The 72,089-nt window shown below is 37.2% G+C and overlaps 2 protein-coding genes across 2 annotated transcripts; both read right to left on the bottom strand.

The window, feature by feature from the left end:
• On the bottom strand, positions 32,416–34,298 carry LOC110256472 (keratin-associated protein 26-1-like). Its single transcript, XM_021070899.1, has one exon. The coding sequence runs from the start codon at positions 33,234–33,236 to the stop codon at positions 32,685–32,687; it is 552 nt and encodes a 183-aa protein (XP_020926558.1). The 5' UTR covers positions 33,237–34,298; the 3' UTR covers positions 32,416–32,684.
• LOC110255316 (keratin-associated protein 26-1-like) lies at positions 53,802–55,657 on the bottom strand. Its single transcript, XM_021070901.1, has one exon. The coding sequence runs from the start codon at positions 54,620–54,622 to the stop codon at positions 54,071–54,073; it is 552 nt and encodes a 183-aa protein (XP_020926560.1). The 5' UTR covers positions 54,623–55,657; the 3' UTR covers positions 53,802–54,070.

The raw sequence follows: 72,089 nt of genomic DNA on the forward strand, positions 1-72,089 counted from the left end.
GGTTTGCTCCCTGGCCTTGCTCAGTGGGTTAAGGATCCAGCGTTGCTGTGAGCTGTGGTGTAGTTTGCAGATGTGGCTCAGATCTCGTGTTGCTGTGGCTGTGGTGTAGGCCAGCAGCTGTAGCTCTGATTCGACCCCTAGTCTGGGAAACTCCATATGCCGCGGCAGCGGCCCGAGAAATGGCAAAAAGACAAAAAAAAAAGAATAAGTTAGTCAGCTATAAAGCCCACATACTCCCCTTTGCATTAAATGGCAGAGTATTTTAATTAAAGTGATTCACTCTAGCGTGAGTCCAACAATTATATAACGTAGAACATCGTATAGCATAATCAACAGAGACGTTACAACATATTTAAATTTAGTATGGTACAATAACATTATAAACAATCAAACACTGAGATTTGTAAAGGCAGAGGTAGCCCAACCCCTCTCATTTGCTTTCGTGTTTTGCCTTCTTACTCCTCACACTCATAGGTAACCATCACTCCCTATTCACCTGCCCACCACTTTCTGGAAACAATACCTCCACAGAAGTGTCTTCTGCTTTAGTCTCCATCTTGGCAAGAGACCGAGCTGTTGGCATCAGCGACAGAGCAAATGTTTAAGTTCATCAGAGTGGTAGTCTTTAGCAGAAAGTAAGGACCATTGTCATTTTGGTGGCATTGTTTTCTGAAGGTTTTGGATAAGCTTATGCATTCCTCAGTTTTTAGTTAATTACTAAGTAGTTTTTCTTTCCATTAAGTCCCCAATTTGTAATAGTTTCTATGTGTGGAAAGCCAAATAGAATCCCACCCCACTGCCTCTAACCCCAAATCAAATGCTCACTTCCTCATCCCAGCAGCCTGTGAATGTTACCTTATGTGACAAAGGGGACTTTGCAGATATGATTAAGGGTCTTGAGATGGATTGTCTGGGTGAGCCTGTTGTGATCACAGGAGTCCTTAGGAGATGGAGACAGTAGATTAGAGAGAGAGAAGGGAGAGTGACGACAGGAGCAGAGACTGGGGGAATGCTGCTCATGAGAGGAAATGTCAGCAAACTCCAGAAACTGCAAGATGCAGGGAATGGATTTTCCTCCAGAGACTCCAGAAGAAATCAGCCTGGTTGGAGCCTTGACTTTAGTTCAGTGAAACTCATTTTGGACTTCTGGCCTCCATAATTGTAAGAGAATAACACTCTATCATTTTAAGTCACTGAGTTTATTGTAGTTAGTTACAGCAGCCAGAGAAAATTAATACATTACTTCAGAAAAATACAAGTAACTCCAATAGATAGTCTTTACGTAGTTTGATGAGTGTGTGCTATGTGGCCATGGCAAATTTAAGACGCAAGGAATGAGTTTTCTACCCATTGGACAATTCAGAGAAATTCCCCATGCCTTCTGAAAAGGAGAAACAAACTCCCTTTATCTAATGAGGCAGCAGATTTTTTGCAACTCATTAAAAAAGAGTAATGGAATTATTTCCCAGTTTTTCCAAAGGTTAAAAATTCTTTAGGGTAAACATGGAAGATTAAAGAAAGCTGCATTTTCCAGTAAATGGCCCTTAAAGAAAATAATGGAGGTTGCCTTTTAGCCTTTTAGGTCATGATGATATTTTATCTTCCTTTTTCCACCATATATATAATTGTGTTTTAATTCCACTTGCCGGAGCATTGTTAAATGATGCAACAGTGATCCCATGGGCTGAAAAAGCAAAATGTATGCAAATCCATACTTACGTAGCAATTAAATCATAAACATTGGTTAAAAATGATTTTTAAATTTAGTAGTGGTAAACTAAAATGGTGCAATCCAGCTACATTTATGATGTTGGCTTCCTAAATTATTAATGATTTCAAAAGCTGAAGAGAAGATGAACAAAGTTAAAATTTTAGGAAACAGGAGTAAAGGAAGATAAAAGGAGTTTAGGAGTTCCCAGCACGGCACAGTGATAAAGGACCTGGCACTGTCTCCACGGCAGCTCGGGTCACTGCAGAGGCACTTGTTCAATCCCCTGTTCTATACAGTTGGGTTAAGCATCTGCTGTTGCCACAGCGGCTTCATAGGTTGCAGCTGTGGCTGGGATTTTATCCCTGACTTGGGAACCTCCATACGCCTTGGGTGTAGCCAAAAAATAAATAAATGAATAAAATATATTTAGTAGATAAGACTAATACACATGGGAAAGAGGATGGGGGATAGAATATTATCAAAGGGCCAATGTGTGGTCCAGATAGTTATATATCCTTTTCTTTTTATTTGTTTAATTGAACTGTGGTTGATCTACAATAGTGTACTAATTTCAGGTGTAGAGTAGAGTGATCCAGTTATAATACATATTATTTTTCAGATTCTTTCCTAATCTAGGTTGCTATACGATATTGAATATAGTCCCTATGCTATACAGTAGGTCCTTGTTGCTTGTCTGTTTTGTGTATACAGTAGAGTGTATCTGTTAATTCCAAACTCCTACTGTATCCCTCCCTTTCACCTTTTTCCTTTGGTAACCATAATTTTGTTTTCTATGTATGTGAGTCTGCTTCTGTTTTGTAAAATAGTTTATTTTTATTATTTAGTTCCACATGTCAGTATTCTAATATAATATTTGTCTTACTCTGACTTACTTCACTTAGAAGAATAATCTCTAAGTCCAATCATGTTGCTGCAAATGGCAAATATTTCATTCTTTTCGTAGCTCAGTAATATTTGATTGTGGGGGTGTGTATATATATATATATAATATACGTGTGTGTGTATACTATATATGTTTGTATATATATATTATGCATGTGTGTGTTTGTGTATTTCCCTCACATCTTTTTCCATTCACCTGTTGATGGGCACTTAGATTGCTTGCATGCCTTGACTATTGTAAATAGTGCTTCTGTGAACACTGGGGTGAGATTGAAGATAAAATACTTTAAACATTTTAAAAATAACACAAGTGGATGGAAAGACAGGAGAGAAAGTTTGATTTGTGCTTTGGTATAAATGTGATGAAATACAAGTGCAATCAGAGTTAAACATTTTTGAGATGGAACTGTTATAACTGTTATCACATGTCATATCTAATGAATTATGTCTAATGAATTACAAATTACTCTTTTACTGAGTACTGTTGAAACTACTTATTAGTACGTAACTTGGAAAATTGTTTTCTCAGTACCTCAGATCTTATTATTTAAAACTAGGGCTAATAGTTCCTGTTTTACAGGACTGTTTTAAGGATGAAATGAGACTAAATGTATGAAAATGTACAAGAACATTCATGACACATAGTAGATACAAATTAAATATTCCTTTCTTTCTAATTTTCTAAAGCTCTAATGTAGGAAATTCCATGAAACTAAATAAAAATATCATTATTATTAATTTGCTTTGATGTTGCAGGTATGCAGTTCTGCAATGATACATGTCTTCTCTAAACGTTAATGCCAAAAATGAACAGTCTACTCCTTGTGGTTAAGAAAAATGCCTTGCTTGACAATAGATCGCTAATGACTCCTCTTATTTAACCCATATTCTTTTATGCTGTCAGTAACTAGTTTTTAGGGGACTGTATATACGTTTGTTTTTCTTTTCTTTTCTTTCTTTTTGTCTTTTTGCTATTTCTTGGGCCTCTCCTGCGGCATATGGAGGTTCCCAGGCTAGGGGTAGAATTGGAGCTGTAGCCACCAGCCTACGCCAGAGCCACAGCAACTTGGGATGGAGCTGCGTCTGCAACCTACACCACAGCTCACGGCAATGCCAGATCCTTAACCCACTGAGCAAGGCCAGGGATCGAACCTGCAACCTCATGGTTCCTAGTCAGATTCATTAACCACTGCGCCACGACAGGAACTCCCAGAGGAGTATATATACGTTTGTTAAGAATATGGGCCCAATGTTCAGATTTCCAGGCTTATAACCATATCTCTGATGCTCACTTGGAGTCTCAATTAACTACCAAAAGTTTCTGTAACTTAATTTTATGTCTATTCAAAGTGGAGTCAATGAGAGTGTTTACTCCATAGGTGGCTATGATGATTAAATGAGTTAAAACAAAGGTTATGATATACAGCTAGCATATATCTTAAATTACATTTTATTATCATCATGGCCTATAATCTTTGCTATTATTATCAAGTGTTATTTCCATTATCATTATTATTATTAATGAATCTCACCTAAAACCTATTTCACTGATATATTAGTGCCTCAGTGGGAAAAAGAGAAAAAGAAAAAAAAATGCACCAGAGAGAGGCAAGTTTTTGCTACATAACTCGCTATGATTGAAATGTTTTGTAAATATAGTTTTATATATAAACTGAATTAAGCATATTTATATAATCTATCTATCTATTGCTCTATCAATCTTTCTATCTATCCACTTCAATCTGAAGGATTTGAATAATTTGCTGCTATTTCCTACCATCAACATGGGACGTAAGACTTCCAGAAAAGGACAAAATATGTGTACCATTAAAATCAATCAGCCCAGAGCAAAGGATGTTCTACGAGACAGAGAAGAAATTGTTTTATTTGCAGTTTGGATTTGGCAGTTACAGGGTTGAAGATCATGGTCGCCCAGTTATTGACAACCTTCAAGCGGCTTCCAGATTAGCCATCGCCTAAATTAAAAAGACCACAGATAATAAGGAAGATAGAGAAGAGTCTTTGGAATTCAGCTTATGTGGGTCCTCCGGCAAGTTTCTTGCCCTGTTTGAGATTTTTTTAATCTGTAAAAATAGGGAGAATAATACTGCGTAGGGATGTTCATAGCAGATTATTTAATGTCTAGTGTGGTGGCACACTGAGGGTAGTCTACGTGGTGGATATGAGACGTTGCTTGTCGGAAGAACAAGTTCCCGCTGAGCGCATGGAAGCCTGAATTAATATGTTAACTACATATACATAAAAGAGAGAAATGAGTTCAATGCAGTAGTGATATTCTCCATATAAAGATCCATGAAGGAGTGGGAGGAAGTGCTTCTTAAGTTTGATTCAAGTGGAAAAAAACAATGTTGCACTTTCTACTGTTCAGAGCTAAAATTTATGTAACCCATGTTTTGTTAATCTCATCAGGTAGGGCAGACTTTGTGACTCGCTCGGTTCAATAATATATTAGAAGATATACACAGAGTTGGTGGGCAATTCTCTTACTATCTTACCCTGCTTCTACAGGTAATATTCCAGATAATGAAGATTCTTTACTCCTGGATCCAAAAATGAGAATGATTTGGAACTGGAGCAATGAATGTGTAGTATGAGTGATAAACTAACCATTGTAATTTTAAGCTCCCGGACCTTTGAGGTTGTTATTTACCATGATAAAACATATTCTACTCTGACTAAAAAACCTTCAGAATTCTCTTCTGATTTGATAGAAAGTACAGATGGACAGTTAATGTTCAAGTAGTATGACGTGTTCAATCAGGGCTTTGAAAGTATCTATCTTGATTGATTTTTTTCAGACATTGTTTTTGCTTTTTCTTTATATTTGGTTTAGTAAAATTAAAGACTTTAATTTCAAGGGAGATAGTAAGAATAAAAAAGATAATGCTTTCTGAATCATTCAGAGCCAATTTTTGCTTAAGAACGTGTTAATGCCATAAAAAATAAAAAAGCTTGAGAGCAAAAAATATTCCAGTGAATAAACCAACAGTTAAAATCTCTTAGAAATTATCAAGTGATAGAGTGCTGGCTAAAACAGTAACTGAACTGAGAGCACAATTATCCATCAGCCTAAGAATAATTCACTAACTTAAAGATGGTATTTCTTTACAAAGCCATCTAACAAAATGCTGTGATGACAGTTTGGCATGATCTGCTAATCAATGGAGATTGCCAAGTCCCAGAGGAAGAAAAAGCTAGTTGGAAACTGCTGTGTATGTAAGGGACAGATTGAAAACTATTAGATACAATGTCCAGGGGTCTGAAGCTGCTGGACTCATAACCTAAAGGTTGATGTGATAGAAGAGACATTTCAAAGGATGGTCTGTACTGGAGGCAAGACTGAGTGGTGGAGAAATTCCCATTGTGGCTCAGCAGAAATTAGTCTGACTAGTATCCATAAGGATGCAGGTTCAATTTCTGGCCTCGCTCAATGGGTTAAGGATCTGGTGCTGCCCTGAGCTGTGGTGTAGTTCACAGATGCAGCTTGGATCTGGCATTGCTGTGGCCATGGCGTAGGCCAGCGGCTACAGCTCTGATTTAACCCTTAGCCTGGGAACCTCCATATACCTTGGGTACAGCCTTGAAATAAAAAAAAAAAAAGGAGTGGTTGATACCCCCAAGAGATATTGTTCGGCAGCTGGCTGCCATAAGAGAGGTGGTTCTGAGGATAGCAACTATTGGACAAATAGTTCTAAGGTCTCGTATATTGATGGCTGGAAAAATAAGAACTGATGGGGAAACAACCAGTTTTTCTGTAGATCCTGGAGACACAGTAGGCTGAGGAAGGATAGCACAGAAACTTCATTGGCTGTGGGCACACAGCTGGATAGTTGGTAGCTGGAAGGTTTACCTCCACATGTCTTTGGGAAGTTGTCGAGACTCTAGGTTCTATTTTGGCTGGGCCCTCCAAGAGCATCATCATAGCTCACACCAGTAGACTACGGACTAGTGGATGTGGTTCATAGGAACATGGCAGTAACTCCCAGGAGAGCAAGAGTTTTAGTTTCCAGAAGAGCTGTTGTTGGATGACATAGTAGAATCTGAAGTAAGGATTTCTGATGAATAAGAAAGAACAGCTTGCCTATGTCTACATGAAACTAGACCTATTGTGTATATACTTTGGTGGTTATATATCCAGATTCTCCTCCTCCCCATATTTTAGGTCAGGTAGCATCATAATATCTCATTAGTTCATTGTTGTGCTGTCTATGAGGATGACTTCTTACCCATCCATAAAATAGGTCGAGTTTGCATCTTCTATGTATCTGTCATCATCTTCCCCCTGTTTATTAGGCCTGAAACTCTATGATAGGATCCCCTGTGTATTTCATCCGCTTTGCTTCTGTTCCCATGCCTTAATAATGCATAGTTAAATGGAGTTCATTTGAATGGATGTTTATTCTAGTCATTGTCCACAAGGAACAACATGGTTAGGGAGGCATAATTTTCATCACTGAAGAAGAGAATTAATGTTGCTATACCTGCAGGAAGTGTTGATGTACTGCACTAGTTTTCATATATAAAAACGTACTGGATTTTCCAGATGGTAAGTCTCATACCATTCCCATATTTTTTATACTCAGCCTGGGAATATAGTTGTCTGATGTTGCTATCTGTGTATCTGTCCTGATAGTACATTTATATAAGCATCTTAGAATACATTTAAAGAGCTCTACTTTGACCACTTGTTTTTCATATTTTAAAGTTGGGTTTTATTTCCAAAGACTTGTGGAAATGTATGTAGTAGTTCTATATGGTAACATTGATGACACATTTGCTTTTACCAGTAAAAATCTCATACATTTCTATTGGTGGCATTCAACTGAAAGGATAACCATGACATCAAAAGCCATGAACTGGTGCACTGCTTACCAGAAGTGATGGATGACTTTATCTGAGATAATTTACTAAGACACGTTGATCTTCAAGCAATTAAAGTGAGCAAGGATTAAGAGAAAAATTAACATCACATGAAGAAAGATGTCTGAAAATTTCTTACTTGGACACCTTGGGATGGATGCTCTCTGTACCTCATTTGGTATTCTCCTCCGTAGATATGAGCTAATTTTTACAGACATCTACTTCCTGGAGTCAGTGGTCTAATAGAACCAGAAATATCTCTTTCAAGCTGCTACAGAGATGGTCAAAGATGATCTTGTGGATGAGTGGAGGGGAGTAAAGTTTCCAATTAGCCACTTAGTATCTGACTGTGTCATTCATGATCCTTTTGGTAAATGCTTTCCCATTATACAAAAATCCCAGTTTCTTTGGGGGTCATGGCTTTAGAGAGTCACGGTGACATGTAGCCATGAAGGCACTTCCCTTCTGCAGAATCCTCTTTCTGCATCCATCCATTGACTCTGTATTGCCCATCAAGGAGTTTAAAAGGCTGATCAATTCTTTTTTTAATGAGGAAAGATATTGAAAAATGTTTATAAAGCTTTGCAAGTAAGAGTGAGGCAATCTCTGGAGTTCCCATTGTGGCTCAGTGGGTTAAATACTCGCCATAGCGTCCATGAGGATGTGTGTTCAACCCTGGCCTTGCTTAGTGGGTTAAGGATCTGGAGGTGCCATGACCTGCAAGTAGGTGACAGATATGGCTTGGATCCTGTGTCGCCATGGCTGTGGCGTATGTCGGCAGTTGCACCTCTGATTCGACCCCTAGCACGGGAACTTCCATATGCTGTGGGGGCAGCCATAAAAAGAAAAACAAAACAAACAAACAAAAGGAGTGAGACAATCTCATACATTCATGCAAGCACGCACAGAGAGAGAGAGGGAGAGAGAGGCTGGGGGTATGACCACAATTGTGATTTTTAAAAATATTTTATTTGTTTATTTTTTAAATATCACACAAATCTTGACATTTGGTGCAGATGGCATGGAAGTTTTCTCTCCTGAATTTCACTTTCTTTGTTTCAGGTAGTGGAGGAAAAAAAATATTTGACATCTAACGTGAGGGATTTGTTGAAGTTGACCCACCACATTTTTCCTCAAAGAAAGCCTCAGATCACATAGGTGTGAGGGCTATTAATGGTAGAAAATAACAGAAGAGATTGTATTCATCAAAAATAGAGAGTTTGAGGAGTTCCCGTCATGACACAGAAGAAACAAATCCAACTAGGAACCATGAGGTTGTGGGTTTGACCCCCAGTCTTGCTCAGTAGGTTAAGGATCCAGTATTGCCATGACCTGTGGTGTAGGTTGCAGACATGGCTCTGATCTGGCATTGCTGTGGCTGTGGTGTAGGCCAGCAGCTTTAGCTGCGAACCTCCATACGCTGCAGGTGCAGCCTTAAAAAAAAAAAAAAAGAATAGAGAGTTTGAGAAGTCTGATAATTTTCCCATTTCCTCCGAGAACTTTAAGCCCTCCAGATAAATAAAATCTCCCAAATTCTTATATGCTTCCAAAGAAGATTCTTCCTTTTACCTTGGTAAGTCCCAACTGAAAGTTTTTTTGGTGTGTGTGCCCTACCTAAGTTCCTCACAATTTAGTTCATGATTCTCTTCACTTCTTTTGTTCTTAGTAAAGTTTGAAAACAAGTCATAACCAACTAGTCTATACAATTTTTTCCTTGGCATGTAGGCAGGCTACATATGAGTTTTAAGAAGAAAATAAAATCTCTTTTTGTTCCACAGTGAAAATAGATTTACTTAGAACTGCTATGAACATGTATCTGATGCTTGGGATAGCATTGAGACCAGAGGTATCAAGCTAAACATAATGCCATTATTAATCATCAGTAAATAAAATATAAGTTAGATTCAAGACATGTACTGAGAGAAGTCTACCCATTTACCATATTGGTATGTTGAACACAGGAGAGGCCCTATACATATTCCTAGCTGACGTATATCCTAATTCATTATTTGTAATCTGTGATTCCTCCTAATACAGAGACTTTCATTAAGTTTTTTACATCTCCATGTAGTTGCCTGGTTCAGTAGCCTGAGATAGAAACAAAACAAACAATTACTAAGAAGTTATGTCTTTTATTAGAGATGATTGCTTGAGGATATGATACAATTACAAAATAAGGAATATTACATTTGAGTATTTGTGATATTTCATTCTCATATAATTTTAAGCTCAAATTTGGACTCTCTCACTTATTGGTAATGTGATTTTAGGGCTAAAATTTAATCTCTAACCCTGTTTCTTCTACACCAAGACAGAGGTAAGACCTCTCAAGTTATGAGAAAGATTAGGGTTAATATCTATAAAATGTCTAACATTGAAAATGTAGAATAAATGGTACTTTTTTTCCTATAATATTTCTCCAAGAACTATATACAGAAGACTTGAAATATATGAAAATTAAGCAAATAATTGTAAAATGGGACACAAGTTCTAGAGTACATAGATGTGGATTTAGATTTCAAATATTCCCTAGAATAATGTAGAAACATGGTAAAAATTGTGGAACAAGAGAGTGGTGATGAGAATGAACATAATTTAAACAAGTGGCAGACACGCAGTCGTTGTTCTTCGTGTCCTCATGCTGTATAGTAAATACTTAGGTCTGCGTCGATTGATCAAAATAAAGCTACAGTGCCTGGTTATAAACATCAAATAGTTTCAGCAAAGGGTCCTGTTCGTGAGAGAGGCCAATTTTAAGTTGAGAAAAGATGGAATTTAAAAAATAGTAATTTTAGGAACTGGATCTGTAGTCCTGTAATCACAATGTAAGTTGATAACAACACTGAACAAGATTTGGTAAACTGAAGAAAGAGCATCAATATCTGAATTTTTGCAAAACAAAGTTAAATTTTTCACAGTTGTACGTTGGAACTTAGATATAATGTAGCAGTAGGTGGTTATTTTCTTTTTCTACCCAAATTTATCTAAAATGAATCCTTATCCCAGAGAATACTGGAAGATTTACCAATTATATGTTCCCTTCTTCTTCCTGGACATATGGTTGTTTTATATTTAACAGCCTTTCCTGTGGTTATGTAAGGCCAACAAACTGAGTTCCATGTTTAGCTAAAATGGAATGCAAGGACTAGGGCCATCTTGGTAGTCACATCCTAAAGAATCAGGTCTCTGTGAGCTAATTTCGAAATGACTACATGAAAGAGGACTTCCTTGCTGACCTCTTTCCTTGCCCACTATTGTTGGAAAAGCAAAGATGTGTTTAGACCATTATATATTTGGGGTTTTATTTGTTATACAAATAATCTATAAATCATAGAATCCCTCTGAGGCTAAATTTACTATTACCTGAAGGATCCTAATACAAAACCCCAAATATAGTCATATACTGTATGTACATTTTGAAAGTCACCAAGACACAGTGCTCCATAAATGTTGAAAATACTTTAATATTTTTATAGGACTTTTTAATAAATATTTTATTTTTGTCTTTTTAGGGCTACACCTCAACATATGGAAGTTCCCAGGCTAGGGACCTAGTTGCAGCTGCAGCTGTCAGCCTATGCCATAGCCACAGGAATGCCAGATCTGGGCTGCATCTGTGACCTACACCACAGCTCATGGAAACGACAGATCCTTAACCCACTGAGCAAGGCCAGGGATCGAACTCACATCCTCATGGATAGTAGTCGGGTTCGTTTCCACTGAGTCATGATGTATAATAATTCATGACTCCCATGAATTATTTTTTTAACTTCTGGGTAATTCTAATATTCTTCATAATTAATTGAGAGTAAAAAAAAAATCAGCATTTCATAAAGCAGTTGACATAACCCAAGGGAATACCTAGACATAAAATAAGGTATATATAAATAATAACACATGAAAAGAATAACTTGTATGCCAACTTGTACTTTATTATCAAGAAAATAGAGGAAATAGTCTTATCTAGGTTGAAAACATCAAACTTTTCTTCTTTAATGAAAACAGTTAAGAGCTTCTAAAGCAAAAACAACAACAACAACAACAAAAATTGTTGTTAAGTAAATTTAGTATGGAATTACAAGAGATAACATAACTCACACAGAATAAGAACCATGCATACGAAGCTGAATGATCTCTCAAAGACAGTAAGCATGATGTTGTTTCCAGCTATGTATGATGGTCTTTAATAAGGATACCACCAGTCTCTTAAGGAAATAGAGTATGGTTAAAATCAATATATGTATCGTTTATAAGTCTGTAGCAGTCTGACATATGGCTAAGAGGTGAGAATCCATAGGGCAGTTATCTCAGGGATTGATAATCAGAGGAATGGGAGCTCAGGGACTGGAGGCCATAGGTCAGGTCGCTCAGGATTGACAACCATAGAGCTGGTAACTGGGAAAATGGAAACTCAAAGCTTTTCTCCAAGATTATGGCTGGCAGGAACTAGAACCACAGGATGTGATAGGAAGACAGCTAGCTCCTTAATGGGATGTCAACACATCTGAAACAATTGCAAAACATCTAAAAGGGCTACAGGTACTGCTCTCATAATGGCTGGCAGCTTATGGGTTCCCTGAAAGGCTCATGGCAATTGCCAGGGAATGTGTTGCTGCCCAGGCTTCTAGAGGAGAGCAGGGGTCATCTCCACAGCTCACCTCAGTGGATCGGAGAGCACTGGGGAAGGTGACAGGAACATGGCAGGAATTCCCCGAGAAGTGAGAGCTGTGGTTTCTGGAGCAGCAATTGATGTCAGACATGGTAGAGCCAGAAGGTCAGGTTTTGCTGAAATTACAAAGATCAGTTTGTTGAAATGTGATTATTATTTGCTGGACTGTCATTTGTATATCTCAGCTGCTAGGAGTTTGTTCCTCTATGGCCCTTCCTTCTGCTCATATTTCAGAACCGTTTCTATGGTATCTCATTAGTGTGTGTATATATATATATATATACATATATATATTTTGCTTTTTAGGGCCACACCCGCGGCACCCAGACTAGGAATGTAGCTGCTGGCCTATGCCAGAACCACAGCAACCCCAGATCCGAGCCATGTCTGTGACCTACATCATAGCTCACAGCAATGCGGGATCCTTAACCTACTGAGCATGGCCAGGGATTGAGCCTGCAACCTCGTGGTTCCCAGTCAGATTCGTTTCTGGAGAGCCACGAAGGGAACTCCTCATTACAGTGTTTTTAAATTTCTACCAAGCAGTCCTCCCATCAACTATCGCATCCTTTAGAAAACCATCATTCCAAAGTCAGTCTTGTCTTTTCTGCCCAATGGCTTTCAGCGTCTAAGTCCACTTCTTCTTTAGGAATCATATTTTTTCATAAGTCTTGACATTTCTTTGAGGTTGCTGTTAAAATCCTACAAATGAAGCCGCACAATGGGAAAATTCATTTATGGCAAATTTTTTTCCATAAAACCAAAATATGCATATGTAAATACTTAAAAAGATTAATAATGTACTTTCAGAAGTGATAAATGTTGATGATTCTTAATTTGGGAATTAAAACACTTTGCATTCTTTGGAGTCACAACATAAATTCAAAATTCAATTCATTTTCTGGGAAACTTGGCATGAAAATCATATTCAAGTATATCTTTCCCAATGAAGAATTGTGACCTGGAAAGCTTTATTTTTGTTAAGATCCACACCCAAAGAGACTATATATGTCACTATTCTTTTATTACCATAAAACTGAAGGTGTGAGCACACATATTTTGATAGATATTATATAAGAAAGTGGTCATATGTGTCCTTGAATATTTAAATGAATTTAAGCATATTATTGCATTTATAGAGCATGTGTGTTGGTAACCTGTTTCTATATTACTATTTTTCAATTAATATCTTCCACATATATATTCATATTTTGGAAATAATTCATATTTTCTGATTACTTAAGAAAGACAATCTAACTTGTGATTGAGTTTTTTTCTAAATCTTTATTCATCTTTTTTTTGTTTTTGGTCTTTTTTGCCATTTCCTGGGCTGCTCCCATGGCACATTGAGGTTCCCAGGCTAGGGGTCTAATTGGAGCTACAGCTGCTGGCCTACGCCACAGCCACAGCAACGCGGGATCCAAGCCGTGTCTGCAACCTACACCACAGCTCACGGCAATGCCGGATCCTTAACCCACTGAGCAAGGCCAGGGATCGAACCCGCAGCCTCATGGTTCTTAGTCAGATTCGTTAACCACTGAGCCACAGTGGGAACTCCCAGGGTCTTCTTTTTATTTGTGCCATTAGGAAACTTCCATGTTGTCACTGGAGCACAACTATTCCTGTGTATGTATAATCAAGTCACATTTATGTGGAATCCCTATAACACGGGTAGCACGATAAACACATTTTATGATCTTTGGATAAACTGAAAATGGAGTGAGTCAGGTTGTAATTTTCTTTCCTGAGTAAGGGATTGTGTGTGGTAACTAACAACATACACCACCTTCCTTATGTTGATATTTAAGGATTTTTTTTTTTTAAGATCAGCCAACGGCCCTAGAAAATGGGTACCACAGGTAACATATCTTTTCTAGTTCTGAAATGTCATCTTCTCCAATGATATATGACCCTCAAACCAATACCCAGCTACCCACATGGACTTTGCGTCTCCATAGTTACTGTCATGAGGTAGATTTATCTTTTAAATTTATTAACAGCCAGCAGTGGAATTGTGCTACTGTGTTATTGTATTGAGGATATTCTGGATTATTATTCTCCACCATCAGCTACCCCGGAGTAACTAATTCTACTTCAGTGTAAATAAGGAAGGTCTTTTCTTTTGTTTTTGTTGTTATTCAGTTAGTGCACAAGTCCAAATTAGTGAAGTAAATAATGCTAACTTATCTCCAGTATACCATATTTACAAGTTTCTGTATAGATAAAATATTACAAGTCACAAGAAAATTAGAAATGTTATCTCTCCCCTGAAGCCAAACAAATATAACAAAACAAATATAACAATATCGTAATATATTCAACTGCCTTCTAAAGTGGATTTACATACAAGGAGGCCAATTTATTCTTTTGAGCACATCGATTGGTGTAGATGTAGAAGCTTGGGAATAAGATCTGGAAGGGGCTGAATTTGTTTTCATTGGATGTTAAGATTTTGGAATTCTCAGAATCAGTTCAAATAAGAGTGGAATGGAGAGATGGGAGCAGGGGGGCTGGTAGGGGAAAAATCTGTTGTGTATAATGTTAACTGGCCAACAGTTTGACCAGTCTTTCTAGCAATATTTTTTGCTAATTTCCTTTGTAAAGTAGCGAAAGGCTGTGTATAGTTTCTGGGTGAATAATTAGTAAATTAGTGACAGCAGCAGTAAGCAAAGACCATAATCCCCAGGGAATTGTAGAACTAGCAGGATGGCATAGGATTTTCACAGGCTATAGAAATGGCAAGGATTAGAGAGTCAATTATAGCCACATGAGAGAAAGGACAAAGTTCTGTCTTCTAAAATAGCTCTATCCGCATTTCATGCTATGAATTTGTAAAGATAAGAGAGACACCAATAAATCACCCCATTTGTTCATTTTATTCAGTATTTTTTTCTTTGTTTTTCACTCTGGATAATTTCTATTGCTATTTCTTAAAATATATTAATGGTTTCTCTGACAGTGTCTAATCTGTTAATGTATCTTCTTCCTTAGGCATTATAGTTTTCATCTCTGTTTTATTGTATCTTTCATGTCTCTATATAACAAGAATAATTTTGTCTCTAGCCTCTTAAGCATATAGAATACAGATATATCAACTGTTTTAGTGTTCTTGTCTAAAAATTCTAACATCTTTGTCATTTGTGGGTTAGTTTTGATTGATTTTTTTCCTTCACTATACGTCTTATTTTATTGCTTCTTTGCACACTTGGTAATTTTTGATTGCATGCCAAATATTATGATTTAACTTTCTATGGGCTGGGTATTTTTGTGTTGCTATAGATACCCTTGAGCTTTGTTCTGGGCCACAGTTAAGTTGCTTGGAAAGAGTTTGATCCTTTTGGATCTTGCTTTTAAGCATGTGGGACTAAAGTGGTATTTAATCTAAAGTTACTTTTACCCTAGCACCAAAGGAAAACAATTCTGAGTTCTTTACATGTTTTCTACTGTGCCTGGTATGAGCACAAAACACCTACAACCCTCTGTGATCTCTGAATACTTCTCCTTCAGTTCTTTCAGGTGGAAGAGTTTGACTGTTTCATGCAGTTTTTGCACATGCATATGCTGGATGAGTAAGGTTCTGTAATGGCTCTGGTGGACCCTCAACCAATCTCTGGAACTCTCTTTCTTTTCAACTCTCTCCTCTCTTTCCATCTTTGCCTAATTTTCAATGTCCTGAAAACCCATGTATCATATATATGTGCCTAGTACTATGATTATTTTAGACGGAAGAATAATTCCTGTCTCTGTTACTTCATCTTGGTTGCTAGCTGAAGTCCAAATCACTTTTGAATCTCTGCTTTCATATAGATAAATGTCTAATACACACAGAAAAAAATCAATTTATCTTCTTTATGAATATATATACCTATACATTATCTGTATTTCATGCTGTGAATTTGTAAAATTAAGAAAGACCCTAATGAATCACCCTATTTGTTCATTTTATTCTTTGCATTTTCTCTGTATTTTTTCTTTGTGACATGTAATGTATCTCATACTTTGCAGACTATTATAATGATTTTTTCCTGTAAAAATATTATTTAAGATCAACAATCACTGTTTCTGTTTAATTAGGTCATTTATTTTCACCTTTGATCATTTTGAACATAAAGAATAATTTTTCAGGATAACTTTCATGAAAAAGTCACATTCTCCCATTTCTTTGACTTTTGATGAAAAAACATATATGTATATATACATACACATCCATTCTCAAACAATTTCTTTTCTTTAGTTTTTCAGGTAAAATAAGTAGCAATACTCTCCCAAGGATCCCTTGAATGAGAAAGGAATGTAAATTTTCACCTAACAAATATTTAATTCCCTGTAAATACAATCTAGAATAATATTGCCATTGTAAATATCTACATATGATGCATTGTGCGGTCATCTATGTCCTTGAGATTTGTTTTCCTTCTTTTTAATAAAATGTTTCTATTTAATATATCAAGCATGATACCATAGCAAACATAAAAAACTGATAAGCAATTATGATGCGAGTATAAGTTTACTCTTAATACATTGATGAAACTTACCCAAGCAACACCTCCCTAAGACCAAATACCCAAAGAATCTGCAATGTTAAAACACCACATGCTCATGTGGAATAGACGTATATTCCTCACAAGTAATATACAAGATGGACCTGGTGCATCCTCTGATTTCAAAAAGTAAAGAGCGATCAAAAACCAAAGTAAACTAAACAACTCAGAGGGTATGTCCAAGAGACACAGGAACCAAACTGAAAGAGCTCTTAATAACCAACACTGGAACAATTAAAGCAAAAAACCAAGTAACATAATATTAGATTATATTCCAAAACGGAAAATATATAGTCCTGTGTCCACAGTGATATAAATAAATAATTGTTTTATGAACAGTAAGTAGTCATTGTACAATGGTAAGAGAGAATAGACAAATCTCCTATGCTGAAGGATCCCAAATAATGTATGTAAATGTTTCTCCCTTAAAGAAAAGGAGAGAGTGACTTCCACTTAAGTAAGGACAGTACAGAAACTTCCTTTCAAAGAGCATAGTCATGGGAGTTCCCACTGTGGCTCAGCAGGTTATGAACCTGACTAGTATCCATGAGGATGCTGGTTCAATTCCTGGCCTCACTCAGTGTGTTAAGGATACTGCATTGCTGTGGCTGTGGCATAGGCCTGCAGCAGCAGCTCTAATTTGACCCCTAGCCTGGGGTGCAGCCATAAAAAAAAAAAAAGGAAATACGAAGAGCATAGTTTTGGACAAGGGGAAAAACAATACTCTACAGCAGGGAACCCTGATGTATGCTGCCTCTACCAAGTGGTCAAGGTTGATAAAAAATAATGGTAAGTCAAAGTCATATTGATTGCATGTACTCTTTTTTATTATTATTTCTTAATAGTTATTCCCCAATACAATTTGTTTTCTACTGTACAGCATGGTGACCCAGTTACACACACATGTACACATCCTATTTTCACACGTTATCATGCTCCATCATAAGTGACTAGACATAGTTCCCAATCAACATGGATGGAACTAGAGACTCTCGTACTGAGAGAAGTAAATCAGAAAGAGAAAGACAAATACCATGCAACTGTATGTACTCTTGATGTGAAACTTTACTTCTATGATGTTTCTCCTTAAAACACATAGTCCCAGTCTAATCTTGAGAAAAATATCAGGCAAATCCAAATTCAAATTGAAAACATTCTACAAAGTTCTTGAGCAGTACTCCTAAGAACTCACAAGGGAATCAAAATTAAGAAACACTTGAGAAATTGTCACAGCCAAGAGTAGCCCAATAAGATATGATGAGTAAGTATAATGTGACATCCTGAATGGGAACCTGGGAGGTAAAAAGAATATCAATTAAAACTAAGGAAGTCTGAAGAGAGTATGGATTTTTGTTCAAATAATAAGAAATTCATTGAATGTGACAAATGCAAATGATACCAAATGCTCACCACTCCAGAGCCAATAAAGAGGCAAAGTTGGTGGGAAGGAAAGTTTGCTTTATTTTGGAGGCTGGCAAATAGGAGTGGAGGGGGAGGGCCGGCTCCTGTCCAAAGGCGGACTCCTCCTACTGGCAATTGGTGGGTAGAAGCTTTTGTAGGTGAAGAGAGGGCACTACCCGCAGAAACAGCAGTCAGCTCTGACAGTCCTCTTGGAATTGGTCGGTCATATGGTGGTCTGACCAGTGTCATCTTGATTGTTTTAAATAATGTAAATCTTCAGTTCCAGGGTTGATCTGTTCTCATCTCTTTGGGGCCACTTCTCAGAATCATTATGTCATGGCTACAGTCTGGTCATCATGCAGTTAACTCCTTCCCCCTGGAGGTGGTTTCAATTTCACAGGATACGCTTCAGAATATGATCTGTAGCCCTTAAGGAGGAAGGAAAGGTCACTGACTTTGCCTAAGGACTCAGCTATTATTATTTGGCCTCATTTGACTGTTTTCCTTTGCTTCTACATTTTCTCACTTCTCTGATTAAACTTACTCTTCAACTAACATTTTACTAAGATGAAAGGCAGGAGGAGGACATGGAGAGGAAGGACTGTATTATCCTGCTCTGTTTCACAAATACCAATGCACCAAAGCAATTTTTTTTTTTTTTTTTTTTTTTTATGACTGCACCTACAGCATATAGCAGTTCCCAGGCTAGGGATTGAATTGGAGCTGTAGCTGCCACTATGCCATGGCCACACAGCAATATGGGATCTGAGCTGCATCTGGGACTCATGCCACAGTTCACAGCAACACTCGATCTTTAACCCGCTGATCCATGCCAGAGATTGAACCCATATCCTCACACAGACTACATTGGGTCCTTAACCTGCTGAACCACAATAGGAACTCCAGATTGTTATTCATGGGCAAGATAGGGGCAGACTATATAGAGCTCTCTGCATTACTTTTATAACTTCTCCATAAATCTAAAGCAATTTTAAAATAAGTGTTTATTTGAAATACAAACTGTGTGCTAAATTATTTGCTACTCAAAATTATTTCATATCTTCATTAGCTTATACCACAGGTTATTGGGATTTAACTTTTTTTGTTCGATAAACTACTATTTAATAACTTACATTTTGGTGCCATTCAGTTATTATTTTAAAACGCTTTCTCATATTTATATAATTTAATTTTTATAGTAGCTTTCTGAAACAGGAATGTTTGTTCTCCAAATCAGAAGATAAAATTTTAAATCTATTCAATGTATTCCCCTCACAGAATTATTAAGAATTGGAGAGGAGTCTCATACAGCTCTTATAACATCTTCCCCAGCATTTTTTGGTATTTCCCTTAAGAACAACTAAGTTATTGTTAAAGATAAAAAAATTGTTTTTGTTTTTTTCTTTGATTATGGTCAAAGAGCAGAAAAAATATATTACTGTACTATTTTGGAATGCAAAATAGCACCACTGTAGCATGAAAAATCAATGATGATAATATAGTTTCCTAAATGATTCTCTCATATATTACTCTACTCACCCTCTTCTAAGAAGAACAAGAGAGTTGATTATAGCTTTTCTTATACTTTGTTTCTCAGGAAATGAAGCAAATCCAATGGTCTTCATGGTGAAAACCCTTGCTATCGAGTTCCAAACATATCACCAGGAAGTATCCAAGCAAAGAAGAGTTTAACATTGGTGATAACTCAATGGCTCTATTTGTGATGAATAGACAATAGATGTAAACACATCATTGAAAGATATATTTCAATGTCTTCATGAATTTTGGAAGTTTTTACTTTAAAAGCACAAAATTTTCTAGTTTTTAGCTAATTAGAATAAACCAATGCATTACCAGAAAGCCTAAATTAGACTCTGTGACACTAAACTGTACCAACTTGTGTGACTAGTTTAACCACAGCTGGAGTTCCCATTGTGGCACAATGGAAATGAATCCTACTAGTAACCCTGAGGTTGTGGGTTCAATCCCTGGCCAAGATCAGTGGGTTAAGGATCCGGCATTGCCGTGAGCTGTGGTGTAAGTCACATATGTGGCTCGGATCTGGCGTTGCTCTGGCTGTGGTATAGGCTGACAGCTGTAGCTCCAATTTGACCCCTAGCCTGGGAAATTCCATATGCCGCGGGTGTGTCCCTAGAAAGCGGAAAAACAAAAAACAAACAAACAAACAAAAAAATCCATTACTAGTGAATAAAACACAAGGAACAATTTAACCATTTGTATACCATATAAATATATACTCTTTCTATGCAAACTCCCAGAGCGCATACTTTTCAGGAACTGGTATAATGAATATTTCTAAAATACCACTTTGAAAATAAGTTTAGCATATTTTTCCCAGTTGCAGAAGACTTAAAATTTCAACACACGCTAATTTATTATGAAGGACTTATACATTTACTCAACAGTCACTGCCAGTCCTTCCATACCTATGCCTACCCACCTGTGTGTACCTAGCAGGTTTTATGCTCTTAATTATGGTGTCTACTTGAAGACGCAACAACAAGATTACACAAGTTTAACTACCTGCCATCTTTGAGAGCCATGATAAGGTAGAATAAACCCCAAGTACTGTCCTCTTCACTAGAAGTCTGGGGGTCACCACTAAATCCCTTCTAGTCTTGTGTCCATTGAGAGACTCAGAATCGGGGCTTGAGAGTGGCTTTACTCAGAGTAGTTCATAAATGATAGAAACTTAGGATAACCAACATCCAGAAGGATCCAAAGAAAATGTTACAGTGTGGTACAAGGTGCAATTTTGAAAGTTAAAAGATACTTGCTGAATGATCCAATGAAGAAGTTGAAAAATCACTTAGGTTACATTTGGCATTCTCTATCAAGTGGACAGAGCCTTCTCATTAATTAAAACATACCATAAATTCACTATAATAAACTAATGCACATTAACAAAAGCCATGTTACAGCACAGGAAAAAGCACATGTAGTAGGAGTTAAAGCAAGTCTTTTCTCACATGCTGGAAGACATGCAAACAAAAACTGAGTTAAAGAAGGTACTGTCCAGGAGTATCTCAGAATAATGAGTACAAAGTCGATCTATCTATCTATCTATCTATCTTTCTATCTATCTATCTATCTATCATCTATCTACTCATATATCTATGTCTACCTATCTTCCTATCTATCTTTGGAAGGTTTCCATAAGAAATGATAGACAGACATTTTTAGCAAGAAATCCCAATCCTGATAGCGATTGTGATTAACCAAACTTACTGGGAAATAAATAAATAAATAACTTACTGTTCAGGTGCTCCAGAAAGAATACAAGCATTAGAAATGACCAGACATATAGATCAGAGGTCAAAGTTACTGGACAATAAGCTTAGTGATTGGCCACTGCTATGTACCTAGTCATTGACTGCAACAACAGGAGTCATAGACCAAAGGGAAGCCACTACCAAACATATACTTGAAGGGCTAGAAAACATAGAGCAGGTAGGTCAGGGAGTGGCAGCTGTTAACTTTGGGGAATTTGAGTGTCAGGTAAATGTGGGTGGATGGTCTGAACTAAAGACCTAGGAAATATCAAGAACAGAGTCAGTTTCTGCAGGTCTGGAAACATGACAATCAGTAGATGGGTATCAAGAGATTTCATGGTTGCTGGGGCCACAGTTGGCAGGTTGGCAGCTGGGTGGTCTCACCCCAGTGCTCTTGGCAGTCATCCAGGAGCCAGGTTGGCATCTACTTATTCAGCAGAGGGTCCCTCCTCAGATCACTCTTCCAGAGCAGAGTACGTATAAGGGAAAAGGAGGATAGCGAGAACTCCCAAAAGAGCAGGGGTTCTCATTTCCAGAGCAGCTATAATTGGAAGACTCAAACTTGGCAGAGTAAGTTTTCAAAGGGTTATAGAGACTTTCTAAAATGCTATTATCTCCTTCTAGGTGAATTTTCTATATATCCGCACTGTTTCCTAGCAGTTCCATACACATACTTATTTAGAGTCTTGCTCAGATTGGTTTTTACCTGACAGCATTTGACGGATAGTTGCTTAGAAGAAAGTACCCTCCAAACTTCTCGTACAGCTTTACCTGTATTTTTCAAACAGTCCTGTCCCAGGTGTTGACCCTCTTTTCTTATGACTTCCAGCATAGGGTGAGGTCATAAATAGCTGATGGAATTCTTTCTCCAGGATATGGTCCAAGAGGGGAGGTAGAAACTAGTAAGTGTTCCTATCCATACATTGCAGGTACAAATAAGAAGGGAGAGGCTAGCGGCTCACGAAGCCAGAATGACTCCTCATTCTCAAAGTTTCCATAATTTTGGTTATCAACAAAATTAGGAAAATATACACAATGTGATGGGATTTTATAAACAAAACTCTTCCAAATAAATTATTGCACTTATTCTAAAATTATATCCAGATTATATCCACATGTAAATTCCCTCATTAAGAAAAAATCCTGGCATGTGAAAATCAAATTATTGGAATACTCATTGCCTGATTATTTCCAAAAACCTGAGAGATTTTGCAAATGTTTTCATAGATCCTCATAACAAGCAGTGAATTCACTACAATTGGTTACAATGCTGCTCATTTTTCTACTTTACTCTTGTTTGGTTTATTATTTTATTAAGATATTCTAACCTCATATGATAATATATTTTAAAGACTTTTGATAAATGTTTCGAAATTCACATATCCAATACACTGAGAACTTGATTCACCGAAACCTCCATACCATTAGATATTATTACCATTATCTATTTTGGTCATTTTTTTTTTTTTTTTTTGACTCTTTAGGGCTGCACCTGAGGCATATGGAGGTTCCCAGGCTACGGGTCTAATCGGAGTTGTAGCCACTGGCCTACACCACAGCCACAGCAATGAGGGATCCAAGCCACATCTGTGACCTATATCACAGCTCACGGCAATGCAGGATCCTTGACCTGCTGAACGAGGCCAGGGATCGAACCCACAAACTCATGGTTCCTAGTAGGATTTGTTTCTGCTGCACCACAATGGGAACTCCTATTTTGGTCAATTTGATGTGGAAAATAATATTTATTATTAAGCTAATATGCACTTTTAGATGACTGCAGAAGTTTTCTATTTTGGTATATTTTTATTTTATTTTGTTTATTTATTTATTTATTTATTTAGGGCCGCAGCCTCGGCATATGCAAGTTCCTGGCCTAGGGGTCTAATAGGAGCTGTAGCTGCTGGCCTACACCGCAACCACAGCAATGCCAGATCTGAGCCACATTGGAGACCTACACCATAACTCAAGGCAACACTGGATCCTTAATCCACTGAGAGAGGCCAAGGATAGAACCCATGTCTTTATAATATTTGGGATTGTTACTGCTGAGCCACAATGGGAACTCAATTTTGGTATATTTTAATTAATTATTTAGTTTTCTAGTTTTATGGATGTTAAGTATTAATTTTAATATAATTTTTAAGCTTATTTCATAAAATGAGATCTTATTCTAAAAAAACCAGAAAAAAATAAGAATCTAGAAAGGATAGTTTAGATTGATTCTTTAATGCCAAGGCAAAACTTTGCCTTGAAAAATATGGTGAGTTTTTAGGAAAAAATTATAAAGCAGACTCCTGGATTCATCACTTAGAGAATTATATTGAGAGAGTTGTAATGAGACCCAAGAACCTTATCTGGTTTGCAGATGTCTCTACAAGGACTGGTTAGGGATCCACTGGAGAAGAAAATCCCTTAGGCATCCACCAATTCTCAAAGTCATTGATTAGCTATGCTTACATAAAATAAAAACAATTTCATTGCATTCCTGAAGTTCTTAAGATAGAAATTTTCCACTGAAAAGAATCCATTGCCAGTTTTTCTCATGCAACTTTCTGTGAGTTTTATCCTTTGGTATATTTCTGAGAATATATGCCCTCCCCCCAATACCATCATATATCAGATTGCTTTGATATTTGGTGGCTAGTTTGCATTGGATTAAGGCTTTATTAAAGTTCTGCTTCCAGATGCCAAAGCATTGACATGTTAACTAAACTTTCTGTTGAGATATAGAAGATTCAGTAGTATGCGTACCCAAGAAAATAAATTGTGGTCAGCCCCTAGAATAGTGCCCATAATATAATAACAACTCAAAAAATATTTTTCAAATAAATGAAGTTGAATGAGAGCATTTGGAGATACAATTATAAGCACAGATATGAAGTTGTAATTTCACCAACATAGTTTCAGATACTATCCCTAGGCAATCTTTTTTTCCCTTTTAAATCTCCCCCTACCTTCATCTTTCCTCTTCTTTTCCACTCTTCCCTCACACTACCAGAATAGAAATAGAAGTGCTACATTAAAGCACTGCTTCATCCTGATAATAAATGGAGAAATAGAGAATAGGTTTTTCTATGAGAAACAAGACATCAAATATGCTTTAAAATACAGCAGTCTGTTCATCCTGCAGTAGAGAAAGTTCTGTAATCAATTCATAAATTGGTATTACAGATATATCTTGCAGGCCATCATCACCTCCAGAGATGCAGTTCGTGCTGACTTGACAATACCAGATATTTATCAACCAGTGAGAATTCCATAAAGAAAATGGAAAATATTCTTCTATTATGGAGAATGAGGGCTCATCAATAAAACTGCTGTTAGCACAAACAGGAACAGCCAATGCCTTATGTGTGGGCCACATAATATTTCCTTGTGTGTTCTTTCTTTTTTACCGTGTAGTTAGATCTGACAGTGGTCTATTTATATTGGGAACCAGGGGTGGTTTGTGCTGTGTATGGAATTAAAAAGAATAGAAAAGTGGAGAGGCAGAAAAATGTGTTTTATGTCCTCTCAATTTGCCTCTGAAACCATTGACTTTAAATGCCTAGACAAAGCTATATTATTCCTCTGAAGGTTCTATACACAGTTCCTTAATAAGTAAATTCCATTTTTTTGGATCATAGAAATAAAAATATTTTAACATTTCAAATAAAGCCCTGGTTTGAATTCAAAAGAAAACCTAGTCCTTTTTTTTTTTTTTTTTTTTTTTTTTTTAAGGGCTGCACCCACGGCATATGGAGATTCCCAGGCCAGGGGTCAAATCGGCCTATGCCACAGCCAGAGCAACGTGGGATCCGAGCTGTGTCTGCAACCTACACCACCACAGCTCACAGCAACGCCAGATCCTTAACCCACTGAGAGATGCCAGGGATCAAACTCACATCCTCATAGATCCTATGTGGGTTAGTTAACCACTGAGCCATGAAGGGAATTCCCCTAGTCTGCTGTTGCTTCTCCTCACTTAAGTGTATTCTATGGCACAATCCTTATAATCCTTCCTTCATTTTATAAATAATTGCCAAAGATGCAAATATCCAAAGAATAAAATTTATTATGTTGAGATTTTTTTTTTCCCTAGAGAATAGTGATGTCTTTGGACTTTGGATGCAAAAATAATTCAATTGTAGAGGAAATACAAAGCTAAGGCCAAAATAAGTGTCTTGTAGGCAGCATAGTGTAGGCTTTTGTTTTTTTATCCAGTCTGCGCTCTGTCTTTTGATTGGAGCATCAAAAGACATCCTATACTCACTGTGAGTTAGGAAATTTTACAAGCTGATTTTATTATTTCTAGAGTCAGCTGCTTAGAGTCAAAAAGATGCATCAAAAATGATAACAGAGACGTGTACCTGGGGAAGTACACGTCTATAATTTAATTTAATTTCCTATTGCTCTACATTTTCTTGTCTGGCTATTTCCTAGAAAAATTTGAATGAAAACACCTTTGTTTAAAAATATGTTATGTTTTGCTAAACAATTTGAGCTGCACATTGTGATAGAGCTGCGCAGCATGGCTGTAATTAAGACAGCGAAACATATTCAATATTACATTCGTTCACAGGTAAAATTTTAAAAGCTTGACACTATTATTTATTCTGCAATAAGGCATTAAATACTGAAATGATGTTTACTATTAGCTTCACATGTAGATGAATTTACACGGGACTCTAAGACATTTTCTAAGTAGGAATAAGGTTTTTGAGGGACCATAGAGTTTAAAGATCCAATGATTAGATTAAATTACTATAGAAAATATACTTTTTTTTCCTTAATACTGAACAATTCCAATATCTGATTGAAAGATCTATATACCAGATGTCCAATTTGCAGCATTGTTTCTCGGGATTCAAGGGAGGAAGCTTTATCAGAGTGGCGTGTTTGACAGGACACTGTCTTTTCAGAAGTGCTGTTCCTCTATCCACCTTGTGGAATATGAACTTGGAAGATTTTCTCCACGTTCATCCTACAGGCTCTCACTAGCAGCATTTTCTATGTGTGACACATTATACAGGTTTCGTGTGAGCAGTAAACTGCCTTGTCCTGACATCCTGGAGGCCCAGATGTCACATAAAGGGCACTCACTCTCTTGGAAAAGGTCACTGTTTTCCACAATATAAAACTATGACGGTATGCATAGGATACGGGTGCTTTCACTAATCCACAGGATTTTTCATAATTAATCCTATTTAAAAAGGCAATTTCTAGACACTTTGTGTAATTTGTAAACAGGTCTTTGGTTTTCATTTTTAGATACCTCCCAACACAGGTTAGATAAGTAGGAGGCAAAGCAGCCTGCTTTCACGTCAATGCACAACCCACAGATTGAGAATCTATATACATGATAAAAAACAGAATCTATATACATGATAAAAAACAGAAGATGAAAGTGATGAGGACATTAAAACTGACAAAAGAGTGAATTAAAATATGCCGACTGATTCTCTATACAAAAAGGTAATGCAATCAGTAAAATGGAGAAGAAACAGCCAAATAATTTAGAAGAGAAAAGTCCTTGGGCTTTGGACAAGGTCAAACAAATATTTAAGCCCTGTTATAGTAAAAATGTCAGAAAAGTTACAGAATTAAGACTGTCATGGCGCAGTGGAAACGAACCTGACTAGGATCCATGAGGACGCGGGTTCGATCCCTGGCCTTGATCAGTGGGTTAAGGATCTGGCATTGCCATGAGCTATGGTGTAGGCTGCAGACATGGCTTGGATTCTGCATTGCTGTGGCTGTGGTGTAGGCCAGCAGCTCCCATCCAACCCCTTGCCTGGGAACCTCCAAGTGCCGAGGGTGTGGCCCTTAAAGAAAAAAAAGACTTTTATTTATGAACTTATCTATGAAACAGAAACTAATTCATGGATATAAATTTGTGATTACCAAGGGGAGATGTGGAAATGTGAGGGAGGAATGGATTGGGAGTTTGCGATTAGCAGATATAGACTAGTACATAGAGAATGGGTAAACGAGGTCCTACTGTATAGCACAGGGAGCTATATTCAATATCCTGTAAAAACCATAATGGGAAAGAATAGGAAAAAGGAAATATATGTATGCATATATATAGTAAATATACATGTATTAGTAAATACATGTGTGCATATATATAGTAAATATATGTAGATAGAGTAAATATATATATTTATATTGTTAACCAACTATACTTCAAGGAAATGAAATTTTTAAAAAAGAATGTTTCCTTTTAAATATTTCTTTTGACGCTTACAATTAAAGTTACTTTCACATCTCAATGTATACTTTTTTGTCATATGTTAATTCTTCCCAAAATGAGCCAAATGTTTGATAAAGTATCAGTTGAGGAACTTTCTACTAAAGGTTAATAACCGAAAGAGCCAAGGGAAAAGTAAGATATTGGTCAATGCAAGGAAAAGGTAACCACATTTCCTTACATAGCTAAGAAGGGCACATCCATAACTTGTACTCTGATCTCACATTTACCATGCTTCTTTGTTGCTACTGGTGTGAAAGTTAGACACATTATGTATTCTTCTGTCACATAATAGCTCCAAAGAAGCTATCTGAAAGTTCAAGCTCTGCTATTCTGTATTTTTATTCAGCTGGTGAGATAAATGTATGCATAGAAGTAATAGATAATGGAGTTCCCAAAGTGGCTCAGCAGAAACTGACTAGCACCCATTGAGGACGCAGTTGCAATTCTTCCTCAGTGGGTTAAGGATCCAGTTGCTGTGAGCTGTGGTGTAGGTTGCAGATGTGGCTCGGATCCCGTGTTGCTGTGGCTCTGGTGTAGGCTGGTGGCTACAGCTCCGATTGGACCCCTAGCCTGGGAACCTCCATATGCCGCAGGAGTGGCCCAAGAAATGGCAAAAAAAAAAAAAAAAAAAAAAAAAGAGTTTTTCTTTTACTTTATTTTAAAAAAAAAAAAAGCTTAAACACCTATTGTCCACTTATTTTAGCCACCAGAAAATATACCTGTGAAGCTAGAAGTCAGTAAATATCAGCTGATACACTGATCTGGAATAATTGGCTAAAATAAAGGGTTGTACTATAACCACAATGTAATTTACTAGGAAAACATAGGTTTTGAAAAAACTTGGAAATAAATCTCAAAACCAGTAATTTACAATCGCTATGATCTTGGCTAAATTAGGAACAATTATCATTACCTTGCTGGATATTAAGGTAATTAAACTTATTATGCAAGAAACATGACCCATAGCTGGCAACACAAAATTAGCACATGTGGGCTAAGGTATAAAAATTAACAGGTATTATCTAGTTGTGGAATATTGGATATAGAACTTTCCCTAATTTCTAGCTGCTAGAATTCTGATCTGTGGGGAGATGCGAAGTTTCCACCCAAAGTTAAGAAAGCAGTACAGACTAAAACTTCAAAACAAAACAAAGCAAATGCAATTTGTTGAATTTCTCATCGGTACTATCCTAAATCTAAATACCACTTGCCCTAGATTTCACTACCATTTGATCAAAAACATAATTTACTTACCCTCAAATCAACGAACATTTGCAAAGAGCCTAATCACATGTTGACCAAAAGGCAGACTTGAAAGAGCTCAAAGTCTGGAGAAGGGTTCAGAAATGCAAATAAAACAATGAAAAATTAAGGATGACATTGATGTAAGAACAGACAATAGGGAATAGAACAAAAGTGTCTAGATATTGATACACGCATTTGTAGATACTCGATTTATGTACCAAGGGCCTTGAACTGCAGTGCAGTGGGAAAAGGAACAACTTTTTAGGAGATGGTGCTGGATCAACTGGAATTTTGGTCCCTAAGACATAATACACACACATGCACATACATCAATTTTACATTGGCGATATATTTAAATGTTGAAAGGAAAACAAAAAAAAAAATCTATAGTGATCATACAGTATCTTCATTTTTTAAAAAAAGGAAAAAAATAACTAACTATAACTAGAAGATTGATAAATTGGGCTAACTTCTAGTAGGGAATGTATATCAATCTAAAGATACCATAAGTGAAAAGCAGGCAGTAGTATGGAAGAAGATATTCAAATTATTCAATTTTATATATATATATAAATTAGCCCTCCAACAAAAGGCTAAATATATGGACTATGTGAAGACCCCTCCCCATCCTAAAAACAGACATACAAACTAAAACCATAAGATAAGGACCGAAATGTCTGCTTCACAAAAAAGCCATATTTAAATGGCCAAGAAGTATTTTAATAATGCTCCCAATGAGGAATTGTCATGAAAATTCAAAATAAGACCAACATTTGTCATAAGTACATACTCGCTAGAATGGCTAAACTTAAAAGGACTGACAATTATAATTATTGATGAGGAGGTAGAGCGACTGGAATTCTTATGCTCTTGATAGTAGAAATCAATATTGGTATAACTGTAGAGTGTAATTTTGCCATGGTATAAAATAAAGCTGAGCAGGCATGTTTCATACAATTAATCAACTTTATTTCTAAATATATTACCCCAGAAGGATATCCCCATTGGTATATCAAAAGATACGTGCAAGAATAAAGGAGTACTGTATACATTATTGATAACAGTTCCAAACTGGAAAGAAGCCCTTCTGATCAGCAACAACAGAATGGATAAGTGCATTTTAGTGTCTTGGTACCTTTGATATTATACCTAAAGGAAAATAAACAGACTCCTAGTAGGTTTAACAGCATGGAAGTATCTCACAAACACAAAATGTCATAAAAGAAGCCCAAGACAAAGGGCTAGATACTATGTAATTTCATTTTAAAGTTTGAGAACTGGCAGAACTAATACACAGATTAGAAATCAGAATGATGGCTACATCTGTGGAATAATGACTTGTGTACAAATTCATAGGCATGTCATATTTAAATTACAATCTTACTTTATTATTTTTTTAGTCTTTTTGCCATTTCTAGGCCCACTCCCACGGCATATGGAGGTTCCCAGGCTAGGGGGTCGAATCGAAGCTGTAGCCAGCCACCAGCCTACAGCAGAGTCACAGCAATGCAGGATCCCAGCTGCGTCTGTGATCTACACCACAGCTCACGGCAATGCCGGATCCTTAACCCACTGAGCAAGGCCGGATCCTTAACCCACTGAGCAAGGCCAGGGGTCGAACCCCAAACCTCACGGTTCCTAGTCGGATTCGTTAACCACTGTGCCAGGAAGGGAACTCCCAAAATCTTACTTTAAGTTATTGTAAAAAAAAATCAGTGTCAACAAGATCTGCAATAGAAATATGTCTGAGAAAGCCACCTCAAGGTGTGAATTACTCATTATGGTAAGTGGAAAGGGTCTGGAAAAATCTTCAAAAAATAAAAGGTGCCACAAACTTTAAATAGTATGAGAATCAGGCAAGTAAGTCCAGATAATGAACTAGAATACATTGATTGTTGTTTGTTTGTTTGTTTGTTTTTTGTATTTTTAGGGCCACAGCCCGAGGCATGTGGAGGTTCCCAGGCTAGGGGTCTAATTGGAGCTGTAGCCACGGGCCTGTGCCACAGCCACAGCAAAGCAGGATTCGAGCCACAGCCACGTCTGTGACTTACATCACAGCTCACGGCAATGCCAGTTCCTTAACCCACTGAGCAAGGCCAGGGATCAAACCTGCTACCTCATGGTTCCTAGTCGGATTCGTTTCCTCTGTGCCATGATGGGAACTCCTAGAATACATTTTGAAATAGCAGCATGAACATAATGATAAGAGGAACCAGAATTCGACTTCTGTGTCAGCAATCTCCTAAGAAGAAATGGCATATGATTTCTCTAAAGGGAACAGCTACTAGTTAGCTCTCAGAGATCACTGTCTTTCTTGCATGTTGACAATTTCTAGATATTACACTTCCTCAAAAAGGTGAACGTTCATGCCTTTATGATTTAGTTTTGTTTTACTTTTTGAAATATATACCCCATACCTTTTATGCTGAATGAAGGAAAAAGTGTATCTTTAATACAGATATGTCTTAGAGTATATGGCTTCTGATAAATTCTGAGATTCGGCTTATCTTCACATTTGTCTTATTTATCTCTGCATCTTTTGTGCCTGGCACAGGATGGCTTGGGATGCAATAGTTAGGTGATGAAAAAAATTGCATAATAAACCAACAGTTTAGTAAATAAAGTTGGGCTATATTTTTGAAAGTGAGTACAAGTCTTCCAGGTAGATCAGAAGTTCATGCTGATCCTCATGATGACGTAGGCAAAAGGGTAGATGCTTATAAAAATAAGAGTATTTAGGAGTTCCCATCATGCTCAGTGGTTAAAGAATGTGACTAGGAAACATGAGGTTGTGGGTTCGATCCCTGGCCTCGCTCAGTGGGTTAAGGTTCTGGTGTTGCTGTGAGCTGTGGTGTAGGTTGCAGATGTGGCTTGGATCCCGCATTGCTGTGGCTCTGGCGTAGGCTGGGGGCTACAGCTCTGATTAGACTCCTAGCCTGGGAACCTCCATATGCTGTGGGTGTGGCCCTAGAAAACACAAAAAGACAAAAAAAAAAAAAAAAAAGAATAAACCAGAGTATTTGGAGAACTATATATAAGTCAGAATCAAAGGAATTTTGAATCTGCAATAATTAGAAGAAGATGAAGCCAAAGATGTAGGAGGCAGAAAGACAATGAAGAAAACCAGATGTCAGGATAAGGGGTTTATATTTTCCTGTAATGAGACTAGATCATAGGAAGCCATCAAAGGCTTAAGTAGAAGTGAAATAGGATTCAGTTTGCAATTGGGAAAGACATTCTGGTGGAAATATGTTCACGGGAAGAGAGCGATAAGGAGATCATTCCTAATCTTGCTAAACTTGCCTTTTCAAAATAAATTCCACCAAAGGCTTTTTGGGTCTCTCAGCTACAAAAGATCATAGATATCAGAGATCTAGAAAGCAGGTTGAGGAATTAGCCCTCAAGCCATTCCCCTACTGTGAGATAAGATCATATAGTGGAGTGTACCATGTCCTAGTCGCTTCCCTCGCAGGCAGTTGAGGTTGGTCATGTGTGTATTAAAATAAGACAATGAAAGAAACTGAAGAGCCAGATTCTTAATTCTGAATGAAACTCATTTATTGCAACCCACACCGAATACATTCTTTCCACACCTGAGTGGCATTGAATAGCATTGTAAACCAAATCATTTTACCTTAAGGAGAGAGGAAACAAAGATTAAAATGTGAAAGGAGCAGCTTTCTTTGGATCAGGCACAGGACAATCAAGAAAAAGCAGTCACGACTAGGAAAGAAGCAAAAGTCCATGGAGTTTGAGTTTTTGTCTTGGGTCCTCAGGTGGATCATTATCTGGAACAAGGAAGCTACTGGCCTCCCCAGGAAGAGCAAGATGGATGACAAGTATTGACTACATGTGTCAGAGGTTGGCATCCGCCGAAAACGGGATACAGAGGTCTGAGGCTGCCGGACACAACGCTAAGGTGGTGAGGACCACAGGGCAAACAGCCCTGGGGGCGGTATCCAGGAGTGAGGAGGCTCAGGGGCCGGCCGCTGCTGAACACGTAGTTCAGAGGTCTACTGGATACTGAGAGGCAGGAGCCAGAGGTGTGAGTTACAGGAAGAAGACTGATTCCTCGGCAGGGTCTGGGCACGTAGCACGCAGTGGAAGGGCAGCTGGAAGTCTCACAGTTGCTGGGCTCACAGCTGGCTGGCTGGCAGCTGGCAGGTTCACTGCAGGTCTCTTGGCCATTGTTCAGGATCCAGGTACGGTCTTGACAGCTACTGGGCACGCAAAGGACATCGCCACCACTCACATTTGTAGGGCAGAGGGCAATGGATGAGGAGAGAGGGATATGACAAGGATTCCTGAGGGATCCCAAGCTGTAGTTTCCGGAGCAGTAGTTGTGGCAAGCCATAGTGAGATTTCGGGAGTAGGTGGCTGTTGATAGAAAGAAGTGAGTGTCTTAGGCTTCTCATTCAACTTGCTCCTTTATATACCCACAGAAGGTGGTGATTTTGTACACAACCTCTTCCTCCTTGCTGTATGAAGCTGCATCAGAACACTTTATTATAGCCCAGGAAGTAGTGCTGCTGCCTCCCATAAAACTGTAGGTTTCTTGCAAGGCCTTCCATTGATTAAGTATATCTATAAAGCAGTGTGACCCTATTTTAATAGGATCTCTGCTTCTTAAATTATGCAACCAAAACAGACATGCTGAAGGTCATGCACTTATGTTTTTATAGCCACTACTGCATAAACATTCTTAGAATTCCTCTCAGAATTGTCTTTAAAAGTTGTAGTAAACTTCTTTGAAAGGGTGACAAATTATCTCTTTTTTGGGGGGAAATTCTATGCTTTTTGGAAATTGCCAAAAGTGAACAAAGACATGACATGTTTCATAGTTATCATAGGCTTATCATTTCATGGTTACTCATGTTCCAACCCCAAACTAATATTCTTGGTTAAAAAAAGAGAGAAGTTAGACATAATGAATAAGGCATAGAAATGGATTTGGTTTTGCTTCTTACATTGATTCTGATGTCAGTTAAGAGGCACTTATAAACCGCTTGTACATAACAGCATCAGAATAAATGTAAAGCATTCCTAAGTATGAATACTTCAAAGGTAACTTGGGGATATATTTTCTGGTAAAAAATCGGTTTAAAAGATACATGATTACATTTAACCTCAACGATCTCACTGTATTTTTCATATACCAACATACCTAGTGGCTCCACAGGCTATTTTAGCAGAAATTGTAATTATCTGCTGGATCTAAGTTTCAATTTCCTCTAGCTAAAAACTCAGTGTAAATCGCAACGCTTTGTCCTATTTTTACATAAATGCAATTATGTTGTAAAAGAATAAAAAATCTTATAATCTTTATGATTTGGGGCAGAGAGATTCTAAGAGTAGTATAATGTAGAAAATTTCAATGTGCCAAAATTTGTGCCTGGCTTTATTTTAGAATCCTGGTAGAAAGTGATTTCCTACCAAAATATCTTTATTTTTTTAAAAAGTCATGTTTTTTTTTATTTCATATAAATAAATAAACTGAGTCAAATTGAAAGTTTGATTTATGTGCAGAATATTCTTAATACAAATAAATAAATTTGGCTCAGTTTAAATTATGGATCTTCCTGGAACAGAAGCAAATAAAATTTCTTTAAAAAGAAGAAATGGCATGACATTTTTCATAGTTGTTATAGACTAATCATTTCGTTGTTACACATGTTCCAACCAAAAACTAATATTCTTGGTTAAAAAAAAAAGAGAAATTAGACACAATGATTAAGGCATAGAAATGGATTTGGTTTTGCTTCTTACTTTGATTCTGATGTCAGTTAAGAAGAGGTTATAAACTGCTTATACGTAGGCAATAGCATCAAAATAAATGTATGGAATTCCCTTCATAGCTCAGCGGTTAAGAACCCAACTAGGATCCATGAGGATGCAGGTTCGATCCCTGGCCTCATTCAATGGATTCAGGATTCGAGATTGTCGTGGCTGTGGTGTAGACTGGCAGCTGTAGCTCCGATTTGACCCCTAGCCTGGTAACCTCCATATACTGTGGGTGCAGCCCTTAAAAAAAAAAAGAAAAGACAAAAAAAAAATGTAAAGCATTCCTAAGTATGAATGCTTTGAAGGTTATTTGGGGATATATTTTCTGGTAAAAATCAGTTTTAAAGACACATAATTACATTTAGCCTCAACGATCTCACTGTATTTTTCATACACCAACATACCTAGTTGCTCCACAGGCTATTTTAGCAGAAATTGTAATTATCTGCGGGATCTAAGTTTCAATTTCCTCTAGCTAAAAACTCAGTGTAAATCACAACGCCTTCTCCTACTTTTATGTTCAGTGGATATGCCCACATTTATGAAGTCTCTCTCTGTCCTGGGGTGGAATCTGTGAATGGAAGATTTTTTTCTCTATGGACTAAGAGGACTATTGTACCATGAAGGCTAGAAATATGAAAAGAAAATGATATAGTCTCTGAGGTCCCTGGCTAAAATGTTGAAAGCACCTCAGTGTTTTAGGTCAGATAATATTAACCTTGGATAATTCGTACCTGAAGCGTTTGATGAGTCCTCCCAGCTCCAATCACTACCCTGCCTGCTTTCATCACCTGATACTGTTTGCACGCATTGGGAGAGTCTTCTTGTGAAATCCTGGATGCAACAGCTATATATAACTAATAGGTACAGCCATATATAACTGAATGCTTATCAGTTTTATAGGTTGATGCTCTTTCTGTCTGCTCTTCTCTATTACAGGCAAAGTCCAACACCTGCATCATTAATGAATCAATATATTTGTATGTATTTATGTATATGTATAGGTTATGTTGTATGTGTACATGGATGTTTTTCCACGCAGAGAAGGACTGTGGGATAAGAGGAAGCTAGTATTTACTTAGTGTGTACTCTGAGCAACACATTGCAGCATGCATACCCATGTGCGTGATGTCAACTTAGCCTCAAAATTCTTTACAGTATATTTGACTACGACATGTATTCGTATGAGAAAACCTAAGATATAGAAAGTTGCAGTACATGATATGAAGAGAAACATTTGCACAAAGGGGTTCAAAACGTTTGAACATTTGTGTGGTGATTCTAGACCTCTAAAATGCTTTATCTCCCATCATCCAATACAGCAGTACACAGAGATACACTGATACCATCATTTACTAACTGGGCAATTTGCATAATCACGCTGATCCTCACACACTATCAGTATCTTTTCATAAAACAGTGGAAATGTTAATAGTGACTATTTCAGTGCCATTTTAGGAAATGCTGAGACGTAAGAAAAATTAAGTATAAACTGCAAAGCGCTATACCAGAATAATTTACTTTTTTGCCTTGGGATTCTTAACTCATTCCAAAGAGAACCACCTTGGTTTTGATTCCTTTACAGCACCTCCAAGAGACTCTCATTTTTCTGTAGTGGGTGGGTGACACTGTAAAAATATTCACAGAATTTCAAATGGCCTGAGTTTAAGTTGTCCCCAGCTATAACAAATGTTGAACTGTTGTTATTTGAAAGTAACCATCTCACCAACAAAAGAAGTCATATGGGCATAACAGCAAGTACCTCATTAGTAGCCTCTCATAAAACTACATTTTTCAGGTTCTTCTGATGCAAGAGCCCAGGGTAGACTGAGAAACTATATATCCTATGTGTTCCTACAGGTTTACCCATTTTGTTGCTTTTGCTTCAATGAACTGTGGCTCCTTACTTCTACTCTAAAACAAAGAAAGAAAGAAACAAACAAACAAACAAAATGATCCTTAATTTCTCTCTTTCTTGGACACAGAGAATCATCTGAGCATTGCAACAATAAAGCTATGCCAATAAATAGCATTTTGCATTCATTTCTTCATTTCACAAATATTTATTGAACATCTTGTGTGTGAAAACATTGTGATAGATGCTGAAAATGAGGCCAAGATACTGTTGATTTCTGCTCCAAGACACGTTCACGGTGCAGATGTGTTAGGATAGATACACAATTTGTGTCAGTGTTTAATAACTGCTATATATAGTATATTGACAAGGACAAACATCATTCACCAGCTTTACTTAAAGTTGGCTTTGGATATTAACTTTGAGTGATGGCAGGAAATGGCAAGGGTTTGGGGGAAGGTGAGGACACTTCAACCTGTGGCAAAAGGTACAGTGACAAAAAAATGATATCACAACATTTTCAATGAAGGGTTCTTAGAGGCAAGTTGGAATTAAACTTAGATTCACATGCTAAATCGAATTCAGCCATCAAGGGAGTGGTGGAGTTTGTTCTCATGTAATGTTTTTCTCCTTGATCTACTAAAATTATGTCTTTTTTATCCATTTACTCTTTCCATCGTCACTATCAGCACTCCATTTAGATTTCGTTCCCCTTTGGTGAATACATCCATGTCTTACTGCCATCCTGACACCTATCTCTATTGTCTTTCCTTTAACTTGAATACTGTGTTTAGATTAATTCTCCTAAGATTAATTTTATCATATGACTCTCTTACTCAAAAATGTCACTGACTCTCTTTTGCCCATAGAGAATTGTTCAAACACTGGATTAGCCCTCCTCTGCTTTCCAAGAGTGATTCTGCCTATTCTTTTCATGTTTCCAATTATTCTACATCTTTTCTCATTTCACATCATCTCTTCATTCATCCTATCTTCCCTCTCCTTTGGAATAATCTTTAATTGTATCCATCATTCAGATCACAGGTAAATTAGCCCCTCCTTCATAAGTACTTTTCTACCAACCAAAATCCCTCCAACCTTAAATTTTTGTAATTATCATACCTATTTCACACACACACACACACACACACACACACACACTCTTTTGCATTGCAAGAAAAAACTTCTTTTCACCTGTCTTAGTTTCTGAATGTATTATAGAACCCTTATTATCTACTATTGACTGAGCATGTTTTATGTGTTTTACACGTATTAACTGATTTAATCCTCACAGCATCCCATTCAACTAGGTATGATCATTATTCTTGATACATGTAAAGGAACATAGTTGATCCCTAATAAATATTTGCTAACATCATAGCACTCATAAAATATAACATGTTTTATCAAATAAAAATTGACTTTTACTTAGTCAAGTCAGTAATCTCCGTTAAATACTTTTCTAACTATCCATTTTCACCAAGGAAAGTCAACTTTCAAGGAATATAAAAGAACATGGAAACAGAAGGAAATTCAGGTGAACTTAACATGCTTTGTCAGATTTTTCCTGCTCATTCTAATATTGATTCATATTCATCTTAGCTTGGCTTTGAGAAGACAATCAGTTAGTAATCTCGAGTCAGTATCTTGCAATCTTCAGCATAATGAAATGTCCTAATTTTAGCATCTCCTGTTGGATGCCATGTGTAAAATCATTCATTTACCATCAATTGAAAGAATTAAGTGATGAGAGTTTGGGGTGACTGACAAAGTTGTCAATCTGTAATCTACTTTCAACTGAATTTTTATTATAACATTCTTCAGTGTGAAGTCCATGATTTATACACGATTTGAACAAAATCCGCTACAGTCTTTCCTACTTTATTTATACACAAAAACCTTCCCTGGATGATGTTAGGAAATTGTCTGGGTTAATTAACACATCCTTTTATACCTGTATTAAAAACAGTGTAGGTGGAAGTATCCCTTCCACAATTCATAGTTAAGCCTTTGTATAGTGTCCCTTTCACCTTATTAGCTACTATTTATTGAGTCCTTATTACCTACTAGACATAGTTCTATGTGTTCTACATATATTAACTAATGTAATCCTCACAACATCCTTATCTGAATGGCTTGATTTCCTTCCCTTTGTCAATATATTTTATCAGCCATATTAAGCATAATTGATGTACAATAAACTGAGCATATTTATGTATGTATATACGTATGTATTATGTATTTTTTAGGGCTGCACCCGTGGCATATAGAAGGTCCCAGACTAGGGGTTGAATCGGAGCTACTACAGCTGCCAGCCTACATCACAGCTTACTACAATACCAGATTCCCGACCCACTAATCGAGGCCCGGGATCAAACCCGCATCCTCACGGATACTAGCTGGATTTGTTTCTGCTGTTTCTGGGAACTCCAAACTGAGCATATTTAAAGAGGACTGTTTGATGTTTTGACATTTGCATAAATGCCAAATCGAGATAATAATATGATATTCGTTATCTCTCAAAGATCCTCTATGCCCTCTTATAGTTAGTTCTTCTCTCCCACCCCTCTTCGTCACACGCCACCCCTGCCTGATCCCCAGGCAATCCTCGATCTTCATTATGCCATTTTGGATTAGTTTGTATGTTTTAACATTTTATGAAATGAAATGAAATTATATAGCATATGTATCTTTTTTTCTTCTTTCTTCCACTAAGTATAATTATTTGAGATTCATCCATGGCGTAGTTTGTTCCTTGTATTGCTGTGTAGTGTTCTGTGGTGTGGATGCAAATAATACATTTATTCTTTCATATGTTGATGAATGATTGGGTGGTGTGCAGTTTTTGGAAACTACAAACACACATGTTTTTGAATGGATATATACATTGAATTCTCTTGAGCAGATACTCAGAAGTGGAATGATGTGATTATATGAGGAGTCGATGGTTAACTTTTAAGGATCTGTCAAACTGTACCAAAGTAACTGAGTTATTTTATCTTCCCACCAGCAGGGTATAACAGTTCAAGCTGCTTCAAAGTTTTTTCCACCATTGATACAGGTACACTTTAAAAAATTTTAGTCAATTCTGTTAAGTGTCTATAGCATTGTTTCATTGTGGTTATGCATTGCTAGTGACTGATGATTCTGAGCATAGTCATTGCTTATTTTCAATCTGTATATCTTCTTTAGTGAAGAAACTCCTCCATATTTTATCTATTTTTTTTATTGGACTGTTTGCCTCCTCATTGTTGAGCTTGGAGTGTTCTTTGGATATTTTAAATACAACTCCTTTTTTAGGTATATGATTCCAAACATTCCATACTAGTCTGTGGCTTGTCTCTTTACTCCTGTAATAGTGACTTTTTGAAGAACCAGCATCTTCAATCTTGATAAAGTTCAGTGTATTAATTTTTAATTTTTAGATTATTTTGATGCTGTATCTAAGAAATTGTTGCCTAACTTCATATCCTAAAGGATTTTCTTCCTATGTTTTATCCAGCTAATTTTTTTGAAATCTAATTTTGAATTTAGTATCTACTTCCCTTTTCCCCTTCTATTTCCCAGTGTGATCCTTCTTAAGCCTCTTCATCTGCATTCTTATCAGTCTTCATTTCACTAATTTTAAGCATACAATTAATAGTCCTACATGAATTGCTCTGTATAAATAGTTACAGGATTCTTTCTTTCCTGATCTCTGTTCCTGTATTCACAATTGTCTCTTAGATCATTCCACTGGGACACCTTGTACTTCAAATTAAATATTTACATGTACATAGTGCTTGCTCTCAAGTTGATTCCTCCTCCCAAAAACTTTGTATCTTCTTACGGTACCAAATTCTCTCAGTCACATGGGTTTAAACTAATTATAAAACTATCCTCATGAATACTTCTATCTCCATCATATTCCCAACAATGAGGTAGACGGTGAAATTTAGCTCAAGTAATATCTCTTCCTTGGTTGCAGTCATCTTGAACACTTGTGTATTGCCCACAAAATAAAATCAAGTGTCTCTAATGACATTCAGAGCTTTTCAGTATGTGATGCCAACATACAGTGCCAAGCGTAAGTCCTGCAGGTCATTTTTTTTTTTTTTTTGGATGGTCCTATCTGTCACTGTCAGTATTCACTGAGAATGAATGACTCAGCAACATTGCTGGTTTTCTCTTTGCTATTTTAAATGCTTTTCCACTTATCTCTTCTTATAAACATTCTACTCATTCTTTATTGTTCAAGTCAAACATAAAAATTACCAGGAAGCCTTCATTTCTGCTCTATCAGAAATTCTTTTCCCTTTGAACTCATATCTATGCTACATATCTCCTATTATAGTAATGATTTCATACCTTATATTTTATTCAATTTCTATTTTAGTCTTGCTTCCCAGTAATTATAATTCCCAGTAATTACATTAAAGGCATTATAACCTTACTTTTGTTTATATTGCTCAATAGTCCAACATACTATTTTTTGTAAATTTTTATTTAAAAAATAAATGAAAATGCTTTAGTAAATTTTTCATCTATTCATTTCATTCAATTTATTTTCTCTTACTTTATCTAAAATATTTCCTTATTCATTGAAGTATAGTTAACATGTATTAGTTTCTGGTGTATAGTAAAGTGATTCAGATATAAATACGTATATCTCTATATATACATACATAGACAGTTATAGATATCTGTATATGTATCTATATGCATAGCTCTACCTGAGATGTATATATCTGAATCTTTTTCAAAGTCTTTTCCATTATAGGTTTATATTAGATTGAAGACTTGCATGAAGATCAATGTATATCATGGTAAATGGCTGTGGAAGAAAATTTATCAGAGATTGGCACAGTCCATCTTCATTTAAAATCATACTTTCTGATGTTTCCCAATCTGTTCATTTGGATGCAGATCTATATCTCCAATCTTTTTGGCCATTAGTTTTATAAATTACAACCAATCATTATTTCTGATTTTTTGAGAGCTTTTCACAGAGAAAGCAAAGATTTACTCTAAACCTAGGAAAAAAGAGGCCCAGGTCTATTATGCTTGTTTTGGATTTTCCTGTAAAACTCACTTTACAGCCAGAAGAACACAGTCCACCTCCAGGTCACAGAAGACTCTTGTTCAGCTACTCCTTTGCGTAGTGTAAGTACCACTTCTGGCTTTGTTTTGCCCCAGACTCTCTAGGCACACAGGAACACTAGGAAGAGACTTTACAATTAAAAAAAAAAAAAAAAATAGAGTGTAAAACTTTTCAACTTTTTTTCCTTTCTTTCTTTCTTTCTTTCTTTCTTTCTTTCTTTCTTTCTTTCTTTCTTTCTTTCTTTCTTTCCTTCTTTCTTTATTTTGTCTTTTGTCTTTGTTGTTGTTGTTGTTGTTGCTATTTCTTGGGCGGCTCCCGCGGCATATGGAGTTTCCCAGGCTAGGGGTCTAATCGGAGCTGTAGCAACCGGCCTACGCCAGAGCCACAACAACGCGGGATCCGAGCCGCGTCTGCAACCTACACCACAGCTCACGGCAACGTCGGATCGTTAACCCACTGAGCAAGGGCAGGGACCGAACCCGCAACCTCATGGTTTCTAGTCGGATTCGTTAACCACTGCGCCACGACGGGAACTCCTGGTTTTGTTTTTAATAGAACATGAGATCAAAATAGCAATGCTAAGGCTTGTCAGTAACTCAGCAGTCCCACTAAAATCAATAGGTGCTTTTTAGGAGTTTGTCTTTGGCCAACATTTATTCTGCCGGAGAGAAGAGCACTTGGGGACAAATGAAGACTGAGTTTCCTAAAATATTTTTTCCTCTGAAGCATTATTTTATAACACTTCATGAAATATAGAGAATCACTCTTCTTCAGTTGAAAGACTGACATTTAAGTGATTCAAGCCTTTATTCTGGTCTCTATTACAGGCTATTCCAAGATTCTGAGAAAAGACTCTGTGTGTGTGTGTGTGTGTGTGTGTGTGTGTGTGTGTGTGTGTGTTTTCAAACTGAGGATAGTTTTTTCCTAAAAGTTTCCTCATAAATTTGACAACCTCTCATCTTGTTCCTTGACAAATCCTTCTAGAGATGGTCTTATTTTATATTTAATCTGTGATTAAATGCTCTGAAAACCTGAGAAGTGGTTTATCATAAATAGTAACTATATATATATTTTTTCATGTTGGAACCAGGTAAAGGAGATATGTTCCACTCCCGTCTACCTTGTATCACCAGGATTTCTTCTCCAGAGGAATGCAGGTTTATTCTGGGGGGGAAAAAAAAAAAAAGGAGGACTCTTTCCTATCTAACATGCTTGTGGATTGGATAATGCAGCAAATGACCCTTTAACTTGAAGTCCTAAATCAGTACATTCCTTGAAAGTATTATGAAACATCACTAAGACTGTGGAAGGTCCGATTTTTATAATAAATAACGTAGTACCTTTCATAAAATCATCAAACCTAGCATTTCAACATTAGGTTTGAGCATGAATGACATGAATTCATGCTTTTAATAGTCATGCCAAAAATTGAAGAAATGGAGAAACTGAAAATGTTCAAGCTAGACTGAATGTATTACAGGACATTTATTATCTACCTTTCCTGTTCAGTGATGATTTTCTTTTGATATATTGACCTGGAAATCAGAATACCAAAAAATAAAGTATTGCTAGGCCTAATATCTAAGCCAAAAGCAAGTGGTTGTGACGTTTAAAGAATTTTCAGCCAGAAAAAGTAGGGTTGGGGGTGGGGGGTGGGGTTGGATGAATCACTTAGTCTGCTGTGATTGTTCTGGGCCATTTATCTGCTCCTTTCCTCACAAATGCTCACATACTTTCTTGTCTTTCCCCTTGGTGATACGAATGCAATGTTGACAGAGACAGGGCTTCCTGGATGAAGAAAGAAGACCTTCCAGGTTGATTAATAGAATTTGAGGGAAGCTAATTGGAATCATGGGAATATGTTGACCAAATTGTATGGTCAATGGATAATTATTTTATTGTCTGTTCATGGTCTGTTAATTAGCACCATGTTGTTTGTCAATAAGATGGTAACAGGGAGGGGATTGAAAGCCAACTACTGGGAAACGGATTCAAAAACAGCTGACCAAATGGTACCCTGATTTGAGCAAGAGGGACTCTTCGCTCATCTGGCCATCACTCCCAAATTCGCCACAATGCAATAACTAGTACAAAGATTCATCTGAGTCAGCAGAAGTTTCCACTCATTTTTCAGACAAAAGTTACAGAGATGTGCATCTCCCCTGAGCTTGAAAGGAGAATAATTCAAAACTACGATCAAAAACTAATTAAATTGTTAGAACCTTGTCTGGTTCTCTTGGGGGGTTAGGAAGTGGTGTACTCCTTCCTGTGGGACCAGTTGGGCCATCTCCTAGCTCATCCCTTCCTGTAGCCTAACCACTTAGATCTATTGGAAAAGATGATAAAAGGTTAACAGTGGCTCTCTCAGGGAAAATTCTAGAAACAGTCAAACTGTGGGACCACATAGGTGAGGCATTATGTGTCTCAGATTGGGATTTAAGATGACCCGTGGTAGAATGAAAACGGACTTAGGTAAATTCTTGCAGTCTGCCCCACCAACTTGGAAATCTCCTTTAGTTCTTAGGCTGAAACAAGGTGAGTTAAAAACGGATGTTATGTTAATAATGAGAAGTGGATAATCCAGATTAAAGTGTATTCCTTAAAGAAAGGCTGCTATAGCGTGTCTAATCTGAGGCAGCCAAAATGACAAACCTTGTGATCCATAGCTGGAAAGCAGTAGTGTTTAACTACCGAGTCAAAGGATTCTCAAGGTTTGTTTGTTTATTTATTTATTTACTGCTTTTTTTTTTGTAGGGCCACAAGTATACCATATGGAAGTTCCCAAGCTAGAAGTTGGATCACAGCTGCAACTGCTGGCCTCCACCCCAGTTCATGGCAACACCAGGTCCTTGACTCACTGAGCGAGGTCAGGGATCAAAGCTGCATCCTCATGGATACTAGTTGTGTTCATTTCTGCTGAGCCATAATGGGAAGTCCCTCAAGGTTTAAACAAATGGAATCAGTAAAATGCTGCTGCTGCCCCATATTGGGGCCTTGGATGAACTAAAACCATTTTTAGAAGATTGACCTCTTGTAGGTGCCTTATTGCTAAAAATCAGAAGTAAAGGCAACTTGGTCACTGGTGCTGCCCTCCACTCTTGCCCCCACCTCTCTCTTTCTCTCTCTTACTCCCCATACTCAATGATTCCCCTCTCTCTCTCTATCCTGATATTACCCACATTGAGGAGAAAGATGACTTAGGTGGGGACCAATATCTCTTTTTCCTCAAGGGAGATTGGGACCATAAGTGCTCCTTTAAATATGCCAGGGAACTTCTGGGGGGAAAAAAAGGATTTAAATTTTTGTAGCACTTTTCATTATGGTGTCCAGGTCACCACCCTGTCCCATGGGAAGAGGGGACATACTGGGATTCGGCTAATGAGATTTTGGAAAATATCACTGTAGGAAAGAGGAAATAATATGACCTTTCATGTGGGGGGTTTGGGGTCATTTCAACAATATAGCTGTTGTTGCAAGTGTTATAGGCCTATACTTCCCAATTCCATCAGTTCCAGAGAAATTCCCCTGGATCGTAAAGGACTGTATGTATAAAAGTGCTGTTAGTAGAGTTCCCACTGTGGCACAGTGTGTTAAGGATCCAGCATCACTGCAGTTACAGTGTAGGTCACAGCTGCAGCTTAGACTTGATCCTTGGCCCAGGAACTTCCATATGCTGCAGGTCTAGCTAAAAAAGGGAAAAAAAAAAAAAAAAAAAAAGAAGAGGAAGAAGTGCTAGTCATTGGTGTCCCTTCAAGCTACAAGTCTCAAAATTGGAGGCTTTGACAACGGGAGACAGTCCCTCTCTGTTTAACACTGCTTGAAGACCCATTAATAGTTATCTTACTGAAATACTGAATGAGACAATAGACTTGGTTGCAACACCTATTTTCAGATTATTCAGAGTAGCCAGTAGAGTGGCATACACACAGGAAAATTAATCAGAAGTGGTGCAGTTTAGAGACCAGTGTTGGCTATTTGGGGGAAAAAAAGTCCCCACCGTTATCTCCTATGTCTGCATGTCTCGAAAGTAGAGTAACAGCTTCCCTCTGTTCTGAAGTATATTTTCAAACATGTTTGTATAGCAAACAGTCTTGGAAAATACAATATTTCTCTCTGGGGCAACGACAGGCATGCCTACTGTCCATTCTCATGTCCATGATTCATTTTTGAGCTCAAGATTCCTCTGCTGTAAAATAACTCACTGTGCATGCAGTTATCATCTGGCCGTTCTACTCTTGCCTGCCCTTTGGGAACTGAGGCTCAGGAAAGGCTGCACATGCTAATGCTCTGGCTTCTGCTATTGTCACGAATAATAAAGTCTTTGTCTTTGATCCAGGTGTCACATGTCTTTTGCCAGCATCCATGAAGCTGTGACAGGCTAACTTGTTGTTAGCTTGCAAATTGGGTACAATCTCAGACCTCTTGTGGTTCTCATTGCCCCTTCCAACAGATTTCTCCTTTCTAGTTGAATTGGTGGCAATGCAATGTGAAAACTCAATCTATTTGTTTTAGCAATAATTTAATAAAACAGAAACTTTAATAGAAATTCAATAGTCATAATAGTATGGAAATAATGACGTCAAACTTATGCGGCAGTAACTAGCAGAGAGCAGTTAAAGTTATTAGATGATAAATAGCTTGATGGCATATTGAAAACATATCCTAAAAGTTTAAAGGACATCAGAAGAAAAAACTGACAAAGAAAAGGAACAACTGTAAGCCCTGGTTCAGTCTTAAGGCTGAACAGTAAAGCAATAGTTGGGTATAGCATTTTTTAAATAAAACAATGGAGCCATATAGCATATCTTTTAAAAGACTGTCTGTCTCTTTCTTTCTTTTTTTTTTTTTTTTTTTTTTTTTGTCTTTTTGCCTTTTCTAGGGCCGCTCCCACAGCATATGGAGGTTCCCAGGCTAGGGGTCTAATCGGAGCTGTAGCTGCCAACCTACACCAGAGCCACAGCAACGCAGGATCCGAGCCACATCTGCAACACACCACAGCTCACAGCAACGCCAGATCCTTAACCCACTGAGAGATGCCAGGGATCAAACTCACATCCTCATAGATCCTATGTGGGTTAGTTAACCACTGAGCCATGAAGGGAATTCCCCTAGTCTGCTGTTGCTTCTCCTCACTTAAGTGTATTCTATGGCACAATCCTTATAATCCTTCCTTCATTTTATAAATAATTGCCAAAGATGCAAATATCCAAAGAATAAAATTTATTATGTTGAGATTTTTTTTTTCCCTAGAGAATAGTGATGTCTTTGGACTTTGGATGCAAAAATAATTCAATTGTAGAGGAAATACAAAGCTAAGGCCAAAATAAGTGTCTTGTAGGCAGCATAGTGTAGGCTTTTGTTTTTTTATCCAGTCTGCGCTCTGTCTTTTGATTGGAGCATCAAAAGACATCCTATACTCACTGTGAGTTAGGAAATTTTACAAGCTGATTTTATTATTTCTAGAGTCAGCTGCTTAGAGTCAAAAAGATGCATCAAAAATGATAACAGAGACGTGTACCTGGGGAAGTACACGTCTATAATTTAATTTAATTTCCTATTGCTCTACATTTTCTTGTCTGGCTATTTCCTAGAAAAATTTGAATGAAAACACCTTTGTTTAAAAATATGTTATGTTTTGCTAAACAATTTGAGCTGCACATTGTGATAGAGCTGCGCAGCATGGCTGTAATTAAGACAGCGAAACATATTCAATATTACATTCGTTCACAGGTAAAATTTTAAAAGCTTGACACTATTATTTATTCTGCAATAAGGCATTAAATACTGAAATGATGTTTACTATTAGCTTCACATGTAGATGAATTTACACGGGACTCTAAGACATTTTCTAAGTAGGAATAAGGTTTTTGAGGGACCATAGAGTTTAAAGATCCAATGATTAGATTAAATTACTATAGAAAATATACTTTTTTTTCCTTAATACTGAACAATTCCAATATCTGATTGAAAGATCTATATACCAGATGTCCAATTTGCAGCATTGTTTCTCGGGATTCAAGGGAGGAAGCTTTATCAGAGTGGCGTGTTTGACAGGACACTGTCTTTTCAGAAGTGCTGTTCCTCTATCCACCTTGTGGAATATGAACTTGGAAGATTTTCTCCACGTTCATCCTACAGGCTCTCACTAGCAGCATTTTCTATGTGTGACACATTATACAGGTTTCGTGTGAGCAGTAAACTGCCTTGTCCTGACATCCTGGAGGCCCAGATGTCACATAAAGGGCACTCACTCTCTTGGAAAAGGTCACTGTTTTCCACAATATAAAACTATGACGGTATGCATAGGATACGGGTGCTTTCACTAATCCACAGGATTTTTCATAATTAATCCTATTTAAAAAGGCAATTTCTAGACACTTTGTGTAATTTGTAAACAGGTCTTTGGTTTTCATTTTTAGATACCTCCCAACACAGGTTAGATAAGTAGGAGGCAAAGCAGCCTGCTTTCACGTCAATGCACAACCCACAGATTGAGAATCTATATACATGATAAAAAACAGAATCTATATACATGATAAAAAACAGAAGATGAAAGTGATGAGGACATTAAAACTGACAAAAGAGTGAATTAAAATATGCCGACTGATTCTCTATACAAAAAGGTAATGCAATCAGTAAAATGGAGAAGAAACAGCCAAATAATTTAGAAGAGAAAAGTCCTTGGGCTTTGGACAAGGTCAAACAAATATTTAAGCCCTGTTATAGTAAAAATGTCAGAAAAGTTACAGAATTAAGACTGTCATGGCGCAGTGGAAACGAACCTGACTAGGATCCATGAGGACGCGGGTTCGATCCCTGGCCTTGATCAGTGGGTTAAGGATCTGGCATTGCCATGAGCTATGGTGTAGGCTGCAGACATGGCTTGGATTCTGCATTGCTGTGGCTGTGGTGTAGGCCAGCAGCTCCCATCCAACCCCTTGCCTGGGAACCTCCAAGTGCCGAGGGTGTGGCCCTTAAAGAAAAAAAAGACTTTTATTTATGAACTTATCTATGAAACAGAAACTAATTCATGGATATAAATTTGTGATTACCAAGGGGAGATGTGGAAATGTGAGGGAGGAATGGATTGGGAGTTTGCGATTAGCAGATATAGACTAGTACATAGAGAATGGGTAAACGAGGTCCTACTGTATAGCACAGGGAGCTATATTCAATATCCTGTAAAAACCATAATGGGAAAGAATAGGAAAAAGGAAATATATGTATGCATATATATAGTAAATATACATGTATTAGTAAATACATGTGTGCATATATATAGTAAATATATGTAGATAGAGTAAATATATATATTTATATTGTTAACCAACTATACTTCAAGGAAATGAAATTTTTAAAAAAGAATGTTTCCTTTTAAATATTTCTTTTGACGCTTACAATTAAAGTTACTTTCACATCTCAATGTATACTTTTTTGTCATATGTTAATTCTTCCCAAAATGAGCCAAATGTTTGATAAAGTATCAGTTGAGGAACTTTCTACTAAAGGTTAATAACCGAAAGAGCCAAGGGAAAAGTAAGATATTGGTCAATGCAAGGAAAAGGTAACCACATTTCCTTACATAGCTAAGAAGGGCACATCCATAACTTGTACTCTGATCTCACATTTACCATGCTTCTTTGTTGCTACTGGTGTGAAAGTTAGACACATTATGTATTCTTCTGTCACATAATAGCTCCAAAGAAGCTATCTGAAAGTTCAAGCTCTGCTATTCTGTATTTTTATTCAGCTGGTGAGATAAATGTATGCATAGAAGTAATAGATAATGGAGTTCCCAAAGTGGCTCAGCAGAAACTGACTAGCACCCATTGAGGACGCAGTTGCAATTCTTCCTCAGTGGGTTAAGGATCCAGTTGCTGTGAGCTGTGGTGTAGGTTGCAGATGTGGCTCGGATCCCGTGTTGCTGTGGCTCTGGTGTAGGCTGGTGGCTACAGCTCCGATTGGACCCCTAGCCTGGGAACCTCCATATGCCGCAGGAGTGGCCCAAGAAATGGCAAAAAAAAAAAAAAAAAAAAAAAAAAAAAAAAAAAAAAAAAAAAAAGAGTTTTTCTTTTACTTTATTGTAAAAAAAAAAAAAGCTTAAACACCTATTGTCCACTTATTTTAGCCACCAGAAAATATACCTGTGAAGCTAGAAGTCAGTAAATATCAGCTGATACACTGATCTGGAATAATTGGCTAAAATAAAGGGTTGTACTATAACCACAATGTAATTTACTAGGAAAACATAGGTTTTGAAAAAACTTGGAAATAAATCTCAAAACCAGTAATTTACAATCGCTATGATCTTGGCTAAATTAGGAACAATTATCATTACCTTGCTGGATATTAAGGTAATTAAACTTATTATGCAAGAAACATGACCCATAGCTGGCAACACAAAATTAGCACATGTGGGCTAAGGTATAAAAATTAACAGGTATTATCTAGTTGTGGAATATTGGATATAGAACTTTCCCTAATTTCTAGCTGCTAGAATTCTGATCTGTGGGGAGATGCGAAGTTTCCACCCAAAGTTAAGAAAGCAGTACAGACTAAAACTTCAAAACAAAACAAAGCAAATGCAATTTGTTGAATTTCTCATCGGTACTATCCTAAATCTAAATACCACTTGCCCTAGATTTCACTACCATTTGATCAAAAACATAATTTACTTACCCTCAAATCAACGAACATTTGCAAAGAGCCTAATCACATGTTGACCAAAAGGCAGACTTGAAAGAGCTCAAAGTCTGGAGAAGGGTTCAGAAATGCAAATAAAACAATGAAAAATTAAGGATGACATTGATGTAAGAACAGACAATAGGGAATAGAACAAAAGTGTCTAGATATTGATACACGCATTTGTAGATACTCGATTTATGTACCAAGGGCCTTGAACTGCAGTGCAGTGGGAAAAGGAACAACTTTTTAGGAGATGGTGCTGGATCAACTGGAATTTTGGTCCCTAAGACATAATACACACACATGCACATACATCAATTTTACATTGGCGATATATTTAAATGTTGAAAGGAAAACAAAAAAAAAAATCTATAGTGATCATACAGTATCTTCATTTTTTTAAAAAAAGGAAAAAAATAACTAACTATAACTAGAAGATTGATAAATTGGGCTAACTTCTAGTAGGGAATGTATATCAATCTAAAGATACCATAAGTGAAAAGCAGGCAGTAGTATGGAAGAAGATATTCAAATTATTCAATTTTATATATATATATAAATTAGCCCTCCAACAAAAGGCTAAATATATGGACTATGTGAAGACCCCTCCCCATCCTAAAAACAGACATACAAACTAAAACCATAAGATAAGGACCGAAATGTCTGCTTCACAAAAAAGCCATATTTAAATGGCCAAGAAGTATTTTAATAATGCTCCCAATGAGGAATTGTCATGAAAATTCAAAATAAGACCAACATTTGTCATAAGTACATACTCGCTAGAATGGCTAAACTTAAAAGGACTGACAATTATAATTATTGATGAGGAGGTAGAGCGACTGGAATTCTTATGCTCTTGATAGTAGAAATCAATATTGGTATAACTGTAGAGTGTAATTTTGCCATGGTATAAAATAAAGCTGAGCAGGCATGTTTCATACAATTAATCAACTTTATTTCTAAATATATTACCCCAGAAGGATATCCCCATTGGTATATCAAAAGATACGTGCAAGAATAAAGGAGTACTGTATACATTATTGATAACAGTTCCAAACTGGAAAGAAGCCCTTCTGATCAGCAACAACAGAATGGATAAGTGCATTTTAGTGTCTTGGTACCTTTGATATTATACCTAAAGGAAAATAAACAGACTCCTAGTAGGTTTAACAGCATGGAAGTATCTCACAAACACAAAATGTCATAAAAGAAGCCCAAGACAAAGGGCTAGATACTATGTAATTTCATTTTAAAGTTTGAGAACTGGCAGAACTAATACACAGATTAGAAATCAGAATGATGGCTACATCTGTGGAATAATGACTTGTGTACAAATTCATAGGCATGTCATATTTAAATTACAATCTTACTTTATTATTTTTTTAGTCTTTTTGCCATTTCTAGGCCCACTCCCACGGCATATGGAGGTTCCCAGGCTAGGGGGTCGAATCGAAGCTGTAGCCAGCCACCAGCCTACAGCAGAGTCACAGCAATGCAGGATCCCAGCTGCGTCTGTGATCTACACCACAGCTCACGGCAATGCCGGATCCTTAACCCACTGAGCAAGGCCGGATCCTTAACCCACTGAGCAAGGCCAGGGGTCGAACCCCAAACCTCACGGTTCCTAGTCGGATTCGTTAACCACTGTGCCAGGAAGGGAACTCCCAAAATCTTACTTTAAGTTATTGTAAAAAAAAATCAGTGTCAACAAGATCTGCAATAGAAATATGTCTGAGAAAGCCACCTCAAGGTGTGAATTACTCATTATGGTAAGTGGAAAGGGTCTGGAAAAATCTTCAAAAAATAAAAGGTGCCACAAACTTTAAATAGTATGAGAATCAGGCAAGTAAGTCCAGATAATGAACTAGAATACATTGATTGTTGTTTGTTTGTTTGTTTGTTTTTTGTATTTTTAGGGCCACAGCCCGAGGCATGTGGAGGTTCCCAGGCTAGGGGTCTAATTGGAGCTGTAGCCACGGGCCTGTGCCACAGCCACAGCAAAGCAGGATTCGAGCCACAGCCACGTCTGTGACTTACATCACAGCTCACGGCAATGCCAGTTCCTTAACCCACTGAGCAAGGCCAGGGATCAAACCTGCTACCTCATGGTTCCTAGTCGGATTCGTTTCCTCTGTGCCATGATGGGAACTCCTAGAATACATTTTGAAATAGCAGCATGAACATAATGATAAGAGGAACCAGAATTCGACTTCTGTGTCAGCAATCTCCTAAGAAGAAATGGCATATGATTTCTCTAAAGGGAACAGCTACTAGTTAGCTCTCAGAGATCACTGTCTTTCTTGCATGTTGACAATTTCTAGATATTACACTTCCTCAAAAAGGTGAACGTTCATGCCTTTATGATTTAGTTTTGTTTTACTTTTTGAAATATATACCCCATACCTTTTATGCTGAATGAAGGAAAAAGTGTATCTTTAATACAGATATGTCTTAGAGTATATGGCTTCTGATAAATTCTGAGATTCGGCTTATCTTCACATTTGTCTTATTTATCTCTGCATCTTTTGTGCCTGGCACAGGATGGCTTGGGATGCAATAGTTAGGTGATGAAAAAAATTGCATAATAAACCAACAGTTTAGTAAATAAAGTTGGGCTATATTTTTGAAAGTGAGTACAAGTCTTCCAGGTAGATCAGAAGTTCATGCTGATCCTCATGATGACGTAGGCAAAAGGGTAGATGCTTATAAAAATAAGAGTATTTAGGAGTTCCCATCATGCTCAGTGGTTAAAGAATGTGACTAGGAAACATGAGGTTGTGGGTTCGATCCCTGGCCTCGCTCAGTGGGTTAAGGTTCTGGTGTTGCTGTGAGCTGTGGTGTAGGTTGCAGATGTGGCTTGGATCCCGCATTGCTGTGGCTCTGGCGTAGGCTGGGGGCTACAGCTCTGATTAGACTCCTAGCCTGGGAACCTCCATATGCTGTGGGTGTGGCCCTAGAAAACACAAAAAGACAAAAAAAAAAAAAAAAAAGAATAAACCAGAGTATTTGGAGAACTATATATAAGTCAGAATCAAAGGAATTTTGAATCTGCAATAATTAGAAGAAGATGAAGCCAAAGATGTAGGAGGCAGAAAGACAATGAAGAAAACCAGATGTCAGGATAAGGGTTTATATTTTCCTGTAATGAGACTAGATCATAGGAAGCCATCAAAGGCTTAAGTAGAAGTGAAATAGGATTCAGTTTGCAATTGGGAAAGACATTCTGGTGGAAATATGTTCACGGGAAGAGAGCGATAAGGAGATCATTCCTAATCTTGCTAAACTTGCCTTTTCAAAATAAATTCCACCAAAGGCTTTTTGGGTCTCTCAGCTACAAAAGATCATAGATATCAGAGATCTAGAAAGCAGGTTGAGGAATTAGCCCTCAAGCCATTCCCCTACTGTGAGATAAGATCATATAGTGGAGTGTACCATGTCCTAGTCGCTTCCCTCGCAGGCAGTTGAGGTTGGTCATGTGTGTATTAAAATAAGACAATGAAAGAAACTGAAGAGCCAGATTCTTAATTCTGAATGAAACTCATTTATTGCAACCCACACCGAATACATTCTTTCCACACCTGAGTGGCATTGAATAGCATTGTAAACCAAATCATTTTACCTTAAGGAGAGAGGAAACAAAGATTAAAATGTGAAAGGAGCAGCTTTCTTTGGATCAGGCACAGGACAATCAAGAAAAAGCAGTCACGACTAGGAAAGAAGCAAAAGTCCATGGAGTTTGAGTTTTTGTCTTGGGTCCTCAGGTGGATCATTATCTGGAACAAGGAAGCTACTGGCCTCCCCAGGAAGAGCAAGATGGATGACAAGTATTGACTACATGTGTCAGAGGTTGGCATCCGCCGAAAACGGGATACAGAGGTCTGAGGCTGCCGGACACAACGCTAAGGTGGTGAGGACCACAGGGCAAACAGCCCTGGGGGCGGTATCCAGGAGTGAGGAGGCTCAGGGGCCGGCCGCTGCTGAACACGTAGTTCAGAGGTCTACTGGATACTGAGAGGCAGGAGCCAGAGGTGTGAGTTACAGGAAGAAGACTGATTCCTCGGCAGGGTCTGGGCACGTAGCACGCAGTGGAAGGGCAGCTGGAAGTCTCACAGTTGCTGGGCTCACAGCTGGCTGGCTGGCAGCTGGCAGGTTCACTGCAGGTCTCTTGGCCATTGTTCAGGATCCAGGTACGGTCTTGACAGCTACTGGGCACGCAAAGGACATCGCCACCACTCACATTTGTAGGGCAGAGGGCAATGGATGAGGAGAGAGGGATATGACAAGGATTCCTGAGGGATCCCAAGCTGTAGTTTCCGGAGCAGTAGTTGTGGCAAGCCATAGTGAGATTTCGGGAGTAGGTGGCTGTTGATAGAAAGAAGTGAGTGTCTTAGGCTTCTCATTCAACTTGCTCCTTTATATACCCACAGAAGGTGGTGATTTTGTACACAACCTCTTCCTCCTTGCTGTATGAAGCTGCATCAGAACACTTTATTATAGCCCAGGAAGTAGTGCTGCTGCCTCCCATAAAACTGTAGGTTTCTTGCAAGGCCTTCCATTGATTAAGTATATCTATAAAGCAGTGTGACCCTATTTTAATAGGATCTCTGCTTCTTAAATTATGCAACCAAAACAGACATGCTGAAGGTCATGCACTTATGTTTTTATAGCCACTACTGCATAAACATTCTTAGAATTCCTCTCAGAATTGTCTTTAAAAGTTGTAGTAAACTTCTTTGAAAGGGTGACAAATTATCTCTTTTTTGGGGGGAAATTCTATGCTTTTTGGAAATTGCCAAAAGTGAACAAAGACATGACATGTTTCATAGTTATCATAGGCTTATCATTTCATGGTTACTCATGTTCCAACCCCAAACTAATATTCTTGGTTAAAAAAAGAGAGAAGTTAGACATAATGAATAAGGCATAGAAATGGATTTGGTTTTGCTTCTTACATTGATTCTGATGTCAGTTAAGAGGCACTTATAAACCGCTTGTACATAACAGCATCAGAATAAATGTAAAGCATTCCTAAGTATGAATACTTCAAAGGTAACTTGGGGATATATTTTCTGGTAAAAAATCGGTTTAAAAGATACATGATTACATTTAACCTCAACGATCTCACTGTATTTTTCATATACCAACATACCTAGTGGCTCCACAGGCTATTTTAGCAGAAATTGTAATTATCTGCTGGATCTAAGTTTCAATTTCCTCTAGCTAAAAACTCAGTGTAAATCGCAACGCTTTGTCCTATTTTTACATAAATGCAATTATGTTGTAAAAGAATAAAAAATCTTATAATCTTTATGATTTGGGGCAGAGAGATTCTAAGAGTAGTATAATGTAGAAAATTTCAATGTGCCAAAATTTGTGCCTGGCTTTATTTTAGAATCCTGGTAGAAAGTGATTTCCTACCAAAATATCTTTATTTTTTTAAAAAGTCATGTTTTTTTTATTTCATATAAATAAATAAACTGAGTCAAATTGAAAGTTTGATTTATGTGCAGAATATTCTTAATACAAATAAATAAATTTGGCTCAGTTTAAATTATGGATCTTCCTGGAACAGAAGCAAATAAAAATTTCTTTAAAAAGAAGAAATGGCATGACATTTTTCATAGTTGTTATAGACTAATCATTTCGTTGTTACACATGTTCCAACCAAAAACTAATATTCTTGGTTAAAAAAAAAGAGAAATTAGACACAATGATTAAGGCATAGAAATGGATTTGGTTTTGCTTCTTACTTTGATTCTGATGTCAGTTAAGAAGAGGTTATAAACTGCTTATACGTAGGCAATAGCATCAAAATAAATGTATGGAATTCCCTTCATAGCTCAGCGGTTAAGAACCCAACTAGGATCCATGAGGATGCAGGTTCGATCCCTGGCCTCATTCAATGGATTCAGGATTCGAGATTGTCGTGGCTGTGGTGTAGACTGGCAGCTGTAGCTCCGATTTGACCCCTAGCCTGGTAACCTCCATATACTGTGGGTGCAGCCCTTAAAAAAAAAAGAAAAGACAAAAAAAAAATGTAAAGCATTCCTAAGTATGAATGCTTTGAAGGTTATTTGGGGATATATTTTCTGGTAAAAATCAGTTTTAAAGACACATAATTACATTTAGCCTCAACGATCTCACTGTATTTTTCATACACCAACATACCTAGTTGCTCCACAGGCTATTTTAGCAGAAATTGTAATTATCTGCGGGATCTAAGTTTCAATTTCCTCTAGCTAAAAACTCAGTGTAAATCACAACGCCTTCTCCTACTTTTATGTTCAGTGGATATGCCCACATTTATGAAGTCTCTCTCTGTCCTGGGGTGGAATCTGTGAATGGAAGATTTTTTTCTCTATGGACTAAGAGGACTATTGTACCATGAAGGCTAGAAATATGAAAAGAAAATGATATAGTCTCTGAGGTCCCTGGCTAAAATGTTGAAAGCACCTCAGTGTTTTAGGTCAGATAATATTAACCTTGGATAATTCGTACCTGAAGCGTTTGATGAGTCCTCCCAGCTCCAATCACTACCCTGCCTGCTTTCATCACCTGATACTGTTTGCACGCATTGGGAGAGTCTTCTTGTGAAATCCTGGATGCAACAGCTATATATAACTAATAGGTACAGCCATATATAACTGAATGCTTATCAGTTTTATAGGTTGATGCTCTTTCTGTCTGCTCTTCTCTATTACAGGCAAAGTCCAACACCTGCATCATTAATGAATCAATATATTTGTATGTATTTATGTATATGTATAGGTTATGTTGTATGTGTACATGGATGTTTTCCACGCAGAGAAGGACTGTGGGATAAGAGGAAGCTAGTATTTACTTAGTGTGTACTCTGAGCAACACATTGCAGCATGCATACCCATGTGCGTGATGTCAACTTAGCCTCAAAATTCTTTACAGTATATTTGACTACGACATGTATTCGTATGAGAAAACCTAAGATATAGAAAGTTGCAGTACATGATATGAAGAGAAACATTTGCACAAAGGGGTTCAAAACGTTTGAACATTTGTGTGGTGATTCTAGACCTCTAAAATGCTTTATCTCCCATCATCCAATACAGCAGTACACAGAGATACACTGATACCATCATTTACTAACTGGGCAATTTGCATAATCACGCTGATCCTCACACACTATCAGTATCTTTTCATAAAACAGTGGAAATGTTAATAGTGACTATTTCAGTGCCATTTTAGGAAATGCTGAGACGTAAGAAAAATTAAGTATAAACTGCAAAGCGCTATACCAGAATAATTTACTTTTTTGCCTTGGGATTCTTAACTCATTCCAAAGAGAACCACCTTGGTTTTGATTCCTTTACAGCACCTCCAAGAGACTCTCATTTTTCTGTAGTGGGTGGGTGACACTGTAAAAATATTCACAGAATTTCAAATGGCCTGAGTTTAAGTTGTCCCCAGCTATAACAAATGTTGAACTGTTGTTATTTGAAAGTAACCATCTCACCAACAAAGAAGTCATATGGGCATAACAGCAAGTACCTCATTAGTAGCCTCTCATAAAACTACATTTTTCAGGTTCTTCTGATGCAAGAGCCCAGGGTAGACTGAGAAACTATATATCCTATGTGTTCCTACAGGTTTACCCATTTTGTTGCTTTTGCTTCAATGAACTGTGGCTCCTTACTTCTACTCTAAAACAAAGAAAGAAAGAAACAAACAACAAACAAAATGATCCTTAATTTCTCTCTTTCTTGGACACAGAGAATCATCTGAGCATTGCAACAATAAAGCTATGCCAATAAATAGCATTTTGCATTCATTTCTTCATTTCACAAATATTTATTGAACATCTTGTGTGTGAAAACATTGTGATAGATGCTGAAATGAGGCCAAGATACTGTTGATTTCTGCTCCAAGACACGTTCACGGTGCAGATGTGTTAGGATAGATACACAATTTGTGTCAGTGTTTAATAACTGCTATATATAGTATATTGACAAGGACAAACATCATTCACCAGCTTTACTTAAAGTTGGCTTTGGATATTAACTTTGAGTGATGGCAGGAAATGGCAAGGGTTTGGGGGAAGGTGAGGACACTTCAACCTGTGGCAAAAGGTACAGTGACAAAAAAATGATATCACAACATTTTCAATGAAGGGTTCTTAGAGCAAGTTGGAATTAAACTTAGATTCACATGCTAAATCGAATTCAGCCATCAAGGGAGTGGTGGAGTTTGTTCTCATGTAATGTTTTTCTCCTTGATCTACTAAAATTATGTCTTTTTTATCCATTTACTCTTTCCATCGTCACTATCAGCACTCCATTTAGATTTCGTTCCCCTTTGGTGAATACATCCATGTCTTACTGCCATCCTGACACCTATCTCTATTGTCTTTCCTTTAACTTGAATACTGTGTTTAGATTAATTCTCCTAAGATTAATTTTATCATATGACTCTCTTACTCAAAAATGTCACTGACTCTCTTTTGCCCATAGAGAATTGTTCAAACACTGGATTAGCCCTCCTCTGCTTTCCAAGAGTGATTCTGCCTATTCTTTTCATGTTTCCAATTATTCTACATCTTTTCTCATTTCACATCATCTCTTCATTCATCCTATCTTCCTCTCCTTTGGAATAATCTTTAATTGTATCCATCATTCAGATCACAGGTAAATTAGCCCTCCTTCATAAGTACTTTTCTACCACCAAAATCCCTCCAACCTTAAATTTTTGTAATTATCATACCTATTTCACACACACACACACACACACACACACACACACTCTTTTGCATTGCAAGAAAAAACTTCTTTTCACCTGTCTTAGTTCTGAATGTATTATAGAACCCTTATTATCTACTATTGACTGAGCATGTTTTATGTGTTTTACACGTATTAACTGATTTAATCCTCACAGCATCCCATTCAACTAGGTATGATCATTATTCTTGATACATGTAAAGGAACATAGTTGATCCCTAATAAATATTGCTAACATCATAGCACTCATAAAATATAACATGTTTTATCAAATAAAAATTGACTTTTACTTAGTCAAGTCAGTAATCTCCGTTAAATACTTTTCTAACTATCCATTTTCACCAAGGAAAGTCAACTTTCAAGGAATATAAAAGAACATGGAAACAGAAGGAAATTCAGGTGAACTTAACATGCTTTGTCAGATTTTTCCTGCTCATTCTAATATTGATTCATATTCATCTTAGCTTGGCTTTGAGAAGACAATCAGTTAGTAATCTCGAGTCAGTATCTTGCAATCTTCAGCATAATGAAATGTCCTAATTTTAGCATCTCCTGTTGGATGCCATGTGTAAAATCATTCATTTACCATCAATTGAAAGAATTAAGTGATGAGAGTTTGGGGTGACTGACAAAGTTGTCAATCTGTAATCTACTTTCAACTGAATTTTTATTATAACATTCTTCAGTGTGAAGTCCATGATTTATACACGATTTGAACAAAATCCGCTACAGTCTTTCCTACTTTATTTATACACAAAAACCTTCCCTGGATGATGTTAGGAAATTGTCTGGGTTAATTAACACATCCTTTTATACCTGTATTAAAAACAGTGTAGGTGGAAGTATCCCTTCCACAATTCATAGTTAAGCCTTTGTATAGTGTCCCTTTCACCTTATTAGCTACTATTTATTGAGTCCTTATTACCTACTAGACATAGTTCTATGTGTTCTACATATATTAACTAATGTAATCCTCACAACATCCTTATCTGAATGGCTTGATTTCCTTCCCTTTGTCAATATATTTTATCAGCCATATTAAGCATAATTGATGTACAATAAACTGAGCATATTTATGTATGTATATACGTATGTATTATGTATTTTTTTAGGGCTGCACCCGTGGCATATAGAAGGTCCCAGACTAGGGGTTGAATCGGAGCTACTACAGCTGCCAGCCTACATCACAGCTTACTACAATACCAGATTCCCGACCCACTAATCGAGGCCCGGGATCAAACCCGCATCCTCACGGATACTAGCTGGATTTGTTTCTGCTGTTTCTGGGAACTCCAAACTGAGCATATTTAAAGAGGACTGTTTGATGTTTTGACATTTGCATAAATGCCAAATCGAGATAATAATATGATATTCGTTATCTCTCAAAGATCCTCTATGCCCTCTTATAGTTAGTTCTTCTCTCCCACCCCTCTTCGTCACACGCCACCCCTGCCTGATCCCCAGGCAATCCTCGATCTTCATTATGCCATTTGGATTAGTTTGTATGTTTTAACATTTTATGAAATGAAATGAAATTATATAGCATATGTATCTTTTTTTCTTCTTTCTTCCACTAAGTATAATTATTTTGAGATTCATCCATGGCGTAGTTTGTTCCTTGTATTGCTGTGTAGTGTTCTGTGGTGTGGATGCAAATAATACATTTATTCTTTCATATGTTGATGAATGATTGGGTGGTGTGCAGTTTTTGGAAACTACAAACACACATGTTTTTGAATGGATATATACATTGAATTCTCTTGAGCAGATACTCAGAAGTGGAATGATGTGATTATATGAGGAGTCGATGGTTAACTTTTAAGGATCTGTCAAACTGTACCAAAGTAACTGAGTTATTTTATCTTCCCACCAGCAGGGTATAACAGTTCAAGCTGCTTCAAAGTTTTTTCCACCATTGATACAGGTACACTTTAAAAAATTTTAGTCAATTCTGTTAAGTGTCTATAGCATTGTTTCATTGTGGTTATGCATTGCTAGTGACTGATGATTCTGAGCATAGTCATTGCTTATTTTCAATCTGTATATCTTCTTTAGTGAAGAAACTCCTCCATATTTTATCTATTTTTTTTATTGGACTGTTTGCCTCCTCATTGTTGAGCTTGGAGTGTTCTTTGGATATTTTAAATACAACTCCTTTTTTAGGTATATGATTCCAAACATTCCATACTAGTCTGTGGCTTGTCTCTTTACTCCTGTAATAGTGACTTTTTGAAGAACCAGCATCTTCAATCTTGATAAAGTTCAGTGTATTAATTTTTAATTTTTAGATTATTTTGATGCTGTATCTAAGAAATTGTTGCCTAACTTCATATCCTAAAGGATTTTCTTCCTATGTTTTATCCAGCTAATTTTTTTGAAATCTAATTTTGAATTTAGTATCTACTTCCCTTTTCCCCTTCTATTTCCCAGTGTGATCCTTCTTAAGCCTCTTCATCTGCATTCTTATCAGTCTTCATTTCACTAATTTTAAGCATACAATTAATAGTCCTACATGAATTGCTCTGTATAAATAGTTACAGGATTCTTTCTTTCCTGATCTCTGTTCCTGTATTCACAATTGTCTCTTAGATCATTCCACTGGGACACCTTGTACTTCAAATTAAATATTTACATGTACATAGTGCTTGCTCTCAAGTTGATTCCTCCTCCCAAAAACTTTGTATCTTCTTACGGTACCAAATTCTCTCAGTCACATGGGTTTAAACTAATTATAAAACTATCCTCATGAATACTTCTATCTCCATCATATTCCCAACAATGAGGTAGACGGTGAAATTTAGCTCAAGTAATATCTCTTCCTTGGTTGCAGTCATCTTGAACACTTGTGTATTGCCCACAAAATAAAATCAAGTGTCTCTAATGACATTCAGAGCTTTTCAGTATGTGATGCCAACATACAGTGCCAAGCGTAAGTCCTGCAGGTCATTTTTTTTTTTTTTTTTGGATGGTCCTATCTGTCACTGTCAGTATTCACTGAGAATGAATGACTCAGCAACATTGCTGGTTTTCTCTTTGCTATTTTAAATGCTTTTTCCACTTATCTCTTCTTATAAACATTCTACTCATTCTTTATTGTTCAAGTCAAACATAAAAATTACCAGGAAGCCTTCATTTCTGCTCTATCAGAAATTCTTTTCCCTTTGAACTCATATCTATGCTACATATCTCCTATTATAGTAATGATTTCATACCTTATATTTTATTCAATTTCTATTTTAGTCTTGCTTCCCAGTAATTATAATTCCCAGTAATTACATTAAAGGCATTATAACCTTACTTTTGTTTATATTGCTCAATAGTCCAACATACTATTTTTTGTAAATTTTTATTTAAAAATAAATGAAAATGCTTTAGTAAATTTTTCATCTATTCATTTCATTCAATTTATTTTCTCTTACTTATCTAAAATATTTCCTTATTCATTGAAGTATAGTTAACATGTATTAGTTTCTGGTGTATAGTAAAGTGATTCAGATATAAATACGTATATCTCTATATATACATACATAGACATTATAGATATCTGTATATGTATCTATATGCATAGCTCTACCTGAGATGTATATATCTGAATCTTTTTCAAAGTCTTTTCCATTATAGGTTTATATTAGATTGAAGACTTGCATGAAGATCAATGTATATCATGGTAAATGGCTGTGGAAGAAAATTTATCAGAGATTGGCACAGTCCATCTTCATTTAAAATCATACTTTCTGATGTTTCCCAATCTGTTCATTTGGATGCAGATCTATATCTCCAATCTTTTTGGCCATTAGTTTTATAAATTACAACCAATCATTATTTCTGATTTTTTGAGAGCTTTTCACAGAGAAAGCAAAGATTTACTCTAAACCTAGGAAAAAAGAGGCCCAGGTCTATTATGCTTGTTTTGGATTTTCCTGTAAAACTCACTTTACAGCCAGAAGAACACAGTCCACCTCCAGGTCACAGAAGACTCTTGTTCAGCTACTCCTTTGCGTAGTGTAAGTACCACTTCTGGCTTTGTTTGCCCCAGACTCTCTAGGCACACAGGAACACTAGGAAGAGACTTTACAATTAAAAAAAAAAAAAAAAAATAGAGTGTAAAACTTTTCAACTTTTTTTCCTTTCTTTCTTTCTTTCTTTCTTTCTTTCTTTCTTTCTTTCTTTCTTTCTTTCTTTCTTTCTTTCTTTCTTTCTTTCTCTCTTTCTTTCTTTCTTTCTTTCTTTCCTTCTTTCTTTATTTTGTCTTTTGTCTTTGTTGTTGTTGTTGTTGTTGCTATTTCTTGGGCGGCTCCCGCGGCATATGGAGTTTCCCAGGCTAGGGGTCTAATCGGAGCTGTAGCAACCGGCCTACGCCAGAGCCACAACAACGCGGGATCCGAGCCGCGTCTGCAACCTACACCACAGCTCACGGCAACGTCGGATCGTTAACCCACTGAGCAAGGGCAGGGACCGAACCCGCAACCTCATGGTTTCTAGTCGGATTCGTTAACCACTGCGCCACGACGGGAACTCCTGGTTTTGTTTTTAATAGAACATGAGATCAAAATAGCAATGCTAAGGCTTGTCAGTAACTCAGCAGTCCCACTAAAATCAATAGGTGCTTTTTAGGAGTTTGTCTTTGGCCAACATTTATTCTGCCGGAGAGAAGAGCACTTGGGGACAAATGAAGACTGAGTTTCCTAAAATATTTTTTCCTCTGAAGCATTATTTTATAACACTTCACGGAGTTCCCGTCGTGGCGCAGTGGTTAACGAATCCGACTAGGAACCATGAGGTTGCGGGTTCGGTCCCTGCCCTTGCTCAGTGGGTTAATGATCCGGCGTTGCCGTGAGCTGTGGTGTAGGTTGCAGACACGGCTCGGATCCCACGTTGCTGTGGCTCTGGCGTAGGCCAGTAGCTACAGCTCCGATTAGACCCCTAGCCTGGGAACCTCCATATGCCGCGGGAGCGGCCCAAGAAATAGCAAAAAAGACAAAAAAAAAAAAAAAAAAAAAAAAAAAAAAAAAAAAAAAAACAAAAAAAACACTTCATGAAATATAGAGAATCACTCTTCTTCAGTTGAAAGACTGACATTTAAGTGATTCAAGCCTTTATTCTGGTCTCTATTACAGGCTATTCCAAGATTCTGAGAAAAGACTCTGTGTGTGTGTGTGTGTGTGTGTGTGTGTGTGTGTGTGTGTGGTGTGTGTGTGTTTTCAAACTGAGGATAGTTTTTTCCTAAAAGTTTCCTCATAAATTTGACAACCTCTCATCTTGTTCCTTGACAAATCCTTCTAGAGATGGTCTTATTTTATATTTAATCTGTGATTAAATGCTCTGAAAACCTGAGAAGTGGTTTATCATAAATAGTAACTATATATATATTTTTTCATGTTGGAACCAGGTAAAGGAGATATGTTCCACTCCCGTCTACCTTGTATCACCAGGATTTCTTCTCCAGAGGAATGCAGGTTTATTCTGGGGGGGAAAAAAAAAAAAAAGGAGGACTCTTTCCTATCTAACATGCTTGTGGATTGGATAATGCAGCAAATGACCCTTTAACTTGAAGTCCTAAATCAGTACATTCCTTGAAAGTATTATGAAACATCACTAAGACTGTGGAAGGTCCGATTTTTATAATAAATAACGTAGTACCTTTCATAAAATCATCAAACCTAGCATTTCAACATTAGGTTTGAGCATGAATGACATGAATTCATGCTTTAATAGTCATGCCAAAAATTGAAGAAATGGAGAAACTGAAAATGTTCAAGCTAGACTGAATGTATTACAGGACATTTATTATCTACCTTTCCTGTTCAGTGATGATTTTCTTTTGATATATTGACCTGGAAATCAGAATACCAAAAAATAAAGTATTGCTAGGCCTAATATCTAAGCCAAAGCAAGTGGTTGTGACGTTTAAAAGAATTTTCAGCCAGAAAAAGTAGGGTTGGGGTGGGGGTGGGGTGGATGAATCACTTAGTCTGCTGTGATGTTCTGGGCCATTTATCTGCTCCTTTCCTCACAAATGCTCACATACTTTCTTGTCTTTCCCCTTGGTGATACGAATGCAATGTTGACAGAGACAGGGCTTCCTGGATGAAGAAAGAAGACCTTCCAGGTTGATTAATAGAATTTGAGGGAAGCTAATTGGAATCATGGGAATATGTTGACCAAATTGTATGGTCAATGGATAATTATTTTATTGTCTGTTCATGGTCTGTTAATTAGCACCATGTTGTTTGTCAATAAGATGGTAACAGGGAGGGGATGAAGCCAACTACTGGGAAACGGATTCAAAAACAGCTGACCAATGGTACCCTGATTTGAGCAAGAGGGACTCTTCGCTCATCTGGCCATCACTCCCAAATTCGCCACAATGAATAATAGTACAAAGACATCTGAGTCAGCAGAAGTTTCCACTCATTTTTCAGACAAAGTTACAGAGATGTGCATCTCCCCTGAGCTTGAAAGGAGAATAATTCAAAACTACGATCAAAAACTAATTAATTGTTAGAAACTTGTCTGTTCTCTTGGGGTAGGAGTGGTGTACTCCTTCCTGTGGAATTGGCCATCTCCTGCCTCCCTTCCTGTAGCTAACCACTTGATATTGGAAAGTGATAAAAGGTTAACAGTGCTCTCTCAGGGAAAAATTAGAAACAGTCAACTGTGGGACACATAGGAGGCTTATGTCAATGGGATTTAGATACGTGGTAAATGAAACGACTAGTAAATTCTTGCAGTCTGCCACACACTGAATCTCCTTTAGTTAGCGAAACAAGGTGAAAAAACGGATGTTATGTTAATAAGAGAGTGGATAATCCAATAAAGTATTCTTAAAGAAAGGCTGCTATAGCGTGTCTAATTGAGGCACCAAATGACAACCTTGTGATCATAGCTGGAAGCAGTGTGTTTAACTACCCGAGTCAAAGGATTCTCAAGGTTTTTGTTTATTTTATTATTTACTGCTTTTTTTTTGTAGGGCCACAAGTATACCATATGGAAGTCCCAAGCTAGAAGTTGGATCACAGCTGCAACTGTGGCCTCCCACCAGTTCATGGCAACACCAGGTCCTTGACTCACTGACGAGGTCAGGGATCAAAGCTGCATCCTCATGGATACTAGTTGTGTTCATTTCTGCTGAGCCATAATGGGAAGTCCCTCAAGGTTTAAACAAATGAATCAGTAAAATGCTGCTGCTGCCCCATATTGGGCCTTGGATGAACTAAACCATTTTTAGAAGATTGACCTTTTGTAGGTGCCTTATTGCTAAAAATCAGAAGTAAAGGCAACTTGGTCACTGGTGCTGCCCTCACTCTTGCCCCCACCTCTCTCTTTCTCTCTCTTACTCCCATATCCAATGATTCCCCTCTCTCTCTCTATCCGATATTACCCACAATTGAGGAGAAAGATGACTTAGGTGGGACCAATATCTCTTTTTCCTCAAGGGAGATTTGGGACCAAAGTGCTCCTTTAATATGCCAGGAACTTCTGGGGGGAAAAAAAAGGATTAAATTTTTGTAGCATTTTCATTATGGTGTCCAGGTCACCACCCCCTGTCCCATGGAAGAGGGGACATACTGGGATTCGGTAATGAGATTTGGAAAATATCACTGTGGAAAGAGGAAATAATATGACCTTTCATGTGGGGGGTTTGGGTCATTCAAAAATATAGCTGTTGTTGCAAGTGTTATAGGCCTATACTTCCCAATTCATCAGTTCCAGAGAAATTCCCTGGATTCGTAAAGGACTGTATGTATAAAGTGCTGTTAGTAGAGTTCCACGTGCAAGTGTGTAAGGATCCAGCAATCACTGCATTACAGTGTAGGTCACAGCTGCAGTTGGACTTGATCCTTGGCCAGGAACTTCCATATGCTGCAGGTCAGCTAAAAAGGAAAAAAAAAAAAAAAAAAAAAAAAAAAGAGAGGAAGAAGTGCAGTCATGGGTCCTTCAGCTACAAGTCCAATTGGAGGCTTGACAACGGAGACAGTCCCTCTCTGTTAACATGCTGAAACATAATAGTTATCTTACTGAAATACTGAATGAGACAATAGACTTGGTTGCAACACTATTTCAGATTATCAGATACCAGTAGAGGGCATACACACAGAAAATAAATCAGAAGTGGTGCGTTTAGAGACCAGGTTGGCTATTTGGGGAAAGTCCCCCGTATCTCCTAGTTGCATGTCTCGAAAGTAGAGTAACAGCTCCCTCTGTTTAAGTATATTTTCAACATGTTTGTATAGCAAACGTCTGGAAAATACAATATTTCTCTCTGGGGCAACGACAGGCATGCCTACTGTCCATTCTCATGTCCATGATTCATTTTTGAGCTCAAGATTCCTCTGCTGTAAAATAACTCACTGTGCATGCAGTTATCATCTGGCCGTTCTACTCTTGCCTGCCCTTGGGAACTGAGGCTCAGGAAAGGCTGCACATGCTAATGCTCTGGCTTCTGCTATTGTCACGAATAATAAAGTCTTTGTCTTTGATCCAGGTGTCACATGTCTTTTGCCAGCATCCATGAAGCTGTGACAGGCTAACTTGTTGTTAGCTTGCAAATTGGGTACAATCTCAGACCTCTTGTGGTTCTCATTGCCCCTTCCAACAGATTTCTCCTTTCTAGTTGAATTGGTGGCAATGCAATGTGAAAACTCAATCTATTTGTTTTAGCAATAATTTAATAAACAGAAACTTTAATAGAAATTCAATAGTCATAATAGTATGGAAATAATGACGTCAAACTTATGCGGCAGTAACTAGCAGAGAGCAGTTAAAGTTATTAGATGATAAATAGCTTGATGGCATATTGAAAACATATCCTAAAAGTTTAAAGGACATCAGAAGAAAAAACTGACAAAGAAAAGGAACAACTGTAAGCCCTGGTTCAGTCTTAAGGCTGAACAGTAAAGCAATAGTTGGGTATAGCATTTTTTAAATAAAACAATGGAGCCATATAGCATATCTTTTAAAAAGACTGTCTGTCTCTTTCTTTCTTTTTTTTTTTTTTTTTTTTTTTTTTTTTTTAGGGCTGCACCCACGGCATATGGAGATTCCCAGGCCAGGGGTCAAATCGGCCTATGCCACACCAGAGCAAGCAACGTGGATCCGAGCTCTGCAACCTACACCACCACAGCTCACAGCAACGCCAGATCCTTAACCCACTGAGAGATGCCAGGGATCAAACTCACATCCTCATAGATCCTATGTGGGTTAGTTAACCACTGAGCCATGAAGGGAATTCCCCTAGTCTGCTGTTGCTTCTCCTCACTTAAGTGTATTCTATGGCACAATCCTTATAATCCTTCCTTCATTTTATAAATAATTGCCAAAGATGCAAATATCCAAAGAATAAAATTTATTATGTTGAGATTTTTTTTTTCCCTAGAGAATAGTGATGTCTTTGGACTTTGGATGCAAAAATAATTCAATTGTAGAGGAAATACAAAGCTAAGGCCAAAATAAGTGTCTTGTAGGCAGCATAGTGTAGGCTTTTGTTTTTTTATCCAGTCTGCGCTCTGTCTTTTGATTGGAGCATCAAAAGACATCCTATACTCACTGTGAGTTAGGAAATTTTACAAGCTGATTTTATTATTTCTAGAGTCAGCTGCTTAGAGTCAAAAAGATGCATCAAAAATGATAACAGAGACGTGTACCTGGGGAAGTACACGTCTATAATTTAATTTAATTTCCTATTGCTCTACATTTTCTTGTCTGGCTATTTCCTAGAAAAATTTGAATGAAAACACCTTTGTTGACTCGCAGCAATCAAGAATTAAAAAAACAATCAATTTATCTTCCATTATTGCATAATTTATTTTATACATTTACTTGAAATGATGTTTACTATTAGCTTCACATGTAGATGAATTTACACGGGACTCTAAGAACATTTTCTAAGTAGGAATAAGGTTTTTGAGGGACCATAGAGTTTAAAGATCCAATGATTAGATTAAATTACTATAGAAAATATACTTTTTTTTTCCTTAATACTGAACAATTCCAATATCTGATTGAAAGATCTATATACCAGATGTCCAATTTGCAGCATTGTTTTCGGGATTCAAGGGAGGAAGCTTTATCAGAGTGGCGTGTTTGACAGGACACTGTCTTTTTCAGAAGTGCTGTTCCTCTATCCACCTTGTGGAATATGAACTTGGAAGATTTTCTCACGTTCATCCTACAGGCTCTCACTACAGCATTCTATGTGTGACACATATACAGGTTCGGTGAGCATACTGCTTGTCTGATCCGAGCCCAGATGTCACTAAAGGGCACTCACTCTCTGGAAAAGGTACTGTTTCCACAATATAAAACTATGACGGTAGCATAGGATAGGGTGCTCACTATCCCAGGATTTTTCATATTAATCCTATTTAAAAGGCAATTTCTAGACATTTGTTAATTTGTAAACAGGTCTTTGGTTTCATTTTAGATACCTCCCAACACAGGTAGATAAGTAGGAGCAAAGCAGCCTGCTTTCACTCAATGCACAACCACAATGAGAATCTATATACATAAAAAACAGAATCAATACATGAAAAAAAACAGAAGATGAAAGTGATGAGGACATTTAAAACTGACAAAAGAGTGAATTAAAATATGCCGACTGATTCTCTATACAAAAAGGTAATGCAATCAGTAAAATGGAGAAGAAACAGCCAAATAATTTAGAAGAGAAAAGTCCTTGGCTTTGGACAAGGTCAAACAAATATTTAAGCCCTGTATAGTAAAAATGTCAGAAAAGTTACAGAATTAAGACTGTCATGGCGCAGTGGAAACGAACCTGACTAGGATCCATGAGGACGCGGGTTCGATCCCTGGCCTTGATCAGTGGGTTAAGGATCTGGCATTGCCATGAGCTATGGTGTAGGCTGCAGACATGGCTTGGATTCTGCATTGCTGTGGCTGTGGTGTAGGCCAGCAGCTCCCATCCAACCCCTTGCCTGGGAACCTCCAAGTGCCGAGGGTGTGGCCCTTAAAGAAAAAAAAGACTTTTATTTATGAACTTATCTATGAAACAGAAACTAATTCATGGATATAAATTTGTGATTACCAAGGGGAGATGTGGAAATGTGAGGGAGGAATGGATTGGGAGTTTGCGATTAGCAGATATAGACTAGTACATAGAGAATGGGTAAACGAGGTCCTACTGTATAGCACAGGGCTATATTCAATATCCTGTAAAAACCATAATGGAAAGAATAGGAAAAAGGAAATATATGTATGCATATATATAGTAAATATACATGTATTAGTAAATACATGTGTGCATATATATAGTAAATATATGTAGATAGAGTAAATATATATTTATATTGTTAACCAACTATACTTCAAGGAAATGAAATTTTTAAAAAAGAATGTTTCCTTTTAAATATTTCTTTTGACGCTTACAATTAAAGTTACTTTCACATCTCAATGTATACTTTTTTGTCATATGTTAATTCTTCCCAAAATGAGCCAAATGTTTGATAAAGTATCAGTTGAGGAACTTTCTACTAAAGGTTAATAACCGAAAGAGCCAAGGGAAAAGTAAGATATTGCGTCAATGCAGGAAAAGGTAACCACATTTCCTTTACATAGCTAAGAAGGGCACATCCATAACTTGTACTCTGATCTCACATTTACCATGCTTCTTTGTTGCTACTGGTGTGAAAGTTAGACACATATGTATTCTTCTGTCACATAATAGCTCCAAAGAAGCTATCTGAAAGTTCAAGCTCTGCTATTCTGTATTTTTATTCAGCTGGTGAGATAAATGTATGCCATAGAAGTAATAGATAATGGAGTTCCCAAAGTGGCTCAGCAGAAACTGACTAGCACCCATTGAGGACGCAGTTGCAAATTCTTCCTCAGTGGGTTAAGGATCCAGTTTGCTGTGAGCTGTGGTGTAGGTTGCAGATGTGGCTCGGATCCCGTGTTGCTGTGGCTCTGGTGTAGGCTGGTGGCTACAGCTCGATTGGACCCCTAGCCTGGGAACCTCCATATGCCGCAGGAGTGGCCCAAGAAATGGCAAAAAAAAAAAAAAAAAAAAAAAAAAAAAAAAAAAAAAAAAAAGAGTTTTTCTTTACTTTATTGTAAAAAAAAAAAAGCTTAAACACCTATTGTCCACTTATTTAGCCACCAGAAAAATATACCTGTGAAGCTAGAAGTCATAAATATCAGCTGATACACTGATCTGGAATAATTGGCTAAAATAAAGGGTTGTACTATAACCACAATGTAATTTACTAGGGAAAACATAGGTTTTGAAAAAACTTGGAAATAAATCTCAAAACCAGTAATTACAATCGCTATGATCTTGGCTAAATTAGGAACAATTATCATTACCTTGCTGGATATTAAGGTAATTAAACTTATTATGCAAGAAACATGACCCATAGCTGGCAACACAAAATTAGCACATGTGGGCTAAGGTATAAAAAATTAACAGGTATTATCTAGTTGTGGAATATTGGATATAGAACTTCCCTAATTTCTAGCTGCTAGAATTCTGATCTGTGGGGAGATGCGAAGTTTCCACCCAAAGTTAAGAAAGCAGTACAGACTAAAACTTCAAAACAAAACAAAGCAAATGCAATTTGTTGAATTTCTCATCGGTACTATCCTAAAATCTAAATACCACTTGCCCTAGATTTCACTACCATTTGATCAAAAACATAATTTACTTACCCTCAAATCAACGAACATTTGCAAAGAGCCTAATCACATGTTGACCAAAAGGCAGACTTGAAAGAGCTCAAAGTCTGGAGAAGGGTTCAGAAATGCAAATAAAACAATGAAAATTAAGGATGACATTGATGTAAGAACAGACAATAGGGAATAGAACAAAAGTGTCTAGATATTGATACACGCATTTGTAGATACTCGATTTATGTACCAAGGGCCTTGAACTGCAGTGCAGTGGGAAAAGGAACAACTTTTTAGGAGATGGTGCTGGATCAACTGGAATTTTGGTCCCTAGACATAATACACACACATGCACATACATCAATTTTACATTGGCGAATATTTAAATGTTGAAAGGAAAACAAAAAAAAAATCTATAGTGATCATACATATCTTCAT

This window comes from Sus scrofa, chromosome 13 (assembly GCF_000003025.6).
Source record: "Sus scrofa isolate TJ Tabasco breed Duroc chromosome 13, Sscrofa11.1, whole genome shotgun sequence".
Taxonomy (NCBI): Eukaryota; Metazoa; Chordata; class Mammalia; order Artiodactyla; family Suidae; genus Sus; species Sus scrofa.

Coding starts and splice junctions, on each gene's coding strand:
- LOC110256472 (XM_021070899.1), bottom strand. CDS start 33,236: ATGGCTTGCCACAACTACTGCTCCGGAAACTACAGCTTGGGATCCCTC.
- LOC110255316 (XM_021070901.1), bottom strand. CDS start 54,622: ATGGCTTGCCACAACTACTGCTCCGGAAACTACAGCTTGGGATCCCTC.